The sequence below is a fragment of the Astatotilapia calliptera genome, chromosome 22 (assembly GCF_900246225.1).
Source record: "Astatotilapia calliptera chromosome 22, fAstCal1.2, whole genome shotgun sequence".
Classification (NCBI taxonomy): domain Eukaryota; kingdom Metazoa; phylum Chordata; class Actinopteri; order Cichliformes; family Cichlidae; genus Astatotilapia; species Astatotilapia calliptera.
The window spans coordinates 2,683,177-2,747,526 of NC_039322.1; the positions used below are offsets into that span (position 1 = coordinate 2,683,177).

General features: G+C 44.9%; 1 protein-coding gene, 2 long non-coding RNA genes and 4 gene segments (V, D, J or C); 2 read left to right on the forward strand and 5 right to left on the reverse strand.

Annotated features, from left to right (window-relative positions):
- Positions 1–12,915: 12,915 nt before the first annotated feature.
- Positions 12,916–13,569, reverse strand: LOC113014275 (uncharacterized). The gene is made up of 3 exons (XR_003270946.1): positions 13,486–13,569; positions 13,241–13,411; positions 12,916–13,161 (listed from the first exon to the last, which is right to left on the reverse strand). It is a non-coding gene; the product is annotated as an uncharacterized LOC113014275 (long non-coding RNA).
- A 93-nt stretch (positions 13,570–13,662) lies between these two features.
- Positions 13,663–19,744, reverse strand: LOC113015142 (uncharacterized; the record flags this gene model as incomplete). Its single annotated transcript, XM_026157079.1, has 4 exons — positions 13,663–15,143; positions 16,233–16,654; positions 16,972–17,723; positions 19,727–19,744. Coding segments are annotated over 4 exons (2,673 nt in total), but the record flags the coding sequence as incomplete, so codon positions are not given.
- On the reverse strand, positions 18,043–18,752 carry LOC113014277 (uncharacterized). The gene is made up of 3 exons (XR_003270947.1): positions 18,599–18,752; positions 18,354–18,524; positions 18,043–18,274 (listed from the first exon to the last, which is right to left on the reverse strand). It is a non-coding gene; the product is annotated as an uncharacterized LOC113014277 (long non-coding RNA).
- A 7,202-nt stretch (positions 19,745–26,946) lies between the features above and the next one.
- LOC113014270 (Ig kappa-b4 chain C region-like) lies at positions 26,947–28,158 on the forward strand. The segment is given in 2 exon segments: positions 26,947–27,055; positions 27,777–28,158. Coding segments are annotated over 2 exon segments (420 nt in total).
- A 5,686-nt stretch (positions 28,159–33,844) lies between these two features.
- Positions 33,845–42,808, forward strand: LOC113015143 (Ig kappa-b4 chain C region-like). The segment is given in 4 exon segments: positions 33,845–33,913; positions 34,845–34,978; positions 41,060–41,148; positions 42,415–42,808. Coding segments are annotated over 4 exon segments (618 nt in total).
- Positions 42,809–44,017: 1,209 nt separating this feature from the next.
- On the reverse strand, positions 44,018–44,499 carry LOC113015144 (immunoglobulin kappa variable 1-27-like). The segment is given in 2 exon segments: positions 44,018–44,340; positions 44,448–44,499. Coding segments are annotated over 2 exon segments (375 nt in total).
- A 10,295-nt stretch (positions 44,500–54,794) lies between these two features.
- On the reverse strand, positions 54,795–55,315 carry LOC113014273 (Ig kappa chain V region 2717-like). The segment is given in 2 exon segments: positions 54,795–55,156; positions 55,264–55,315. Coding segments are annotated over 2 exon segments (375 nt in total).
- Between the last annotated feature and the right edge of the window lie 9,035 nt (positions 55,316–64,350).

The window sequence follows — 64,350 nt, forward strand, 5'->3', positions numbered from 1 at the left end:
CTCCTAACCCTGCTTGAGAAGCATCAGTATGAAGCACAAATGGTTGGTTTAGATCAGGGTAGCCTAGGATCGGAGGACTGGCCAGTTTATTGACTAAGTAAGACAAAACCTGATGGTGTGACTCTGTCCATTTCACAGGGGCTGATGAAGGCAACTGTCCTTTAGCCTGTTTGTTTTTCTCCTTCCTTCTCTTGTTCTGTGTTTTTAAGTCCTGTGGGCTACTTTTAGCATTTGTTTGGGCTGCTAGCAGTTCATACAAAGGTTTGGCGATACGTGAAAAGTCCTGTATATAGGCTCTATAATAAGATAGGAAGCCCAAAATCTGTCTCACTTCCCCCACTGTACTAGGGTGTTTCTCTTTAAGTGACATCACGGAGGCGACCTCTGCTGGATCCATACTATGGCCATCTTTTGACACCACTCGACCCAAAAACCTGACCTTAGGCTTGAACAGTTCACATTTCTTAGCAGTAAGTTTGACCCCATGTCTCTGATACCTTTGTAGCACGGCTCTTACATGCTCAACATGGTCCTCAAAAGATTTACTGTGGACCAAATTGTCATCAAGGTACGGTAGACAGATATCATCACGCAGACCCCAAAGACACTCCTCCATGCTCCTCTGGAACTCTGCTGGGGCGGAGCTGAGTCCAAATGGGATTCTAACCCACTGGTATAAACCCCAGGGGGTGATGAATGCAGTGAGTGGCTGACTGTCTTCGTCTAGGAATCCTTGATGATAAGCCTTTCCCTGGTCTAGTACTGTAAACCAGGAGCTACCAGTAAGGCTATCCAACATGTCCTGTATCCTAGGAATAGGATGTCTGTCAGGCACCGATTTGCGATTAAGTTCTCGATAATCCACACAAAGTCTGAGGTCACCGGACTTTTTCCTAACACAGACTATCGGTGACGAATAAGGCGACTTGGATTTCCTGACCCACCCCCTATTGATCAAGTCTTGCAGGTAAGCTTTTACTTCCTGATGCAGAGGTTTAGGCACACTATTGTAAGTCTTTTGAACTGGTGTTTGGTCGTTGAGAGTGATGTGCATCCGAAGGCTAGGAATGCAGCCTACATCATTTTCGTCTTTTGCAAAAGCTTTGCATTCCTCCCTGAGCATCAGCCTCACCGCCGACTGTTGCCCACTTGTTAGATGGTCTAGAACTACAGGAGGATCCCAAACACCACTTGTCTCACCTGTGGGGGCTAATGGGACTTCAACACCTGCTTCGTCTGCTGTTTTAGTTGTTGGAGTTTCTACAAGTTTTAGGGCAGCTGGGTATATTGCTTTTACGCCCTCAATGTGCCCCAGGACAACACGCGGATCTACAGAAATATTATGGCATGTGGTATTTGTGACAGATACTGGGACCATGGCTGAGTTGCCCCTTTTTACTTTAAACAATACTTCCTGCAAATGAAGCCCCTCAGGCAGGCTGGGGTTCAGAACAGGACAAAATAACATTACAGTGTCCTCGTCACCCTGTATGCGTGTGCGACAGCGAATGGTAGTAGCTTCACTAGGGCCTAAAACAACTTTACTCCGCCCTGTCTTGACTTGGATCTCTTCCGCGGCTGTTCGATGTGTCTCTATCAACTGGATAAAAGTCTTAGCAGATCCGACGTCAATACCAAAAGCACTACTCACAATATTTGCAGCACAGTCACAGTTTTTAACACCCTGTTGTTTAAGTTGCTCGTTGATGATTTCTTCTATAACATTGTATCCAATAATGGGATCCTGAGCTACATTTGGGTCACTAGAGACCAATACGGGCACTAGGAGACTAGAGCTGGTCGTCTCCACCCCCGTCAGTCTAAACTCTACAGGGACCCACCCCATAAATGGTATCTCTGTCTGATTAGCTGCGATTGCTAAGAGTTCATCTATCCACCTGATAGTGGTGTGAGGTAAGTGCTTGACTCTCCAGTTCTCATTTATTACGGTAGCCTGTGCACCCGTGTCCCACAATGCGGTGACTGGTACATTGTCAAAAGTGCATCTCACCATTTTTCGTCTACCAATCAGTTTCACCAGTTTTTGTCCTTGCTTATCTGATAGAAGGTCAGAATATCCCATGTATGACAAACACCCCTTTTTCTCTCTTTCCCTCAAATGTTGTTCAACTAGCCTCACCACTTTACATACATGTTTGTGATGGTGCCAGTGTTGTCCCTGACAGGCTTTAGAACAGTAACTGACAGATGAGCAGCCTGCACACCTCTGGAGTGGGGTGCTGACCGACTCTCTCTGGTGGCAGCAACCACAGCGGCGGGACTCCTGATGTGGTGGTGGCGGTGGGGTCACTGCTGGTCCCGTGGCAGTGGCCCTCTGGCGTTTCCCTGCAGCTGAAGTGGAGCTCGGCATCCTCTGGAGATGTGGCCGGGCTGGCCACACTTAAAGCAGTGGGTGCAGTTGTCTCCCTCTCCGTTGCTCTGGCAGGTCCTGCAGCCTTTCTTCCTCCGGGTGTCCTCCAGCATCTGATGTCCTCTTTGTAGTCTGCGACTTGCCAGCGTTCAGGGAAGCAAGAACCATCTGCCTCACCTCTGCAACCTCGTTCCTCAGCTCTTTCACCAGGTCGTGCATTTCGGGTGGAGGATGATTTTTCTTGTCTTCCTTGGTGGCGGGGATCTGTGAGTTGCTGCGTGGTTCATCCCTAGTATGTAGCTCATTGATTCTTGGTGGTTTTGTATTGTTCCTCTTTAACTTGTTCAGTCTTTCTGTCTCGAGATTGGCAGCTTCATTTAGTTTCTCAATCAGCATTTCATCAGTCACATCTGGGTTGTCAAGAAGGGCTTTAATCTGGAACTTTATGTTGTCATTTTGCAGCCCAGTACCCACTGATCTCAAAAACTTCCTTTTTACCAGGTCCCGACTGTAGTGTTCTGCTTCTTTGTACTTGGATGCGTACAGGAGGCGATCTTTAAGCTCAATGGCTCTGAATAAAAAGTCTTGAGCTGACTCTTTTGGATCTTGGGAAATATTTATCAGTTTTTGGTACAAATCAGATGTGTCATCTTCTCTGTAATGTTCTTTTAATATTGTCTTTAACTGTGTGAGTGTCAAATCAGTCTTTATTTCAAGCATATCACGCAGTTTGAGACCTGGGCCCTGTGCTTCGTACGTCGCTTACTACATCCAAGATCAAATGAAACATCCAAGACCAAACCATCGCGCTAACCGTGAGCGCGCTAATCCGGTTCGCCGAACACACCTGCTGTTGACGATTAGTACAGCTGGACGCAGTAATGTGACATCACTGGGTGTCGTAAAAGGGGCTACGCATCGATAGTAGAAACATTGATCGGCAACCCTCTGATTGGTCGGCGAAAATGTCGACGGAGCGCGCTCGGCTCGGTATTTTTCGGCAGCAGAGCAAGAACTCTTGAGTGAGGGATTTCAGGAGTTTCAGAGTTTAATCAGAACGCAAGGGAACACTGCAAAGGCTGCAAAAGCAAGGAGCGAGGGCTGGCAGGAAGTTGCTGACAAATTAAACTCGTAAGTAATTTAATAATAACAATAATAATGGAGTGGATTGATATAGCGCTTTTCAAGGCACCCAAAGTGCTTTACAATGCCACTATTCAGTCACTCTCACATTCACACACTGGTGGAGGCAGCTACAGTTGTAGCCACAGCTGCCCTGGGGCAGACTGACAGAAGCCAGGCTGCCATATCGCGCCATCGGCCCCTCTGGCCAACACCAGTAGGCGGTAGGGTAGATTTATTATATTACACTATATTATCCAATATTATATTACATTATATTATAATATGTTATATTTTATCCTCTTTCACATTAGAGCCACGACAGGACCCACTAGAACATGGGAACAGGTAAAAGTGAAATATAAGAATGTTCTACAGAATGGTAATATTTATCACTTATATTGCTTTTAGTCTCTTGGAAAGAGACCCTGGAATAATCTGTTTGTTTATAACAGCAACCAAGAAAAGGGCAGAGCAACAAAAGACAGGTGGTGGTCCTGCACCCCCTCGTCAACAAGTTGGTTAAGTAAATAATACCCTCACGGGAAAATCGATATCTCTCTATGAGCACACTGTCGCGCTGAGCTAAAGGATCCTGTCTGTCCCGCAATATACGCTGAATTCTGAGGACTCTCCTTATCAATCTTGCACCTTCCGCAATGGGTGGCTCGCGTATACGGACAGGACATGGCTGCGACAGACTTCCCAAATCCACCTTCGCTTTTATAGCCGTGGTCTCTCATCTTGATTACACGAAGTAATTTACAATTGCTAGTCTGAAATATGAATTAAATCTGTAATAATCACATACATGTAATAGAATGTTAATAGTACATTTCCCTTTTTTAGGAAATGACCTGTGTGAAATCAATAAATGGATCAGGTGCTGCATTGTCTTTAGTTACATTGATGTTATTTATTTATGGTGAAACAGTGGTGGAATATCGCTGTTGCTTTCGTATGAATGACGCGGGCATACCTGCGTGGCCGTGATCTAATCCTGTTTACATAGAGTAAACCTGCTCCCCAGCAGGTTTACGCTTACGGCTCTGTTGCTATGACAGCAAGTCCCGGATGGGCTTCGGGGAACCGAACGATCCAGGATCACGCGAAATCGTCAACAATCTCATCCAGCTAACTCACTTAGCACGGTACGAAGAACAGGCCCCTGGATTGATGGCTCTTATCACTGCTTCAATAACTTCTGACTCACTGTGGCCTTTGCAGAGTCCATTTTCCATCTGATGCAGCAGATTGGTATAGGACAGCCAATCGCGCTGCCCTCCCTCACCTATTTGGCCACAGATGCGAAATTCCCTGCGAATTGTCACCTCTGGTACTTTAGAAGACGGCAGGTTCTGGCCGAGGCTCAGGGCAGCGTCTGCCATCTTGAGTTTCTGCCCTATCGCTCTAATTTCTTCCTGCAGCTCGTCATACTTGTCTCTAGCGTCTGAAGGGCGGGAAAAATCACTCTCGGCCGCATTGTCTTTAGCTTTATATTCGCCCAAAAATGATAAAAGTTCCTTCACAAACTGTACAGCATCGTCTGGTGTATAACTGTTTTCCACCTCGTCCAGTTTATGTTCTATAACTTTCATCAGGTGGCGTCTGGAAGTGTCTTTTGTAGGCTCATCTAGCGGTGTAGCAAAGCCTTTCACATTATAACCCACTTCTTTGAGCTGATCAAGACTTAGCTGGCAGAGTTTGGCGGTGATCTTATCTCGTAGGGCTTCTACCTCCATTGTGGGTACTCACAAGCTTGTCTTTAGCCCATCAGATTTCAGGTCCGGTGCTTGGAGAAAGGTTTTTCTTCAGCGGTGCGGTAGCGCTAACGTTAGCCGCTAATGGCGCTAACCAAGCTTCTGCTTCACTCTCGTGCTGGAAGTTCTTCAAACCTTCCTCCTGGCTGGCTCGCCATGATATGTTGCAGCTTTTAGGCAGGGATGACTCCGGGAGTTGCTTTCTCACTGCATATGCTTTATTTCACAATCAGATCGATAACAAAAACATACAGCAGCTCCTCTCCGACTCCTAGCCCTTTGCTGCCGTGGAAAAAGAACGACTCCAAATCCCCTTCAAGGAACATATGTACAAAAGAGTTTTCCTGACACACCAATGGGGCGTTCAATGCCATCTTGTAAATATGAGTACTCTGGCAGAATAACAGTTCAAATGAAAAATACACCAGAACAAACAAGCAAACAAAAAAAGAAGTGTGGGGTACCTTTGAACCAATGAACAAAGTATAACAATTTATACTTTTTAACATAACCCGGCCCCGTCAATATGTGTATCTCTCACACTAACATGAAGAATTACAACACAATTTGGCCCTTGAAGTTCCTTTTTTTCTTAGGGAGGGTTTGTGTGCTGTTGAGTGCAATGTTACAATAAGTTCTTTAAAACAACCAGAAAGACAGTACCAATGTGTTTACTTTGTAGTTCAATGAAAGGCTTCAGTTCGTTAAGAGTGTGAAGTACTGCTCTCACGTTTGCAGTTTTGTCTTCTTAAACAATATTTGACATAAAATAAATAAAAAAATAAAAAAACACTACATTTTCAGAAATATTTGTTTTCTTGTTTGGTTGGTGTTTTTTCACTGCTTGAACACTAAATTGGGCCTTCAACGAGATGACAGTGCCAGCAGTGGCTCACAGCTCAATTAAGTTTGAGACCCCTGATTTAAAGGAACAGGAATACTGGTTATATTTTTTGGACCTTGGTCGTTTTTTGTGATGAGAGGAGATGATCAATGTTGAGTTTTTCATGTTCCCAGAGTTGCACTTTTAATCCTGCTTTGATTTCATTACTGTGCTAGTGCTTATGAACTTTGTTTGATTCTTGTGTTTGTTTTTAGATTCCTGTTTTGACTTTAGTTATCCTCGTGATATGTTTCAGGTCTTGTTCACGTTGGACCTTGTGGTGATTTTGTTATTTTTATTATTATTAGTAGTAGTAGTAGTATTATAGCCTCCCCAGTGTTTCCATTTCTCTTATCTGCTCTGTTACGTAGTTTATTCTTCTCACTTTTCTAATTAACGTTTTGGTTTGGTTCCTGTTTAACATCTGAAGAAAGTTGAAGGTCTAGATCACAGGTGTCAAACTCCAGGCCTTGAGGGCCGGTGTCCTACTGGGTTTAGATGTATCCTTGATCCAACACAGCTGATTTAAATAACTAAATGACCTCCTTAACGTGTCTTGAAGTTCTCCAGATTCTTGGCAATGAACTAATCATTTGATTCAGGTGTGTTGACCCAGGGTGAGATCTAAAACCTGCAGGACACCGGCCCTCGAGGCCTGGAGTTCGACACCCCTGTAGATTTTCCGTGCAGACTGTCATGGTCCTTCTGTCCTAGTCAGTCTGACCTGCTATTTCTGCCATTCTCTCCTCCACCAGCTCTCTCTCTGCCTCCACTATCACTGTGTGTGTGTGTTCTGGTGTTCTCGTCTTTGTGCAGCATCAGGACTTTGAGAGGAGTTTCCACTTCTGGACCACAAACACCTGCTGGCAATCACACACCTGCCTGATGATCTTGTCAAGCGCCACTATTCAGGAGTGTCATGTGTCTTTGACCCAGTGTTTTTGTGTTTTTTTGGACTTGGTTATTTATTATTGTGGTGATTTTGTTTCTTAGTCTTGATTTGTGCTTCCTACTTTAATTGTTTATATTTCTATTTATTTAGTCTGTTCTCTTTCGTGTCCTGGTTGTCTTGGTCTCGTCTGTGTCGTCTTTCCAGCCCATCATGTTACCCCCTCGCTGTCCCTCGCTCTCTGTCTCTATGTTGTGTTTCCTGTTTTATTTTGGTAGTCCTTGTCTCACGGGTATTGTGTATAGTTTTGCTTCCCCCTCATCTCATTATAGCTGTGTCCCAAAACGTCAGCTGCATCCTCCGGAGGCCGCATTTGAAGGCCGATTACGTCACAGCCAGGCGACGAAGGCTGTCCCAATTCGTCAACTCCTTCAAATGCGTCCTTCATTTCCCCAAATTTGAAGGATGGGTCGGGTGTGTCCTTCGTGGCCCGCCATATCCCAGAATTCATAGCGCAGCCCAGCCAAATTTCAGCTGCCAACAATGGCACTAAGTTTTAAAATTACTCTTATTAAACTTTCTGGGCCACAAAATAAACTTTTAACCTATTTTAAGGCGAGAAAGTAGCTGCGTAAATTACAAATATCTGCTTGGTTTATCAAGCCATCGCATATTTGCAAAAGTGTGCCGACGTTTTCGGAGACGTCTGTTACCCACCAGCTCGATAGCAAGCCGGGGGGTTCAATGGTCACTCCAGCCGGCGAGAGCAGCGCACTCCCAGCTTCATCGTTTTCAGACCCCCGCTCTTTCGCTACTCAGGTTAAACATGATATAAGTCACTCGGATAACTTAAAAATGAAATTGTTTGCCTTTTTTCTGTGTTTTATTTTTTCCGGAGTAAATCGGTTTGGCTGAGATCAAAGTTATTAGATTATTAGATTAAATAAAACTTTATTAATCCATCGGGTGGGTTCCTCCGGGATTTTCACACAGCTGAATAAACATTAAACAGAAAACTGATTTCACAGAAGTGTGAGACGGTCGAGAGTTTCCGCCAGTGTCCTGTTATATTTTAGATAACAAGGAGCAGACGGCCGAGTTTATTAAACACCACCGACACAGCGGTGACGCAAATCTGAAGGCTAGACCGTCCCATTTCACAGCCCCGCACTTCCGGCCTTCTCGGTCTTTGAAGGACCCGGCCCACGTAGACCGCGTCCTCCGAAGGATGCAGCCGAAGTTTTGGGACACAGCTTATGTCTCATTTGTTCGTCCTGTGTTCCCATCTGTTGCCCATCCCCTCGTTATCCTGATTTAAATCCTCAGTTTATTTCTGCTTGTAGCCGTGTTTCCTTGAGGCCCACACTACACCCACTTTACTCCTTGTTCCTATTTTCAGAGTTTTGTGTTTTAGCAAATAAAGCTCCTTTTTTCAGTTCATCCCTTTGTTTGTGTTTTTTCACACCAACTCTAACAGGATTACATAAGCAGTCATCACAATGTAAATTCATAGGTGTCATTTCAATTGGCCAACGTGTTTTGTGAAAAAAAAAAATTCGGGGGTGGGGTCGACGTTAAGTCTTCTCCTGATGTACAAACTATGAAGCCCATTGATGGGTCTAAAACACTCTTTGGGAGGGAAATGGACTGGTTCTTTTACAGTGCTTTTGTGTTGTAGTCTGAGCACTCAGACCTCTATCTGAGCTTTGGGCTACACTTTACACAACTTGTCTCATTCACCCACAAAGAAATACAAGAATTGTTTCTATGCTTTTCTTATGTAGGTGCTTTCTATATAACTCTTACAAACATTCAGACTCAGATAGATGCACTGGACAGATGCTTCTGAGCTACAGCCAACCCAGGCAGTTGTATCATACTCAAAGTCTACTGTCAAGAGATCAAGAGTCATGTTCATGAAAGGAAACTGTTACTGGTTGCAAACCAGTGGTTACCCTCAAGAACTGGAAGACTGGATTAGACTTTGCCAGTTAAACATTTGAAAGAGCAGGAACAGTTCCAAGATGAAGATTTTTCAGCACAATTGGATTACAAAGGAGAAAAACTGATCTGAAGCAAATCACATCGCCTGTCAAAGATGGTAGAGCCAATGTTCTGGCACTGATGTGTATGGCTGCCAGTGTAGCTGGGGCACTAGTGTTTATTGATGATGTGAATGCTGATACAGGTAGCAGGATGAAGTGTACACATCTTTACTCTCTGCTCACATTCAACCAAGTGCTGCACAAGCACTGGACAACCCTTCACAGTGCAAATGGATAATGGCTCAAAGAAAACTGTAAAAAAAAACACCCACGACTTACTCTGGCAAAGAAATAGGATATTCTTCAATGGTCAAATCAGAAATTGAAACTGAAGCAGAAATTGAAATTGAAGATGGCTTCAGTAAAGGCCTGGTAGAGCATCTCAAAGAAGGACACAGCATTTGGTGATCTCCATGTATTCAAGGCATTAGGTAGTGATGTCTACAGAGGATTTTCATCCAAATATTAAAAACTGTTTTATTAACAATTATCTTGGTTTGTCCAATTAATTGTGTGCCTCTGAAAATGTGGGACAATGTCTAAATATGGCTGAGATTCCTAAACAGCTGATACAAAACTCGACGTGGATAAGGAGCTTTATGGGCCTTGAAGGTCTGGATTTCAGTCAAGTCTGAATTGTTTAAGTCAGATTTCACTCTGTTGATGTACAAAGTAAAATTGTAAAAATGTGTCATCATCCAAACATGTTTGGATCTAACTGTATTTAAACTCATATTTGTATGATGGTTTTTGAAGAAGTCATATCAGCTGAGTCATTGCTGCTGTGCAAACAGTGAATTATTTAGTTGAGTTTGTTTGTTTCAGAGTCAGAGAGCCGTGTCTCTCTACAGTCAGAGGTTTTTGTACGGCGGCTCAATGAGTTTGTATCACTGTGGTGGACTTTTGGTGGCGGAACCAGACTGGATGTTGGAAGTAAGTTAATTAAACTGTGTTTATTAATAAATATTAGTTTTAAATATTACGTCGACTGAGAAAATTGTCAGGCGGTGGAAGGAATACTTCGAGGACCTCCTTAATCCCACTGATACGGAGGAAGCAGAGTCTGGGGATGAGGGGAATGAGGGACTGCAACATTCTGTGCTTCACGGAGACATGGCTGACCCCCACCGTGCCGGACCAGGCCGTAACTCCGTCGGATTCATTCTTTGTGCTCCGCGCGGACAGAACGGCAGAGTCAAACAAAACCAAAGGTGGGGGAGTGTGTTTCATGGTAAACAGAAAGTGGTGTGATGCCAGGAGCATTTCTACTCTCTCCAGCGGCTGCTCGCCACATCTGGAGTTCCTGAGCATTAAGTGCCGCCCTTTCTATCTGCCCCGTGAGTTCACCTCGGTCATCGCCACGGCGGTCTACATCCCACCCCAAGCGGACACAGGTATGGCTTTGTCCGAATTACATGATGTGCTGAGCTCGCTTCAAAACAAGGACCCGGGTGCAGCCCTCATTGTAGCAGGAGACTTTAACAAAGCGAACCTCAGACAAGTCATGCCAAACTTTTACCAGCATGTCTCGTGTCCAACGAGAGGGGATCGAATTTTGGATCACTGCTACACGCCATACAAGCAGGGCTACAAAGCTGTCTCACACCCAGCTTTTGGGAAGTCTGACCATAACGCCATCTTCCTCATCCCCCAGTATAAACAAAGCATACGGAGGGAAGAAGTAACCACGAGGGAGGTAAAACGGTGGACTGCCCAATCAGAAGCTACGCTACAGGACGCACTCAACGACGTCGACTGGGACATGTTCAGAGCATGCGCAGTCGACATCAACGAGTTTACGGAAGTAGCAGTATGCTTCGTCAATATGCTAGCGGAGGAGATTATCCCCACTGCGAGAGTCACCTCATTCCCAAACCAGAAACCGTGGATGGACAGATCGATCCGCACTGCAGTAAACGCCAGGACCGCCTCCTACAACGCGGGTCTCGCCACTGGCGATATGAGCGCCTACAAAGCGGCCTCATACGGCGTGCGGCGCGCGGTGAGAGATCCCAAACGCCGGTACCGGGAACGTGTGGAGTCCCGCTTCCACCAGGGCGACACACGGAGTATGTGGCACGGACTACGCACCATTACGGACTACAAAGCCAGGGACACTGCGCTGATCAACGCTGACTCTGCATTCACCAACGAGCTGAATCGGTTCTACGCCCGTTTCGAGGTTAGCCAGGCGGCTAATGCTATCTACCGCCTGACTACCGAGGACAGTGACGTCATCAGCGAGAGACCGGTGACCAGCATCGCGGAGCATGACGTCCGAGCGGCACTGAGGAGAGTGAACACAAGGAAAGCGGCGGGGCCAGACGGCATCACCGGCCGTCTGCTGCGCTGCTGTGCTGATCAGCTAGCAGGTGTGTTCACTTACATCTTCAACGAGTCCCTGGCGAAGTCTGTGGTCCCCACATGCTTCAAAAGATCCACCATCATCCATGTGCCCAAGAACAGCAAACCCTCATCCCTGAACGATTACCGGCCAGTTGCACTGACCTCGGTAGTAATGAAGGTGTTTGAGAGGCTGCTGAAGAACATCATCTCCTCCTCCATCCCAGACACCACAGATCCGCTGCAGTTCGCCTACAGATCCAACAGATCCACAGAGGATGCCATCGCCCACGTCCTACACACCACTCTCAGCCACGTGGACAAGAAACAGGGTAACTATGTGCGAATGCTGTTTGTTGATTACAGTTCAGCGTTTAACACAATAGTGCCCTGCAGACTGTTCACAAAGCTGAGGGATCTGGGACTTAACAGCCGTCTGTGTGCATGGGTGTTGGACTTCCTCACTGGCAGAACTCAGGTGGTGAGGGTGGGCAGGTGCTTCTCCAACAGCATCACCATCAACACAGGAGCACCTCAGGGATGTGTCCTCTCGCCACTGCTCTACTCCATCTACACTTCAGACTGTGTGGCCACCCATGGCTCCAACACCATTGTGAAGTTTGCTGACGACACAGTGGTGTTGGGTGCCATCTCCAACAACGATGAGGCGGCCTACATGGATGAAGTGAAGAATCTGGCATCGTGGTGCCAGGACAACCACCTCCAGCTGAACGTCAGCAAGACCAAGGAGCTGGTGGTGGACTTCAGAAGGGGTCAGCACAGAGACTACAAGCCCATTATCATCAATGGAGCTCCAGTGGAGAGGGTGCAGTCCTTCAAGTATCTTGGTGTCCACATCTCCTCAGACCTGACATGGGCTGCCCACATTCAGGTCCAGACCAAAAAGGCTAGGCAGCGCCTGTATCACCTACGACAACTGAGGAAGTTCAGGGTCTCTCCAAAGATCCTCAGGATTTTCTATACAGGCGCTGTGGAGAGCATCCTCACACAGAACATCGTGGTTTGGGAACAGCTGTGTGAAGGACCAAAAAGCTCTCCAGAGAGTGATCCGTACAGCAGAACGCTGCTGCAGGATTGCTCTCCCCCCGCTTCAGGACACCTACACCAGGAGATGCCGAACTAGAGCAGCGCAGATACTGAAGGACCCGTCCCATCCTGGCAACAAACTGTTCCAACTTCTGCAATCTGGTAGAAGGTTCCGCATCTTCCGGGCAAGGACAGAGAGACTCAAGAGGAGCTTCTATCTCCAGGAAGCTCTGATAAGTATGCCCAATAATAAGGCTCCAGGTCCAGACGGCTTTCCTGCAGAATTCTACAAAGAATTCTGGTCGATTCTAGCACCAGTTTTCTACAGAACGTTGTTGGAAATTAAAGAAAAGGGCAGACTTCCATCAAATATGAATTCTGCAAACATTAATCTCCTGCTAAAACCAGGCAAAGACCCTGTATATCCCTCAAGCTATCGTCCAATATCTGTCACGGCTCAACGGCACGAGGGAACAGGGATGGACACAGGCGCAGAAACCAACCCGGAAGCGAGGTGACAGAAAACAAATGATTTATTTCCGCCCACAGGAAAACAAATGTGAAACACAAAGCGACGCCACCACACTAGTGGCGCGTAGGATTAGTCTGTGAAAATGAGGGCGACCTAGACACCTCTAGGAGACGGCTGGACAGCGGGGACAGCGGGGAGGTAGAAACAGGACTAGGTAGGGGCCGGGGCACTGGAACAAGAGGAGATCACGATCAGAGGGATCCAGCAGACAACCAATAATCCTCCGCAGTTGAATTGAATTGCCTTACTTGGTTTCAGATGGAGGGGACAGGTGGAGCGGAAAACCCGGAAGCGGTCGAGGCGTGGGGAGGCAGGCAGGTGAGCAGTGGGTCGGCAGGCCACGTTGTGTGAGCAGCTGGCGGCCCAGGTCCAGGAGGACGGGAGCGAGGGGAACAAGATCTCCACTCCGGGTGCTATCGCTGAGGACAAGAAAAGACAGGTCAGTCATCACACGGCGTTAAGACAAGGTTTTAGGATGCTCCACTGAACTAACATGGGAATAGGAGATACTCAGGCGATGAGTGGTTGAGAGCGCAGGTCTGATATACCGCTGGCACGATTGCTCACAGGTGGTCAGCCAGGGGGGGGGCAACCGGACTCCGCCTACAGGAGGAGGAGCCGCTGTCTGAGACCTGCAGGTGCCCAACCAGACCATGACACCACCCCCCCCTCAAGGGTCGCCTCTCGGCGACCGGCCTCTGTAGAATGCCGAAAGCAAGGCGGGGTCGAGAATCCGGGACCGGGGAACCCAGGATCTCTCCTCCGGCCCGTACCCCTCCCAGTCGACCAGGAACTGCCTGCCCCTTCCCCGGCGGCGTACATCCAGGATGCGGCGGACCGTGAAGGCAGGATGCCCACCGATGAGCCGGGCGGGCGGCGGGGCAGCAGGAGGCGGGCACAACGGACTCACAACAACCGGCTTGACTTGGGAGACGTGGAAGGTCGGGTGGACCCGTAACGAGGAGGGCAACTTTAGCCTGACCGCGGAGCGGCCAACCACCCGCTCCACCTCAAAAGGACCGATGAAGCGTGGGGCCAACTTGCGGGAGTCTGTCCTGAGGGGAATGTCTCTGGCGGATAGCCACACCTTCTGTCCCTGGGCGTAGGCAGGTGCCGCCTTGCGGCGGCGATCCGCGTAGCGGCGCTGGCGGGCGACGGACAGGCCCAAGGCCCGGCGGGTGCGCGACCACACCCGTCGGCAGCGTTGCAGATGGTGCTGGACGGAGGGGACCTCAAGGTCGGTCTCGCGCTCCGGAAAAAGGGGTGGCTGGTAGCCGAGAGAGGCCTCAAAAGGCGAGAGACCCGTCGCTGACGAGGTGAGGGAGTTGTGTGCGTACTCCGCCCACGGCAATAACGATGACCAGGAAGCCGGGTTGGAGGCAGCGACGCAGCGGAGAGTGGCCTCCAATTCCTGGTTGAGGCGTTCAGTCTGACCATTAGTCTGAGGGTGGTGTCCAGAGCTCAAACATGGCTTCGCTCCCAGGGATGCACAGAACGCCCTCCAGACCTGCGATGTAAATTGCGGTCCCCTGTCTGAGACGACCTCCGAGGGTATCCCGTGCAGCCTAAACACATGGTCGACTAGCAGATTAGCGGTTTCAGTGGATGTGGGGAGTCTCTCGAGGGCGACAAAGTGAGCTGCTTTGGAAAACCTGTCGACCACAGTGAGGATCGCGGTCTTGCCAGAAGAAACAGGTAGACCAGTAACGAAATCCAAAGAAATATGCGACCAGGGGCGCCGTGGAATAGAGAGAGGCTGCAGCAACCCAGCCGGGCGTTGCGTGTTAGATTTGCCCCTAGCACAAACACAGCAGGCGGCCACATACTCCTTGACATCTTTATCAATAGACCCCCACCAGAAATACCTTTTAATAAGGGCACTCGTCCGTGCGCCTCCTGGATGGCAGGAGAATCTCCCCTTGTGGACCCAGTCGATCACTTTGGAGCGGGCCGCCTTAGGGACAAAGCGGCGGTCAGGGGGCCCTGTGCCGGGGTCCGGCTCGGTCTCCAGTGCCCGACGGATGTCCTCCTCCACCTCCCACGTGAGGGAACCAACCTTGACGCTCGCAGGGAGGATGGTGGGCACGGCGGACGACTCCCCCGCGGTGTCAAACTGCCGGGAAAGGGCATCCGGTTTCACGTTGCGGGACCCTGGGCGGTAAGAGATTGAAAAGTTAAAGCGACTGAAAAACATGGACCAGCGTGCCTGACGTGAGTTCAGTCTCTTGGCTGCACGAATGTACGTCAAGTTCTTGTGATCTGTCCACACTATGAATGGGTGCTCCGCCCCCTCGAGATAGTGCCGCCACTCCTCCAAGGCCAGCTTCACAGCCAACAGTTCCCTATCCCCCACGTCGTAATTCCGCTCAGCAGGTGATAAACGACGGGAGAAAAAGGCACACGGATGGAGCTTGGACGCCGTGCCGGAGCGCTGGGATAACACCGCCCCCACCCCGATGTCAGATGCATCCACCTCGAGAATAAACTGTCTCCCGGGGTCGGGGTGAACCAAAACCGGCGCCGAGGTAAACAGTGCCTTTAACTTGGTAAACGCTGCTCCGGCCTCCTGGCTCCAAATAAAAGGGAGCTTCGGTGACGTCAGCCGGGTCAGCGGCGCTGCTACCTGGCTGTAGTTCCTGACGAAGCGCCGGTAGAAGTTTGCGAAGCCCAAGAAGCGCTGCAGATGCCGCCGGGACGCAGGTACGGGCCACTGCACGACTGCCGTAACCTTAGCCGGGTCAGTCTTCACCTGCCCCCCCGCGAGGACGTAGCCCAGGAAGGAGACGGAAGGTGAGTGGAACACGCACTTCTCCGCCTTTACGTATAATTTGTTTTCCCGCAACCGCTGCAGCACGGCTCTGACGTGCGCCCGATGTTCCACCACATCTTTGGAAAAAATCAGAATATCGTCGAGATAAACGAAGACGAAGCGGTCCAGGAAATCTCGCAGGACGTCGTTCACCAGGTTTTGAAAGACCGCCGGGGCGTTTGTGAGACCGAAGGGCATCACTAAATATTCGAAGTGCCCCAAGTGAGTGTTAAAAGCGGTTTTCCACTCGTCGCCCTCCCTGATTCTGACGAGGTGATATGCATTCCTGAGGTCTAACTTGGTAAAAATGGTGGCACCGTGAAGCGGCTCAAAGGCGGAACTGATCAGCGGCAATGGGTATTTGTTTTTTACTGTTATGTCATTAAGCCTCCTGTAATCAATACAGGGACGGAGCGAGCCGTCCTTCTTACCGACAAAGAAGAATCCGGCCCCGACAGGCGAAGAGGAGGGTCTGATGATGCCGGCCGCCAGGGAGTCCTTTATGTACTTTTCCATGGCTGCCTTCTCAGGATGAGACAGATTGTAAAGGCGGCTCGTGGGTAGGGGGGAGCCCGGTAACAACGCAATGGAACAGTCATATGGCCTGTGCGGGGGCAGTGCTTGGGCTTTGTCCTTGTTAAACACCTCCCTCAAATCGTGGTACACTGACGGTACGACAGAAAGGTCCACGGCAGCACTCGCGTCACGTGCGGGCTCGGCAACGGCTGACGGCGGGGCTGAGACGAGACAATTGGCATGGCAAAACGGGCTCCAACTTATTACATTTTGCCCAGCCCAATCCAGATGTGGGTTATGTAGCTTTAGCCAGGTGAAACCAAGGACGATGGGGATGCTAGAGGAATGGAACGTCAGGAAGGGGAGCCTTTCCCTATGGTTGCCTGAGGCGACTACAGTAACAGGAGCGGTACGGTGAGTGATGTGGGAGAAAACTTGGTTATCCAGCGCTTTAACTGGGAGGCTAGACTCCAACTCGAACAGGGGAATATTCAGTTGCTTGGCTAGTTTCATATCAATGAGACTCTGCTCAGCGCCTGAATCGATTAACGCCCGGGACGTGTGGGTTGCGGAGCCGAGCAAGAGCGTAACCGGCAACAAAAAACGGGGCTTAGAATCACTATAGGTACCGCCCACCCGTATCCCCGGACCTACCGGCGGGCGTCCCCTTTTCCCTTCTCTGGACAGGTGGAAATGAAATGCTCCGCGGAACCAGAATAAAAACACGAGCGAGCGCGACGACGCCTCTCCCTCTCTTGCGGAGACAACCGGGATCGCTCGAGCTGCATGGGTTCCGGTTCCGGGTCAGCCCTCTCCCCAGCGACTGGGGCTGATGGCTGAACCGGAAGTGGCGACGGGGGAATGTAAACAGGTGACGCACGCCGCACTGGCCGACGGGTGCTGGAGTTCCTCTCCCGCTCTCGCTCCCGCAGTCTGTTGTCAATGCGAAGCGAGAGCGTGGCTAACTCCTCGAAGGTAACCGGTTCGTCACGGGACGCTAGCTGATCCTTCATGTCCTCGTTAAGCGACTGCGAGTAGACTCCCTGAAGGGCTTTATCGGGCCAGCCGACTGCCGCTGCGGCGGTGCGGAAGTCGATCAAGTAGTCCGCGATGCTACGGCGGCCCTGGCGGAGATTTAACAGCCGGCGAACCGCACTGCCCACCGAGACGGGGTGGGCAAAAGTCCTTTTGAATTCGCCGAGAAAAGCATCGTAGCTACAGGACGGCAACGGGTGTGTGCTCAGGTAAGCCTCGGCCCACTTCAGGGCTCGGTCGCGCAGTTTCCCGATTATATAAGAAACTCGAACCGTGTCCGAAACGAAAGAGCGGGGCGAACGTCCGAACGCCAGCTCGCACTGTAACAGAAAACCGCTACAGGCCCCTGGGTCACCAGCATACGGCTCCGGCTCCGGGGAGGCCGCGTCGCGAAACAGGTGACCCTGCTGGGGCTCGGGATCCGCCGCGGGCTGAGGCAACGGCGCGGTCGGGGCGGGCAGCGCTGAGCTACCGGCGGCGGGTTCCGACTCCGCCGAGGGTTGAAGGGACTGAATGTCGGATTGCATTTTAGCCTGCTCGTCTGTGAGTGTGTGCACTTGAGCCAGTAGGTACTGCAGCGTCTGTTCGTGGCTACCGATAATAGCCCCCTGCTTACTGATCGCTACGCGGGCTGGGTCCGCTGTGTCCATATAACTGGCCTGAGTATACTGTCACGGCTCAATGGCACGAGGGAACAGGGATGGACACAGGCGCAGAAACCAACCCGGAAGCGAGGTGACAGAAAACAAATGATTTATTTCCGCCCACAGGAAAACAAATGTGAAACACAAAGCGACGCCACCACACTAGTGGCGCGTAGGATTAGTCTGTGAAAATGAGGGCGACCTAGACACCTCTAGGAGACGGCTGGACAGCGGGGACAGCGGGGAGGTAGAAACAGGACTAGGTAGGGGCCGGGGCACTGGAACAAGAGGAGATCACGATCAGAGGGATCCAGCAGACAACCAATAATCCTCCGCAGTTGAATTGAATTGCCTTACTTGGTTTCAGATGGAGGGGACAGGTGGAGCGGAAAACCCGGAAGCGGTCGAGGCGTGGGGAGGCAGGCAGGTGAGCAGTGGGTCGGCAGGCCACGTTGTGTGAGCAGCTGGCGGCCCAGGTCCAGGAGGACGGGAGCGAGGGGAACAAGATCTCCACTCCGGGTGCTATCGCTGAGGACAAGAAAAGACAGGTCAGTCATCACACGGCGTTAAGACAAGGTTTTAGGATGCTCCACTGAACTAACATGGGAATAGGAGATACTCAGGCGATGAGTGGTTGAGAGCGCAGGTCTGATATACCGCTGGCACGATTGCTCACAGGTGGTCAGCCAGGGGGGGGCAACCGGACTCCGCCTACAGGAGGAGGAGCCGCTGTCTGAGACCTGCAGGTGCCCAACCAGACCATGACAATATCCCTTATAAACGTAGACCTTAAAATAATCTGCAAAGCTCTCTCAAAGAGACTGGAGAAAATAACCCCCCTCTTAATTCATCCTGACCAAACTGGTTTCATAAAAGGTAGGCACTCATCAACAAATACACGTAGATTACTTAATTTGATAGACTACTCATACAGTAAAAACCTAGAAACTACAATATTCTCTTTAGACGCAGAAAAAGCATTCGACAGAGTTAACTGGAAATTTCTATTTGCAACTTTACACAAATTTGGTTTTGGATCCTCTTTCATAAACTGGTTAAAAATATTATATAATTCCCCAACAGTTTGTGTTAGAACAAATGACCAGACATCCTCCAGCTTCTGTCTCTTGAGGGGCACCAGGCAGGGATGCCCACTCTCCCCTTCACTGTTTGCAATTTTTATTGAACCACTAGCAGCAGCAATTAGACAGAATTCAGTAATTAAGGGCATAAAATGCAAGAACGTGGAACATAAAATCAGCCTTTATGCGGATGATGTGTTACTCTTTCTCCAAAATTCACAAACCAATATCTCTGGGGTGATTGAATTGATAAACTCTTTTGCAAGAATATCAGATTACTCAATTAACTGGTCAAAATCTACAGTTCTACCGATTAATTGCTCCCTCCATAATTCCTCTTCTACACCACTGCAATCGGGAAATATAAAATATTTAGGTATTAATGTTTCTCCCAAGCTTGCAGATCTAACTAAATTAAACCATATCCCACTTTTAAAGAAGGTAGAAGATGATCTGGCTAGATGGAAATGTCTACCCATATCGCTCATGGGAAGGGTTGCCGCTATAAAAATGATGGTCTTACCAAAAATAAATTATTTATTCTCAATGAACCGCCACAAGATTGGTTCAGATCTCTAGATTCATGTATGTCCAAATTCCTTTGGAAAATAAACCCCCACGTATAAGCTTAAAAGCACTACAACAGACCAAAGATAAAGGAGGACTAGAACTGCCTAACTTTCAGCACTACTTCTTAGCAAACAGGCTTCAGTTTATCTCAGGATGGCTAAAACATACCCTCTTAGATGAACCTTGGCTAGATGTAGAACAAGCACTCTGCAATAATCTAGAGATCTCAGACCTACCATTTATCAGCTCAAACATCCAACGACATGAATGCTTTAAAAGCATCAACATCAGCTCTTCTCTGACAGCATGGTGGGAGTTTCTAAAATTGACGGCGTCTTCATTAATCCCATGCAAACGTACACCTATCTGGAACAACCCTGACATATTACAAAACAATAATATGATAAACTTTTCAGATTGGAGTTGCAAAGGAATCAAATATTTAGAACATATACTAGAAGGAACAGAATTTATTTCATTTGACAGACTAGTTACACAATATGGGATCAACAAGAAAAGATTTTTAGAATATCAACAAATTAAATCCATAGTAAAAAAGAAATTTAAACCGGGTCAAGTTGAACTACAAACACCACCAAGTGTGGTTCAATTTCTTACTCTTAAAACCCCCAAATTACTATCCAAAATATACAGAATGCTTTCTAAAACAGATGAATCAATATCACTTCCTATTGCAAAATGGGAAGCGGATTTATCAGTTAACTTAGACCTAAACTTCTGGTCTCAGATTTGCTTAAAAACCTTTCATCTAATTAGAAATCCCAGTCTTCAATTAATTCAATACAAAATATTACATAGAGTGCACTATACAGGTCATCAGATGTTCAAGATGGGATTTACGTCTACCAACAACTGCTCACACTGCCAAACCAATTCACCGGACAATTATATCCACGCTCTTTGGTTCTGTCCACCAGTTCAGAAGTTTTGGCGCGAGATATGTGAAGACTTATCGAAGTGTCTGAAATGTAACATTCCAACTTCCCCCTTAGTGTGTTTGTTGGGCAGCTTAGATAATGTCACTTCAGAAAAGAATATTGCCCATATGGTTTTCACTGCCCTATGCATAGCCAAGAAAACTGTCCTCATGAACTGGAAAAATAAAAATAATCTTAATTCTAACCAATATAGAAATTATCTATTAGATTACATTAGTCTTGATAGAGCCTCTGCCACCACATCAGATCAATTGCTCTGGGCTCCTTTGATCAGCTCCATCACCTAGTGGGGGTGGGGGGTCATAGTTTGGTCCCGCCTTCACTGTTGTGATTGGTGTGGGGGTAGGGACAGGCTTAGGGCATCGGGGGGTTCCCCGGAGGCATCTTCCTTGGGGGGCTCAACCCGGGGTAGCGGTCATGTCCGGTTGGGGGCTCTGTGGGCTCTCAGGTGACTGTTTCCTCGCGGCTGCGTGCAGCGGGACTAGGGGAGGGTCTGTGCTGACGGACGTGGGTTACTGACCTGGTAGCCTGGCTGCCCCTGGGTGGGTCCGGGATGGGCGTGAGGTTCTGGGGGCGCTCCGTCTCTGGGCTGGGGCCCGGGCCGGGCCTCGGGGGCTTGGGTCCTGGTTGGTGTGTTGCCGGGGTTGTGGGCGGGTGGGTGCATGGGGGCCCAGCCCTGGAGCAGGGTGCCGCCGGTGCATCGAGCCACCTGGGGGGCTCTTCAACTGGTGGGGAAGATTGTCACATCTTGCAGGAGCTTTCCTCTCCTCAGGGGCTCTCTCTGCAGGAGGGGGAGACACAGGAGAGGTGGAGGAAGATCTCAGCCTGGGTGTTTATTGTCTTATGTAGTCTGGAAGAAGAGTGGATGGTGGGGTGGGTGCAGTTTTCTCTGTGGTGGGGTTGGGTGGACTGTCCTGGGCTCTGTGGGGCAGGGAGGCGCTGCTGCGCTGGGCCCCGGTCTGGATGGGCCTGGGCCCCCTTTCCCTGGCGGGTCGTGGAGTATGGGGGTGCCTACTGGGGTCAGTGGGGGAGCTGGCCCCAGGGAGGGGTCACTTGCCCCTCCCTTCCTTCCCTCCCCATCTCCAGCTGCCTCCCTCTTCCCGCTCCACCACAACCACCCACACATGCAGGACCTTGGAGTAGGGGTATGTCACCAGGGTGCAGAGGAGGCCCCCCCCCCCCCCCCCTTCTGGCTGCCTCTGCCTCAATTTTATCCCACAACTTAGACATTCACATTACTCACACTCTCATTACACATACATATAGGATCTTGGGGGTGGGCACGATACACGGAACCCAAAGTACCATCAGGGTGTACACCCCACCCCTGGTGTCGTTGCCCACCTCTCAATGTTAAATACACGTAGACATTGAGGGCCAACAGGAGGGACCATGCGCTTACCTGCTGCTCTCTGGCAGGTAGCTCCATGCCCTCCTGGGTTTTAAATGCACCTTAGAACACACATGCATCAACACTACAATGAGCGGGTGGAGGGAGGTTTGGAGTCTTCTCTCACCCCCGTTCTCTGCGGCCTGCTGGAGCGGGGGGGCTAGGAGGAGGAGTTGGCCGTCCGACTGCGGTCTGGAGTGTGGGGCCTCCCTGCTGCTGCGGAGTCCGGGCGGTCTGCCTCCCCCCACCGCAGGGAAAAGGGTAACACCACCTGGGTCTGGGTGCAGTTCCCCCCCTCCAGGGGCAAGGGTACCTAGACCCGGGGCTTAGAGTACGCTTGGGGAGTGTGATCGTGTGTACAGCGTCTCTTTATGTCTGTCTCCACGTTGGTTGAGTGTGGAGTAAGTGCATATGAGAGCATGAGGGTGGGAATAGATGTTTGTATATGTGTGTGACTGTATTTCTGTGTCTATATGTCAGGTTGGGTGTCAGGCGCCACCTCTCTGGGGACATCTTAGGCCCTCCAAGGTATGGAGGCCTATCTCCCCCTACTACCACTTCCCCTGCCAGTGGCGGACTCCCTCAGACATCGGTGCGTTGGTGGTTCTTTGTGTCCGGGGGTGGGCGTCCAGGTACACACCGGCTCACTCCTTGGCGGCCGCTTATCGGGGCCTGGAGCCTGGGGCTTGCTCGGGTCACTTCGGAGGTGGGGTGCCCCCGGCCTCTCGGCCTGGGGCTCGGTCACTCAGGCACGGCTGGCTGCCGGCGGAGCTCACGGGCGCGTCACTGCAACTCCCCCTGGTTTCTGCTCCGCGGCTGCTGAGTGAGCCCTCATCTGGGACTCTCCTCAGCTCTTTCTGGGACAGTGGCGCGGCTGCCCCTCTGTTGGTCTTCCTTGGTCTCTTGTGTTCTGGGGGCCTCTGGATGTCTGGAGTTTTGATCTCCTCCATACCTGCTTCATGCCCTGGAGGACGGGGCTGTGGCCCCCCCACACCCTCTAGCAGATCATTACATGAAGGAACCTTTTAAAAAAACAAAAAACAAGCGCGTCCATGCTCACAGGTGTACCACGGGTGATCACACCCACAAACTACACCCTTTTTGGCTCCTACCTCAAAGCACACTGTGTTGTGTTGATCTTATGTGCTGCACAATAATGTGTAATATTTAGTATTTACTGTCATATTCCCATATATCATTGTGATGTTGTTTATTCTATTACTCTTGTTCTCTTCTGCTTGTTTTCTTTTTTCTTTCTCAGCAGGTGACCCAGGTGACTGATATATGCATTTTTTTTCCCTTTTCTTTTTCTGCTCACTCTGTTGGTTTTTGGTTTTTGCCCTTCTCCCCCATCCCTCTTCTCAGCTGTTTCTCTTTCCCTCTTTCTTTCTCCCCTTCTTTCCCCCAGTAAAGTCTGTCCCATATTCAGTAAGTGAAAATAAAATAAACAATAAAAGGTGAATCAAATGGACCATTACGGCAAGGCTGGGATGGTCAATTTGGTGAAGTAAATCCATTGGGCATCTTTCTTTGCCTTTAGACAACAATTCTGATGCAAAAGAGCCAAACGGGACAGGCCAAAAAAAAAAAAAAAAAAAAAAAAAAAAAGAGGAGCTTCTATCCCCAAGCCATCCGTGCTCTAAACACACACACCCGCCCTCTCACATCATCTATAATTGACTGAGTCAGGACTCTTCCAGACACTAAACCAAGGCACAATGTACATTTCAATTCCTTTAATTTTAAATATGTTTATATTGTCTATCCTGTAAAATAGTCAGATGTCTATTCATATTAATGTACAGAATTCACCTGCTTGCTGCTACTACTGCACATTCACCCAATGTATATACTACATATATATATATATATATAATGTTTTTCCTCTACACCCCCCCCCCCCCCCCCCCCAATTTTTTTGCACATGTCGAGGAGTAGGGATGGGTATCGTTTAGGTTTTATCCGATACCGGTGCCAAATCGGTACTTTTGAAACGGTGCCGGTGCTTAAACGGTGCTCGAACCGGTGCTTAAAGAATGGAGAACACAAACTTTGTCCAAAAACCTCTCATGTTCAGCTGTTTTTTTTTGTAAAAAGATATCAATATTAGCCTTTTCTGCAGCTATGTGGCATATAAATGGCATCACTCTTGGCTGGAAGCAGTGCTTAAACAATGGAAAAAACACAAACTTAAACCCTCTCATGTTTAACTGTTTCCCACTTTTTCTTTGGTCATTTTAGCCTTTTTGGCCAGGGTGAAGGGAGTATCTGCCATCAAACAAGAAGACAGCCGCATGTAGCTATGATGATGTTTGCTAGTTCACCTTACATGCATTAATGTAATAACATGGTTAGCCTACTCAACGTAAATTACACACGAACAACATGAAGCTACTCATGCAGAGAAGAACTGCTGCTGCTGCCATCATCATCCGTCATCATTTCTGCTACACTGGCAGGGCTAGGGGCCAGGACTCTGTTCTTCGGGTTTTTGGGGGATGTTGCTCCGGGTCCGATAACTGGCAACCCACCCGACGTGCACGGTGTGAGGTCTCGCAGCAAGCTATCAAATACGGCGCATTTCTCGGCTTTTAAAAAAAACGCTATGCGTCGCCAGCTGTTTAATCGGATTCTTGGTGTTACCTTCTTTGACAGTATCACAGTATCAGCTTAAAGCACTTGTTGCTGCTGAGTTTGCATATTTTGCTGTGAAGTACAGCCAGACTTTTGACCGCTTCGTCTTGGGCATTTTTAATCTGTAGCTCTGCTCTAACAGAACGTACGTACTCAGGAAAGCTCAGGAAAAAAAAGCACCGAACTAAAGCACCGAAATGTGCGCTGCTTTTCGGTCTGGTTACTACCGTTTATGTCATGGCACCGGACACCGGTACCCATCCCTATCGAGGAGCGTGTCAGGCTACATTTCACTGTGTGTTATACTTGTATAACTATGCATGTGACAAATAAAGAACCTTGAACCTTGAACCTTGAATGACCCGCCAATTTCCGGAGGCGAGGTCACTGAGGCAGTTAAACAACTCCTTGGTGGCAGAGCCCCTGGTGTTGATGAGGTCCGCCCCGAGTTCCTGAAGGCTCTGGACGTTGTAGGGCTGTCCTGGTTGACACGCCTCTGCAATGTTGCGTGGAGATCAGGAGCAGTACCTGTGGACTGGCAGACCGGGGTGGTGGTCCCCATCTTTAAGAAGGGGGACCGGAGGGTGTGTTCCAACTACAGGGGGATCACACTCCTCAGCCTCCCTGGGAAAGTCTATGCCAGGGTGCTGGAAAGGAGAGTTCGTCCGCTAGTCGAACCTCGGATACAGGAGGAACAATGCGGTTTTTGTCCTGGTCGCGGAACACTGGACCAGCTCTTTATCCTCTCCAGGATACTTGAGGGTGCATGGGAGTTTGCCCAACCAGTCTACATGTGTTTTGTGGACTTGGAGAAGGCATTCGACCGTGTCCCTAGGGGTGTCCTGTGGGAGGTGTTGCGGGAATATGGGGTGTCTGGCCCTTTGCTACGGGCCATTCGATCCCTATACAACCGTTGCAAGAGCTTGGTTCGCATTGCCGGCAATAAGTCGGACTCGTTCCCGGTGGGTGATGGGCTCCGCCAGGGCTGCCCTTTGTCTCCGGTTCTGTTCATAATTTTTATGGACAGGATTTCTAGGCGCAGCCAAGTGGCGGAGGGCTTTCGCTTTGGTGGCCTCAGAATCTCATCTCTGATTTTTGCGGATGATGTGGTTCTGTTGGCTTCATCGGGTGAGGGCCTCCAGCTCGCACTGGAACGGTTCGCAGCCGAGTGTGAAGCAGCGGGAATGAGTATCAGCACCTCCAAATCTGAGGCCATGGTTCTCAGCCGGAAAAGGTTGGAGTGCCCACTCCGGGTCGGGCATGAGTTCCTGCCCCAAGTGGAGGAGTTCAAGTATCTCGGGGTCTTGTTCGCGAGTGATGGGAGAAGGGAACCGGAGATCGACAGACGGATTGGGGCTGCAGCTGCATTAATGCAGACGCTGCACCGGTCCGTCGTGGTGAAGAGGGAGCTGAGTGTAAAAGCAAAGCTCTCAATTTACCGGTCGATCTACGTCCCTACCCTCACCTATGGCCACGAGCTGTGGGTAGTGACCGAAAGAAAGGAGATCGCGGATACAAGCAGCAGAAATGAGCTTCCTCCGAAGGGTGGCTGGCCTCTCCCTTAGAGATAGGGTGAGAAGTTCGGCCATCCGGGAGGGGCTCAGAGTAGAGCAGCTGCTGCTCCACATCGAAAGGAGCCAGCTGAGGTGGTTCGGGCATCTGACAAGGATGCCCCCTGGGTGCCTCCTGGGTGAGGTGTTCCAGGCATGTCCCACCGGGAGGAGGCCCCGGGGCAGACCCAGGACACGCTGGAGAGATTATATGTCTCGGCTGGCCTGGGAACGCCTTGGTATTCCCCCAGATAAGCTGGAGGAGGTGGCTGGGGAGAGGGAGGTCTGGGCCTCTTTGCTTAGGCTGCTGCCCCCGCGACCCGGCCTCGGATAAAGCGGATGAAGATAGATGGTTGGATGGATGGAGTTTGTTTGTTTCAGAGTCAGAGAGCTGTGTCTCTCTACAGTCAGAGGTTTTTGTACGGCGGCTCAATGAGTTTGTATCACTGTGGTGGACTTTTGGTGGAGGAACCAGACTGGAATTTGGAAGTAAGTCAGCCTTAGAGCTTTTTTTTTTTTATGTAATTTTCTTCTCTTTTCTTTAATTTCATTTAATATGAAAGGCTAGGAAACTTTTTGTGTAACTGAATAATTATTTTATTCATAAATTTTGTCCTAAGAAACAAAGTCAGCTTTGGAAATGAATATTCAGACACTCAGGACAATTTCCAATGAAATTGTGGGATGTTTCATATTATTAATTATTATTTCTAGTTCTGATGGTAAAGTTGTATTTTCAGGGCTTGTAGGTTTAGTTCAGTCTAACAGAGTCAGAGAGCCATGTCTCTGCAGTCAGAGGTTTTTGTACGGCGCCTCAATGAGTTTGTATCACTGTGGTGGACTTTTGGTGGAGGAACCAGACTGGAATTTGGAAGTAAGTCGAACTTAAACCTCATTTACTTTAGCAAATTTCTTTCTTGTGGTTATCTTAACTTTTCTGTTCAGTGTGCCAGAAAAAACCTCAGGAAAATAGTTTTTAGATACATTTTCATGAAGACATAAAGTTAGCTTCAGAATAAATGTTAAAATGAATATTAAACACAATATGAAACATCAGAGTGGACTTGAGGATATTTTACATATACATATATCTGGTTAAGTCTCGAGAGCTTTTAGTTTTAATCCAGTCTGACAGAGTCAGAGAGCCGTGTCTCTCTACAGTCAGAGGTTTTGAAAAAAGTTAAACTGCACATAGTGAAGATAAAGATCTCTGGTGTTCTTATTGTATCATATCATTTACAACAATGTAAGCAATTAAAAAAAACACATTAGGTAAGTAGTGGTATTGAGTTTCTTATCCAGAACAAGCTGTTTATTATGAAGAACTGATGATGTTGAAGCTTAACATCTTTTGAAAGTGTTGACACATCTTTGTTTTGTTTTGTTCTTTTATTTCCAGTGTAGTTTGAACATATTTCAGCTCAAACTGTGTGATGATTCTCTCTGTGCTGATATGCATGAGAGGTTTCTTAAAGGGAAGTGAAACAATGTGTGAGTGAATGACTGGTGGAGCAGAAAAAACACCTGACAGAAACTTCTTAACGGAGAAATTCAAATTGTGGCTCCTGTCCTCTAAGCTGATTGGTGTTTCCTAGGTGATACCCGCCCCGCCCTGAAGGTGCTGGGTCCCTCCAGTGAGGAGCTGAAACAGGGGAAGGCCACGCTCATGTGTGTGGCCAACAAGGGCTTCCCCTCAGACTGGAGTCTGTCCTGGAAGGTGGATGGCAGTGGCAGCATCAGCTGGGAGGAGAGCAGGAGCCCCGTGGTGCAGGAGAACGACGGCCTCTACAGCTGGAGCAGCACCCTGAGGCTCCCTGCAGACCACTGGATGAAGGTGGGCTCTGTGACCTGTGAGGCCACCCAGGGCTCCCAGACTCTCGTCTCAGAGCCACTGATGAGAGACCAGTGTTCCCAGTCCTGACCTGACTAACTGTGACTTTCATGCTGGTCTTACTTTCACACTGCATTCTGTAGCTTTTTTTTTTCTTCTCCAATTTCTTCTCTCATTGTTCATTGCTTTGTTTAAAGTTTAAAGTTTGTTTAAAGTTTTAAAGAATAAAAAAAAATCTACATTAAATAAGAATTGAGTGTTTGTCTTACTTTTGTGGTGATGTCAATATTAAACTCTAAATAATGATTTGCAGGATTCTAATTGGAAACCAGTGTGCTATCTGTAGAAAGTCAATATGAGTCAGTAGAATTAAGCAACTTTCAATACATGAAGTAAAGCAAAGTAATGAAATGTTTCAGCATGTTGCAGTTTGTTGTATAAAACACTGAGCAGTTGGAGCAGAAAAGCGCTGTACAAGAATGAGTCTATTCTCGTGATCAGTGTTGGGGTAGGTATTTTAAGAAGTAATTTAATATACAGAGTTTTTTTGTTAAAAGTATTCAGTACGTTATTTTGGTGTTTTTTTTTCTTTAAAATCACCTGAAACACAACATGTCATAACTGTCATTGAACAATATGAACTTGTAGGCTACAGTCTCTCACACCAACATAAATCCCTATCCTAATGACGACACACATATTTTCTTTCTCTTGGCATTTAGGTATATGAATACCTGTCAAGGGTCCTTGACATACAGGTCTCCGACTCGGAGGACAAAAATTAATGTCCTGTGTCTTAGGAGGGCAGGATTGCTTTGCTTTTTCATTATACGATGCTTCGCAGTATTAGTTTTGCCTAACAACCTGTTTTTGACTCCTAAATTGTCATTAATGCAACCGCTCTACATAACAGTCAGTGTAACTGATTATAAATCTTTTATTCATGAACCTACACATTACGCTTTATTTACTAGTTGTATGTATTTTAACAGAGCAAGAGGTGGACCACACGTTTGAAGAGCTGCTGGTCTTTATAACTGGGGCTGACTTACTTCCACCACTGGGGTCCTGCAACATAGACTTTTATGATCAGGAGTCGGGGATACGCATCGATGTGCAGCTTATCCCTGTATCTTCCGAGACGTGTTGCATACGAGGATCAATTTAAAGATCTTATGAACACTGCATTAAAAGGATTCCTGGGATTTGGAAAGCTGTAGCTGCATTTACATGAACTGATGCTGGAAAGCTGTGGTTAAAACCTGTGGCCTTTTGGGAGGAAGTGTGTTATTCTAAGTGTTCTGAAATGGGATTGCTCCTGGGCTTCTTCAAAATTGTACATTTTAAAAGTGTTTAGTATAAAAGTTGTTTGTTTTTACAAATGTGACTGTATATAGTTGTATTTATAGTCCCGTTGAGACAGGTGGGGTATGCATGCAACAAGCCATGCACCAAAAAGTGATGCTCAGAAAATGCTTCAAGTATTGGAAGGAAAATAACAATTCATCTACAAATGTTCTTTTGAAAGGTTGTTGTGCAGTCATGTTTAAGTATTCGGTTATAATATACTGCATAGTTTCTTGTTGCTGCGTTGTGTTTGTGTTGTTGTTTTAAATGTGCAATAGCTGCCTAACAAACTTTGAACTGAAAGACGCTGACTTTTGTAAAATAAAAGTATTGTAATGTCAGTTCTCATGGTGTCTCTTTACCAATTAAAGTTGAGGCTCACCTGTTACTGCCAAATACTGGTGTTGGGATCCACTGACGAGGGCTGTTCAGTACACAGGTAAGTGCTTAAGTCGAGGTAAACAGTTCAATAAATTTACCTTCATCTGTTCTCAAACTGAGAGCTCAAGATTCCATCTCAACTCAATTTGTTCAACTGCTTTCAGGAACAAAGCAGTTTTAACTCCTAAGTTTAAAGTCAGAGTTGGTTAACTCTGAGATTGGCAGCTGACCTTTGACTATAACCTGTTTAAATATTAATAACTCAATTTGAGGAATGTGAACATGTGTCAGTGCTATTATTAGAACACATACTAATATACACAGAGGGTAACGAGGGAATACACCACAGAAGGCAGACACAGCTGAACCTCATCAGACATGACGAATACACTCACACAGAAGGCAGAATCCAAATAAAACAGGGAACCAGAGAATAGCTCTGAGACACGGGTTGACAGAACATAAGGAACAGAGGGATGAAGAGATGCGACTGGAAAACAGAAAATAAATGAAACGAATCATATTAATAATCAAAAACATGAATAGGAAGTCAACAGGTCTTTGTACCGTGGCAGTGTTGAAGAGCAAAAAAGAGAAAATCTAAAAACCTGAGAAAGAAAAGATGGAAATTTGATCATTTGACTGATTTGGACTTAAAGTTTCTATTTGAAGTATTTGCTAAATTGTGCAGATAATTATGACTCACTGACTTTTGCTGACTTCATTTAGTGTTAGATTTTCTTTCTTACAGAAATATGATTTTTGATAATGATCGATATTTAGAAATTGAGATTTATTTGAGCTGGTATGAAGCAGAAGTCAAAGGTCACAAATGATTTGTTCTGATAATATTTTTTATCAACTGGGTTTCAAAAAATTTATATATTTCCAACCTTTTTTTCCTTTAGCAACAATGACATTTTCACTGTATGTGTGTGTGTGTGTGTGTGTGTGTGTGTGTGTGTGTGTGTGTGTGTGTGTGTGTGTGTGTCCTCAGTGAACTGTATCAGTCTCTGCAGTATCTTCCAGCTGCAGCAGTCACTTCAGTTTCTGTTCAGTCTGACTGAGGGAGGTTTTTGTACGACTGTTTTTCACTATGTGAACACAAGCTGGCTGTTAGGGTAGTGAAAACTCTGACAGTAATAAACTGCTGCATCTTCAGCCTGGACTCCACTGATGGTCAGAGTGAAGTCAGAGTTTGATCCACTGCCTGTAAAACGAGCTGGAATCCCTGAATATCGAGTGCTAATATGGTAAATGAGCAGTTTAGGAACTCCTCCATCTTTCTATTGGTACCAGGATAACCAATTACTATTAACATTCTGACTGGTCGTACACTTGATGCTCACAGATCCTCCCACAGCAGAGCTCACTGCTCCAGGCTGAGTCACTGTATATTGTCCTCTGGACTCTGAGGACACAGAGACAAAAACATAAGCTTCATGGTTTTGTGGGCTTCATTTCAGAGGGACAGATGTTGATAGAGGAGAGGAGTTTGATTCTCTGGACTTTACCTGTGAAGCAGCAGCAGAGGAGAGTCCAGATGAGGACGCAGATCAAAGTCATGTTTTTGATGAGGAGGATTTCTGTGGCTTCTGTTGTGATGAAGGACAGCTGTCAGTCATCCAGTGTTCAACTCTCAGGACTATAAACTCTCCCAGAGCACTGGAGCATGGTGCTGCTGATGCAAAGTGCCTCTCTATGGAAATCATCTGACTGACTCACACAGGGACTTGGATCTATCAGCTCACATGTTATTGAATATAAGTATTTTTTGAAGAATGGTTTGGGGTTGAACTTAACTTAACCTGGACAGATTTGTGCCCAGTGAAATGAAAGTCCTTTGCACCATTTAATCACATTTAAATCGTCTGTCTGGACTAGTGATGTGCAAATCATGAACGAATCGTTCAATACTCGAGAATCACTTTACTGCCTCGTGAATCATGATTCACAACCCCAACTGACTCACTGACTCATCCCTGTTGCTGTTTGCAAACTAATTTCATTAGTAGAAATATATCTAGCTTATAATTAAAATTGTGGGGAAAAAAACAACAGCCAGTTATGGTTTAGGGCCCGGATGGCTTAGGGATAGAAGCTCCTCTTGAGTCTCTCTGGCCTTGCCTGGATGATGCAGAACCTTCCAGATTGCAGAAGTTGGAACAGTTTGTTGCCAGGATGGGACGGGTCCTTCAGTATCTGTGCTGCTCTAGTCTGGCATCTCCTGGTGTAGGTGTCCTGAAGCGGGGGGAGAGCAATCCTGCAGCAGCGTTCTGCTGTACGGATCACTCTCTGGAGAGCTTTTTGGTCCTTCACACAGCTGTTCCCAAACCAGGATGTGATGTTCTGTGTGAGGATGCTCTCCATAGCTATTTGACACATTTGAGGAAAATACTAATAAAATAAAATAAAAATAAATAAAATAAATGTTCCCTTTAGAAATCTTAAATTGTTTTTGCTCTTTTTTGCTCTATAAAAATAGTTGTTTTTCTTTTTCAGTCACTCATCTTAGCAGTAGGATTTACATGAAAAGAGAAACAAATTAAGTTTGAGTGAAAATGTACATTTTTTGCACTCTCTGGGCAACTGACTCAGTGACTCAAAAAACCCGATTCATTTTGGTGAGTGACTCATTCAAGCTCGATTCAGTAAAAAGAATCAAACTTACCATCACTAGTCTGGACTCTTGGGGTAACTCTTGACTCTGCATTGATTTCGTTTAAAATCTCAAATCTCTCGTTCTGTCTTGTTTCTTCCCTTAAATTGCTAAGTTAAGGGCCGTTATGTCATCCCCTGAACTGGAAATTGTTATTCATTTATTTCATCACTGTAATTAATTGTTCACTTCTGTAAGAATAAAGTCGCTCCAATGTCCACAGTGTTGTTCATCCAGCTGCACAGGCTCCCTGTTGAACTCAGAATCAGACTCTTGAAGTGGACTCTGTCTTCATGAGTTCTTCCTGGGCAAGCAGCAGCTTACATCATTAAACTGTTTCAGCCATACAGCCACAGCAGGTCCCTGAGCTCTTGTGATCAGGGTCTGCTTACTGTACATCGTACGAGGCTGAAAACTAAAGGAGACAGAGCTTTTACCACAGTGACCCCAGACTCTGGAACTCTCTCCCTCTGAGATCTGTGGACGCAGACGCAACCAAATGTCATGTTATTAGACTTGAATTTAGTAAACTTTGTTCTTTAATGCTCTGTTATTTTGTTGTGAAGCACTTTGTGAGCCTTGTCTTGAAAGGTGCCACATAAATAAAATCTGACTTACTTACTTTTGTCATATGGTTGATCGATGGATCAGATTTTATTTTTTACAATATTGCACGTGTTAACATTTTTTATACGTAGGATTAAAATGAGTAAACAATATGGAAAAATTAAAATAAAGGCTGTGTAATTTTACTAAAGAATGATTCATCAGCTGTCAGAATTACACAGGGAGTGAATGATTTGTTGAGTTTGTTTGTTTCAGAGTCAGAGAGCCGTGTCTCTCTACAGTCAGAGGTTTTTCTACAGCGACTCTGTCATGGTTGGCTGTGTGGCAGGCAAGCAGAAGTGGTGGACCCAAAATTGCAGGACTCTTGGAGATGGGAATAAACTGAAAACGCAGCTTTATTGCTGGAGGAATGACTCACGAAATAAAACTTACAAAAACAAAACTCTAAACCAAGGTGCTGGCGGACAGGACATTACAAACACACAGCAAGTTGAGGGTACGACGCGACACTGACATAGAGAAACACAGGGCTTAAATACACAGATGGCGGTAATCAAGGGATGAGAGACAGGAGGGGAACACACCTGGGAGAAATCACAGCTGACGAGACAGGGGAAACGTAAACTGAGCACACTCACATACGACACAGACCTTCACAATAAAACAGGAAACTCAGACACATGGAACCAGACAAGACGTTGAACTAAACAGACAGATTCACAAACAGACGGGGTGACACCATAGACAGACAGATACAGACACAGACTCAGAGGCAGACCGAATATAACACGTAGAACTCAAACAATAATAATAATCATGATAATAAATTGGAAAATGATAATAATAAACTTAAAGCGCTGGGTCACCGACCCAGGACCATGACAGACTCAGTGAGTTTGTATCACTGTGGTGGACTTTTGGTGGAGGAACCAGACTGGAATTTGGATGTAAGTTTATACCCTTTGTTTGCTTCAATTGTTGACTGTTGGGTGGTCATTTAGGGCAGCACGGTGGCACGGTGGTTAGCACTGTTGCCGCACAGCAACAAGGTCCTGAGTTCACTTCCACCATCAGGCCGGGGTCTTTCTGTGTGGAATTTGCATGTTCTCCCCATGTCTGCGTGGGTTCCCTCCGGGTACTCCGGCGTCCTCCCACCGTCCAAAGACATGCAGCTTGTGGGGATAGGTTAATTGGATAATCCAAATTGCCATTAGGTGTGAATGTGAGTGCGAATGGTTGTCTGTCCCTGTGTGTTGGCCCTGCGACAGACTGGCGACCTGTCCAGGGTGTACCCCGCCTCTCGCCCTATGACAGCTGGGATTGGCTCCAGCGCCCCCCGCGACCCTGAAAAGGATAAGCGGAAGCGAATGGATGGGTGACAGAAATTTATGTTTGAAAATTTTACCTACTTCCTGTCAATAAAACAGTTCCTTCAATGATTTTTTCTCTATGTTCTTCACAGTAAGTTGTGGTTAAACACAATTTTACTTGAATAAAAATTCTTCAAATAAAATTAAACAGACTAAACTTAAAGACATATTCAGATTAAAGTTAAATGTATAGTAAATATCTCTGTTTATCAAGTAAATAGTTTTAGTGATTAATTATTTTTCTAAACTCATGTAACACTTAAAATCATGTGTGTGTTCTATTTTTGTGACTTTGACACTGGTTTGTAAAATGTTGCACTTTTTTCCTTCTGTATGTGGTTTGGACATATTTCACTGCTGTTATTTCTGTGCTGAGAGGTTTTTTAAAGGGAAGTGAAACAATGTGTGAGTGACTGTTGGAGCAGAAAAACATCTGACAGAAACTACCTGTTACCCGTTCTCTAAGCTAATTGGTGTCTCCTAGGTGATGTGCGTCCCACCCTGACAGTGCTTGAGTAAGGAGCTGGAGCAGGGGAATGCCTCGCTCACATGTCTGGCCAACAAGGTCTTCTCCTCAGACTGGAGTCTGTCCTGGATCGTTGACGGCCGCAGATGCAGCGGCATTGGTCTGCCTGCAGACCAGTGGGAGAAATTGGGCTCTGTGACCTGTGAGGCCACGAGGGGCTCCGATACTCCACTCTCAACTTTCCCACATTCCCAAATAACATGCATAAATGTCCCTGGATCTGAGCTACATTTCCAGCATATATTATTGGGACTGATTCCCATTCTATAAAGTTTAGAAGGAGTGAAGTACCATGCATCTATTAATTTGTACTGAGTAAATTTACCCCTGGCCTCTTTTATATATTTATCAGAGAATGACAAAATTCTGCACCAATCTTCTTTACAAATTACACGACTGAAATATCTCTGCCGCGCTCACGCTCACAGGTGCTCACACATACAAACTACACCCTTTTTGGCTCTTACCTCAAAGCACACTGTGCGCTGTCGATGTTACATGCTGCACAATAATATTCAATATTTAGTATTTACTGTTATATTTTGTCTGTTTTGTTGGTTTTTGTTTTTTGCCCTTTATCACCGTTCCTCTTCCCCGCTGTTTTTCTTTCCCTACCTCTCTCTTTCTCCCTTTTCTTTCCTCCAGTCATGTCTGTCCCGTGTGCAGCAAGTGAAAATAAAATAAAATAAATAATAAAAACAAAGGTCAATCAAATGGACCAATACGGCAAGGCTGGGATGGTCCATTTGGTAAAGTAAATCCGTTGGGCATCTTTCTTTGCCTTTAGACAATAATTCTGATGGCAAAAGAATCAAAGGGGACAGGTGGAAAAATAAAAAATAAAAAAAATATCTCTGCCATGTAGTCCTCAAGTTTTCACATATCTCTGTTTTTAGATTGTTAAACATAAACACATAAGCATAATATCCTCTAATTTTGGGTTTAATAATATTCCTAAATACTTCATACCTGAAGGTAAATACTTAAAATTGAATGGAGTAATGGATCTAGAGTGACATGATGCTGATAGTGGCGTGCCTTCCAATTTGTACCAATTTATCTTGTAACCTGACAACCTTGAAAATGACTCAACGCATGCGAGTAGCGCTGGTAGAGACTGGATGGGATCCGTTAATACTGCTAAGATGTCGTCAGCATATAGAAATAACTTGTGCTCCATACCCCCTGCGTGAATAACTCTGATATCCCTGTTAGCTCGAATAGCTAAGGCCAGTGGTTCCAGAAATATCATGAAGAGCAGCGGGGACAAAGAACACCCCTGCTGGGTCCTGCGAGTGAGATGGAAAAACTCTGACACCAATCCATTTGTCAAAACTGCTGCCCTTGGACTTGAATATACAGTTTTGACCCAGTTACAAAATCCAGGCCCAAACCTAAACCTTGCAAGGGTTGTCATAAGGAAGCCCCGTTCTACCCGGTCAAAAGCCTTCTCGACATCGAGCGAGAAGGCCGCAACCGGGGCTAGCTTGAAATAATAATAGAAGTCTTGTAATGTTATCACCTGAAGACCTATTCTTAATAAAACCAACCTGATCACCGTTGATGATATCTGGTAACATTTGATCTAAGTGGAAGGCCAAAACCTTTGTCAAAATTTTGCAATCAACTCCTAAAAGGCTTACTGGCTGGTAATTTGCTGGGTCTGATACAAGGGCATAGATTTGGCATGGATGGAAGGGACATGTCCCCACCAATATCCAGCGATTATTGAATTGTCCCCACCAATAATTTGATCTCTTCGAGTAAAGAAAAACAAACCCGATAGAAAGAATGTAATGTTGTTACGTATGTTGCTAAATAGACTTTGATGAACAGGTATTACAAAGGGGTTATATATAAAATGAAAAAAATACCTGTTTCTCAAGTATATTTGTAACCGTGTTATTGTACTTACATTATAATGAATCAGCTTCCTTTTGTCCACTTAAATTATGTTTACAGAACTATTTTTGCATTTACTGCAATTTCAGCATCTTGGCCAGATTACTCTTAAAAGAGACATTTTTAAAGTCAACAAGAATTTTTTGAACTGCATAAATAAAGGTTACATAAAAGTCACTGCCAAAAACTGAATGCAGCTTCTACCTTGTTACAGGAATGTTGTTTGTTGCTAAAGATGACTTGATATCATTCATGAGGGATACATTTGACTTATGTTTCACATATTATAGACCAACAAGTTATTTATAGCAGTTTAAATACAAGCAATCACTTTTTGGCAAATACCAGAAGTCAGTTTTTGGCAGACAGTTACTTCTAGACACAACACCGGGTCCTCAGGTGGACGCAGTCTTTGAATTTGGACACCCCCGGCCTGTTTCCAGACAGACAATAATAGTGGTGACATTTAACTTTAACGAGAGGAGAAGGCATGTGTTTGGCTCCTTCACATAGTGGACATTGAGTTGTTGTGTGGGGAACCAGTAGTCCATGTCTGTTGCTGTAACAGTAGTTCATGTTTAGAAAATCCCAGCTCACTGATTTGATCGGGGCAACAGTGCCTAAAACGTTGCGTTATTTTGCTGAGAGATCTTTTACTTTGCGATAATCTTAGATGAGTAGTTTTATGGACAAAAACCAGCAGGTCATTCAGTGTTCCCTTAGTGCTGTTGTGGAAGTTTCCCATTAAATAAAGCCTGCAGACGAGCGGTGAGCGGTAGCTAACATTCTTTAATCCAAACACACAAAGAACACACAACCAAGTTTGATGAAGTCCCTGCATGACCGCGGGGCAGACGGTCAGCAGAGTCTCCCTGAGCCCAGCATGGCTCTCAGTGAAATACCTTCTCCAGGAACAAAAGGCAGTACACAGCTGTTTCGCACCTTAAGGTTCACACTCCCTTGCTGCCTCCCAAAGAGACAAAAGATTCTTCCTGTGGAGTGTCTGCTTCCCCCAACTTCCTTACTAGACCCCCACCATTTGTCTTACTGTATGAGTGTGAGACTTGTTAAAATCTAGTGGCGCCAAGGCATCATACAATAAAATAATGTGATTAATACATAAGTAAAAGAAATTCCTATACAGTGCTAATGTATAAGAGACGTTATATGGCTGAAATAACTAAAGTCTAAAATACTTAGTCATTTGTTTAATAGTAATTTAACATTATATAATTCACATATAAAACTATGAATTGTAATTTTAAATGGTTTAAAAGCATGCAGAATAGGATATGTAGGCAAGTATATTTCTCCTTTTTTTATGAAGAAGCAAAGACAAAAAGGAGAAAAAAAGAAACGGGGCAGAGTTCGGTGGTTGAATCATTCGTCCCCACCAATGCCAAAACCAAAACTCCGCCCTTGCTCTGATATATCCCTATCCTTTTTAGGAATAAGAGAGATTAGTGCATCATTAAATGTACTCGGTAAGGAGCTTATTTTTAGTGCCTCAAGGTCAACTTTATGCAAGACTGGAGCTAAAATATCAATATATTTCTTATAGTACTCAATCGGGAAGCCATCCAAGACTGGCGATTTTCCGATTTTTCATTGATGAGATGGCAGCTCTGACCTCTTCTTCAGTTATAGGCACATCCAGTCTTGTTCTTTGTTCATTTTGTTATCTTTTTGTTCAAATACTAAGAAATGACAAAAGAAGATTATTTCATGGAAGAAGATACATCTATCCTGTGTCCCTTGGAATATTCCACACTGTTCTGTAGACACTGCTGCTTATGTGCTGTTCTTCTTCCTCCTCTGCCGTTATCTTCAGTGAACTGTATCAGTCTCTGCAGTATCTTCCAGCTGCAGCAGTCACTTCAGTTTCTGTTCAGTCTGACTGAGGGAGGTTTTTGTACGACTGTTTTTCACTGTGTGCTCACCCACAGACTGTTAGGATAGTGCCAACACATACAGTAATAAACTGCTGCATCTTCAGCCTGGACTCCACTGATGGTCAGAGTGAAGTCAGAGTTTGATCCACTGCCTGTAAAACGAGCTGGAATCCCTGATTGTCGACTGCTAGCATACTTAATGAGCAGTTTGGGAACTCCTCCATCTTTCTGTTGGTACCAGGATAAAAAATGAGAACTTCCAGAAACATAAACATCCTGACTGGTCGTACACTTGATGCTCACAGTTGCTCCCACAGCAGAGCTCACTGCTCCAGGCTGAGTCACTGTGATCTGTCCTCTGGACTCTGAGGACACAGAGACAAAAACATAAAGCAGCTTCATGGTTTTGTGGGCTTCATTTCAGAGGGACAGATGTTGATAGAGGAGAGGAGTTTGATTCTCTGGACTTTACCTGTGAAGCAGCAGCAGAGGAGAGTCCAGACGAGGACGTAGATCAAAGTCATGTTTTTGATGAGGAGGATTTCTGTGGCTTCTGTTGTGATGAAGGACAGCTGTCAGTCATCCAGTGTTGAACTCTCAGGACTATAAACTCTCCCAGAGCACTGGAGCATGGTGCTGCTGATGCAAAGTGCCTCTCTATGGAAATCATCTGACTGACACAATGAAATCCTTCGTGCTTTTTCTGTCTGAATTAATGATGTCTTTTCTGTTTTTGCTTAGTTTCCTATTAATTGATATTAAAAATTACTCAAAATTTAATTTGCAGTTTATGGATTACAGTTACACTTAATGTGTAACCTGCCCCTTACCCTGGGGCAGCTGGGTAAAGCTCCAGCCTCTCCAGAATCCTGTCAGATAAGATCACAGATTGAAATAGAAAGTGTGACATCATCAATATTTTTATAACTTTCATTTGATGCTTTTTTTTATATATAAATTTGTTGTCCCAACAGCTAATTTAGGAAATTACTTAGGTGACTCATAACTGAATGATCAGTCATTCAGTGTTTAACAGAACGGCTTATTCATTTATTAATGTCAATAGTAAATGATCAACTGTAATGAATATTATCCGTAGTGTCCATCTTAACACAAGGTCACTCTTCTGAAAAGAAAAACAAATCATCATCAAGAGAACTAAAACCATGAATAACAATAATCAAGAAATATAAATTAAACACAGAACACTTGGTCACAGACCAATGAAAGCTATTTTGATTGAAAACATATTATGTTGTTTAATTTATAATGACGCAGAGTTGGTAAAAGAGGAAGAATTTATAGATTATCTGGGATGAAGAATAGTTGAGTTCTTTAAAATAAATAACACAAAAACATCTGCCTTCATTGAATGAAAGCATTGAATAAATAAAAATATTTATATTTTTATTGAGATGTTGAAAACAGCAAAGCTTTTGGAGAATTTCACCAGCCATTTGTACAGTACTGCACTTAAAACAACACAGAAGAGCTACTGATTGAAGGTGTTAACTACAATTTCAAATGGAAACAGAGGATAGCTGGATTCTGAAATAAACACTGGATGCTGGGAAATGGTGCAAAGTAATTGAATGACTGTCTACTACAAACCATTTCATGGGGAAACAAGATTATCTTTGTAATTCATCTTGGAATAATGAGGAAACAAAGTATTTTGAGTTCAAGAGGTGAGCTTGCATGTATCAGCATGAGGTCCAGGAAATCATCAATCAGCTGACAAACTAAATCAAACATAGAGAAAAAAAACTTTATTACTGTCAAGTTACACTCAAGAACTGGAAGACTGGATTAGACTTTGCCAGTAAAACATTTAAAAGGTCAAAAACAGTTAAAAGATGAACTTTTTTCAGCATGACTGGAAGAGAAAATTAAAAGGAGAAAAACTGATCTGATGCAAATCACAACATCTGTCAAAGATGGTGGAGACAAAGTTATAGCACTGATGGTTTTGGCTGTAAGTGTAGCTGGGCCACTGGTATTTACTGATAATGTTACTGCTGATAGAGGTAGCATGTCACAATCTGGGAGGCAGATTGTCTGGAGGAGGATTTGGACCCAAACGCAAGCACGGACGACAGCGTAGCTGTGAGCAAGTTTATTAACAATGAAAGGCAAAATATAAACCAGAGCAGAGCATTCGGTGGGCCTTGAAGGTCTGCACTTCAGTCACATCCTAGTTCTTTGAGTCAGATTCCACTGTGTTGGTGTACACAGTAAAACTGTGAAAATGTGTCATTGTCCAAAAACTATATTTAAACTAATGTTGTACGATGTTATTATGATGGTATTTGAAGAAGTCATATCAGCTGAGTCATGGCTGCTGTGCAAACAGTGAATGATTTAGTTGAGTTTGTTTGTTTCAGAGTCAGAGAGCCGTGTCTCTCTACAGTCAGAGGTTTTTGTACGGCGCCTCAATGAGTTTGTATCACTGTGGTGGACTTTTGGTGGAGGAACCAGACTGGATGTTGGAAGTAAGTCGAACTTAAACCTCTTTTATTTTATCAGATTTCTTTCTTGTGGTTATCTTGACTTTTCTGTTCAGTGTGCCAGAAAACAAAAATCATTAAAATAGTTTTTAGATCAATTTTCATGAAGACACAAAGTTAGCTTCAGAATAAATGTTAAAATCAATATTAACAAATAATATAAAACATCAGAGTTGACTTGAGGATTATTGAGATATATATATGTCTGGTTAACTCTTGAGAGCTTTTGGTTTTAATTTAGTCTGTCAGAGTCAGAGAGCCGTGTCTCTACAGTCAGAGGTTTTTGTGCAGCGGCTCAGTGAGTTTGTATCACTGTGGTGGACTTTTGGTGGAGGAACCAGACTGCAAGTTGGAAGTAAGATTATAAAGTTTTTAAAGAAACGACATCGAGGTTTAAATGTTAGCTTTATAACAATGAAGTATTCATGTAGAGGTAATATTATAACCATTGTACACTGGAGGCTGACTCCATCAGCTTTATTTTGATTTTATGTCGACATTTCTGACATAAAGACGATGCATTGTGTAAATAATATAAACTGTCATCAGCCTGTGATTATTTTCTAGTTTGAAATCACAGTCACTGTTTCTAAGATGAATTAAATGTAACTGTCCTCAAGTTAAACAGAGTGAAGATAAAGATTTCTGGTCTTTTACTTAGTCAGTAAAAATGTAGAATTTGCTTAGAAATCATAAAAGCACTACAATAAATGACTGAAACTCACATGAGGTAAGTAGAAAACTTGTGTATTATACAGAACGGAGGTTTTTGAAGCTGAACATCTTGTATAATTGTTGCCATATCTGCTTCTTTTATTTCCAGAAGTTAAAGATGGGCATTTGACAGTGTGCAGCACGTCTGGTGTTTCTGTTGTAGCAGATATCATTTCAAATGTCATTAAAATCATGTAAGCAGTAAAAGAAATTAATCCACATCATTCAAGTAGTGCTATTAAGTTTCTTATCTCCAACAAGTGATGTGTTATAGATAACTGATGATGTTGAAGCTAAAATAGTTTTGTAAATGTTTCCACATCTGCTTCTTTTATTTCCAGTGTAGTTTGAACATATTTCAGCTCAAACTGTGTGATGATTCTCTCTGTGCTCATATGCATGAGAGGTTTCTTAAAGGGAAGTGAAACAATGTGTGAGTGAATGACTGGTGGAGCAGAAAAAACACCTGACAGAAACTTCTTAACGGAGAAAATCAAATTGTGGTTCCTGTCCTCTAAGCTGATTGGTGTTTCCTAGGTGATGCCCGCCCCGCCCTGAAGGTGCTGGGTCCCTCCAGTGAGGAGCTGAAACAGGGGGAGGCCACGCTCATGTGTGTGGCCAACAAGGGCTTCCCCTCAGACTGGAGTCTGTCCTGGAAGGTGGATGGCAGTGGCAGCATCAGCTGGGAGGAGAGCAGGAGCCCCGTGGTGCAGGAGAACGACGGCCTCTACAGCTGGAGCAGCACCCTGAGGCTCCCTGCAGACCGCTGGATGAAGGTGGGCTCTGTGACCTGTGAGGCCACGAGGGGCTCCCACACTCTGGTCTCAGAGCCAATGATGAGAGACCAGTGTTCCCAGTCCTGAACTATATGTGACGTTTATGCTGGTCTTACTTTCACACTGCACTCTGTAGCTTTTTTTCCAATTTCTTCTCTCTTTTTTCATTGCTTTGTTTAAAGTTTAAAGTTTGTTTAAAGTTTTAAAGAATAAAAAAATCTACATTAAATAAGAATCGAGTGTTTGTCTTACTTTTGTGGTGATGTCAATATTAAACTCTAAATAATGATTTCCAGGATTCTTATTGGAAACCAGTGTGCTATCTGTAGAAAGTCAAAATGAGTCAGTAGAATTAAGCCACTTTGAATACATGAAGTTAAGCGAAGTTTATGTTAAAGAATAAGTGCGAAGGGGAATTGATAAGAACTTAGAGATTATGATTTTATTACTGAGAATATTGAGCGACACCGCCGTTATTCATGCAAAGTCATTGCATGCTGTTTAATGAATGTTTCAGCATGTTGTAGCTTGTTATATAAAGCAATTTGAGTTCTCAGGTGGAGTAGAAAAGCACAATATAAGAATGAGTCAAATGATCAGTGTTGAGGTAGGTATCTTAAAGTATTCTATTATGCAGAGTACTTTTTTAAAGTAATGCAGTACATTATTTTGGTGTTTTTCTGTAAAATCACCTGAAACACACCATCTCATAACTATCATTTAACAATAAGAACTTATAGGCTACAGTCCCTCACACCAATATAAATCCCTATCCTAATGAGGCCACACATACAGTGGCTTGCAAAAGTATTCGGCCCCCTTGAACTTTCCCACATTTTGTCACATTACAGCCACAAACATGAATCAATTTTATTGGAATTGCAAGACAAAGTTATCAGACTAGTATTGAACAGCAAAAAAGAAAAAAATCTATTGGAAGTATTTATATAAGTTATGCAGACAATTGTGACTCACTGATTTTGGTGATTTATTGTGTTTTTTTTCTCTTTCTTTGAGATATGTTTTCATAATGAGCAATATTCAGGAATTGGTTCACATGTATTTGAGCTACTATGAAGCAGAGGTCAAAGGTCAAAATTTGATTGACTGAGATACAGATAGATTTCCAACTTCTTCTTTTTTTCACTCAACAACATTTTCACTCTATCACTCTGTGTGTGTGTGTGTGTGTGTGTGTGTGTGTGTGTGTGTGTGTGTGTGTGTGTGTGTGTGTGTGTGTGTGTGTGTGTGTGTGTGTGTGTGTCCTCAGTGAACTGTATCAGTCTCTGCAGTATCTTCCAGCTGCAGCAGTCACTTCAGTTTCTGTTCAGTCTGACTGAGGGAGGTTTTTGTACGACTGTTTTTCACTGTGTGAACACATGCTGACTGTTGATAACATGATAACTCTGACAGTAATAAACTGCTGCATCTTCAGCCTGGACTCCACTGATGGTCAGAGTGAAGTCAGAGTTTGATCCACTGCCTGTAAAACGAGCTGGAATCCCTGATTCTCGAGTACTAGCATAGTAAATGAGCAGTTTAGGAACTCCTCCATCTTTCTGTTGGTACCAGGCTAAATGGTTGTTGCCATGAAGATCCTGACTGGTCCTACACTTGATGCTCACAGTTGCTCCCACAGCAGAGCTCACTGCTCCAGGCTGAGTCACTGTGATCTGTCCTCTGGACTCTGAGGACACAGAGACAAAAACATAAAGCAGCTTCATGGTTTTGTGGGCTTCATTTCAGAGGGACAGATGTTGATAGAGGAGAGGAGTTTGATTCTCTGGACTTTACCTGTGAAGCAGCAGCAGAGGAGAGTCCAGATGAGGACGCAGATCAAAGTCATGTTTTTGATGAGGAGGATTTCTGTGGCTTCTGTTGTGATGAAGGACAGCTGTCAGTCATCCAGTGTTCAACTCTCAGGACTATAAACTCTCCCAGAGCACTGGAGCATGGTGCTGCTGATGCAAATTGCCTCTCTATGGAAATCATCTGACTGAAAACAACAAGTAGGTGGATCAAATAGTCGATGCTGTTTATCAATTAATCAGTCAGTTTATGAAAATGTTTTCTTTCTTGTGTTTTAGGACACATCCACACATTGATGGATGTGTGGGATTTTTAAATTTGGGTATTTTCTGCAATCTTTTACAAAAACATGTCCATTGACTGAGAGAGGCAAGAAAATGTTTCATGATCAAACCAGAGCAGTACTTTGTGATATAACCCCAAGTGTTGCCAAATGCCAACAAAACATGCAAACAATGTCTGAAGATAAAGGCTCAGACATTCGTCCTTGTAAGACAAAATCTGATTTCCTCTTGTTCACTTAAAAAAAAGAAGAAAAGAAATGTTGTACTTGTCTACTCAAACACATGAACAGAGTTTCAGAGAATCTTCACCCTGAAAGAAGTTTTAGAAACTTACCTGTCAGCAAATCAAAGAACCGCGTAAGCAACAGGACAGAATAGAAAAGCTTTCCCCCAAAAAAGAACCTGCACATTTGAACATGGCGTCAAAAATGAAAGACATTAAAAAAAATCAGAGGAAAGGTACAATTTGCAAAACCTATTTTAGAGTTTTGTAAAACTCAGTACAAAAAACTTGCAGTGATTCACATTGATGCATGATGCTGACCACAGGATGCAAAAGTTAAACATGACCACAGCGCAGAATCATTCATCTCTGTTTTAATTTGATATTTTTATAACAGGACAACCTGTGAGACTGGAAAGACTTCGGTTTCGTGCCCTGAACAGGTCACTTTCTGTTTGGTGATGTAGTGTCTGCAGTGTTGGGAAGGTTACTTTTAAAATGTATTCCACTACAGATTACAGATTACATGCCCCAAAATGTATTTTGTAACGTATTCTGAATACTTTGGATTACTTAATATATGATCATGCTTTTTACAACTACGTGAATGTGATTTATTACTGTTACTGAAGGCTACTTGCCGTACCAATAACAACTCGATTTTTACATCTTAATATAAATGAGTAACAGTAGGTGGACATTAGGTAAGGCTGCACTTTTTGCAGTGATCTGCAAACGCATATATAAAACAGGTCCGCGGCTCCGAACCGTAGTAAAGGGACCTCTGGCTAATCCGTCGGGTTCGTGTCGGGCTCGTAGCTGAAAACTAGCTTTACTTTGTTGTCTGGGTCAAGTTTGTAAGAGACAGAGAGAGGCGTTGAAAGGCTGCTCCAGCAGAACTTATTGTTTCGGAGGAAAACACGAACACAGTGTCCAGTCGAGTCTTAATAGCTTACTTACAGCTGGGCTCGTCAGGCTCTCTTTTTGGCTGCTGTGGTTATTATTATATTTACATGTTTCCAGCTCCCGTTTCTGCTCGGTGACAACTCGTGCTTTTCTACTCTCCTTTTTCTCCCTCTTCGCGCTCACAGACACATAACAGGTACAGCAGTCCATTCTCCCTGCAGCACGGACTACACTGCCCATCAGGCTGCATTCTTTAGGGCGATGCCTGTAACACTCTGCCTGTTGCCTTCATATTAAATCATTTTTTGAATAATAATTTAGAAATATTTTTAAATATTTCTTCACGTCATAATGCTGGCAGCAAGTAGAGATGACATGGGCCGCAAGATTGAGACACAGACATCAGAGCCTCTTAATGTTTTCTTTGAGTTTCAACCAGCGTGGAATTACCATAGAGAGTGCACAGCCTAACATATGAAACAGGAGAAGACGTGTAATCCATTTATTTCAACAAAGTAATTGTAATCTGAATTGATGTGATTAGCAGAGTAATCCAAAGAGTGGAAATGTGCTGGAAATATCTTTTATTTTATGAATTTGTCACATGTTTTAGTAATATCACTTTTGGGTCACTTCAAGGTTCACATGTGGGGAAGATTCAGCTTTAACTCTATTGCACAAAGTCAGGCATCATGAGAAAGTTGGTGACACCCAGAGGGGGAGAATTCAACAGGTGGTGAAGTCTTTTGTTAATCAGGTCTTTGAGGATGTGGGGAAGAGGCAAGGAGCAGTCTCTATGTGACACTGGAAGAGGAGACAAGGTTGTAAACTCTCTCCCTCTCTTGGAGGGGTCAAGGGTGTGACAACAGCTGTGGAAATGCCTTCTGTTTGACTGTATTTAAAGAGGGCTGCTATTCATCTTTAGAGACACGCATCAGTGCCCCACTGAATGTCGTCTCTCCCTCAACTGCTTGGGAATTAAAAAGGTGTTGGCTCATCGTGTCTGCAGCCTTTGTTGATTATATTTCCATGACATTATTCTGCAGTGACAAAGTGAGATATGTCACAACAAAAGAGTGAAAACTGAAAAAGTGTTTGTTTACATTCTTGAGTTAACACCGAATACAAAAGCTTCAGTGCTCTTTGGTACGGATTCTCCAGGTTTCTTTTATTTAAAAGTATTATAATTACGATTTTGATTATGTCCCCACATTCGGTGTCAATGATGGTGATGATACTGGAGGATAAACGTGAGCTCTAACACATCTGCTCAAATTTACACAGCTTTCCCATCACTTCATTGTAGGGGTCGAGTTTTTCTTTATTTGTTACCTGTCTATGAATCTACAGTGTTCAGTTGAGTCACATTCCAAATATGCTGTGAAAAACTCTTTTTAAACGAGTCGTGCTGGAGTCAGTCAGATGATTTCCATAGAGAGTCACTTTGCATCAGCAGCACCATGCTCCAGTGCTCTGGGAGAGTTTATAGTCCTGAGAGTTGAACACTGGATGACTGACAGCTGTCCTTCATCACAACAGAAGCCACAGAAATCCTCCTCATCAAAAACATGACTTTGATCTGCGTCCTCATCTGGACTCTCCTCTGCTGCTGCTTCACAGGTAAAGTCCAGAGAATCAAACTCCTCTCCTCTATCAACATCTGTCCCTCTGAAATGAAGCCCACAAAACCATGAAGCTGCTTTATGTTTTTGTCTCTGTGTCCTCAGAGTCCAGAGGACAATATACAGTGACTCAGCCTGGAGCAGTGAGCTCTGCTGTGGGAGGAACTGTGAGCATCAAGTGTAGGACCAGTCAGGATGTTTATAGCAACGACCGTTTAGCCTGGTACCAACAGAAAGATGGAGGAGTTCCTAAACGTCTCATTTATGCTGCTAGAACTCGACAATCAGGGATTTCAGATCGTTTTACAGGCAGTGGATCAAACTCTGACTTCACTCTGATTCACTCTGACCATCAGTGGAGTCCAGGCTGAAGATGCAGCAGTTTATTACTGTCAGAGTTATCATATTATCAACAGTCAATCTGTGTTCACACAGTGAAAAACAGTCGTACAAAAACCTCCCTCAGTCAGACTGAACAGAAACTGAAGTGACTGCTGCAGCTGGAAGATACTGCAGAGACTGATACAGTTCACTGAGGACACACACACACACACACACACACACACACACACACACACACACACACACACACACACACACACACACACACACACACAGTAGTACAGGTCCTCCATCTTTTTTTTTTTTACCCAAAAAGGGTTTAATTTGTGAGAGTAAACTTGTGCAGTGTAAATAGTCAAACAGTAAAATGTAAACATTGCAGCAGTTAAGGAGTGAAAGGCCATTTTTGTTGAAACACTTGTTTCCTGGTTAAGAGCATTGCTTAGAAACTCGTCTTTGGTTTACTTTTCCTTTTCTGTTTGGGAAGATTGGGGAACATAAGGACCTGTTTTCTTGTTTTGGCATTGCTCACATACAAAACAAATAAACTCCTCTATACCAAAACGAACCTTCTTATCAACTCACATTGTTGTGCAAATATAGTCATCCTGTTTTTATTAAGCTGTATATTTTCAAACTTGAACATTGTTAAAATGATTTGGTCGATGTTTCATCTTTCACTTTGTTATTCTCCTGGTGTTTCATTTGTTCAACTGTGATGCTAAAGTTCAAAAAACAAATCCCAGAATTGTTTTCAGTTAAGCTAAGCAGTGGCTTCATGTTCTAATTATCTTTAACATTACAGGGCTCTAGAATAACTTTTTGCCTTGGTTGCACTGGTGAGCCTTTTTTTCTTAGGCGCACCCATTTTTCCAACCGCATCGCTTAACACCGCGGTTTTACATGTGCCCTTTTTTGGGGGGAAATTGCTGTCCATACAGACAATATTGATTTGTAAGTGATTAACTAACAATCTTGTTCTTGTGCTTAAAGTGCTTTGGCACTCTTTGGCCATAAGAATGCAGAGATGGCACCGGGTGTTATGGCACGCCGTCTCTCTCTCGGTTCTGCAATGTTTGTGTATTATGTTCTTAGTGGTGTCCCTGCTAGCTTTGAAAACCCACTCCCTGTTGGTGTATGAGCGACAGACGCTTTTTAACATCCGTGACTCACTGCTGATGCTCCACAGTGTTAGCGAGCGATAGGGATGGGTATCGAAACCCGGTTCTTGTTGAGAACCGGTTCCCACTGTTTCAATTCCTTGGAATTGTTTGCCATTTTTGCAAACGATTCCCTTATCGATTCCAGTCGCCCCAATGACGTCACCACGCTGCGGAGCGTCATTTACCCAGCAGGAAACACTGCGCCTAAGCGGCTCAAACGCTCAAAAGTTTGGTTATACTTTACGAGAACGGATGACAACGGGGCAACTTGCAAAGTAGATATTTCATTTAAGGGAGGAAAGACTACGAATATGCAAAAAACACACGATGACCTTAAATCAATGTCGTGTTTTTAATTCCGCCTCGTGAATCTCAACCCAGCAGCAGCGGTAACGTTTGCACGTCCTCTCCCGTTAATGCGGCAGGTAAATAATCAACTAACAGTGCATATTATGTTAGCGCGATCTGCCTTATTACAAACCTGCCATTACTGTGCATTTAGTGACCATGATGAGACAGAGTCTGGCTCAGATGCTGGCAGTTCTCGCTGCAGTCTACCGGTAGCGTCTCCTTTCAGGCCAGGATAGACGAATGTCACCGAGCAGTGACTCAGTTTGTGGTCAAAGGCTTGCACCCATTTGTCACAGCAGATGCCCCGATTTTAAGCAAGTGAATGTGTTTAATTGTAGGCAGGGACATTACTGGATATTCTTGTGTAATTGCTACTGAATAATTTATGTTATACTTTGTTATTGCTACAGAAGAATATTTATTTTATTATTTTACATTTACAATTTTTTTTTTCCTGGGGACCCTGTGACACCCCATTGAAGAGCCGTAGGCTGGATCTCTTAAGATCTCACTGCTGGGTTTGTAAGGCCATGTTACTCCTAAATTTCTATCTTGTTCAAAGAGAAGATAAAAAACAAAGTTCTAAGCTAATCGACCTTAGTGTTCTCCTTTTTTAAAAAGAATCGATAAGAGAATCGATAAAGAATCGAATCGTTAAACAGAATCGAAAATGGAATCGGAATCGTGAAAATCTTATCAATACCCATCCCTAGCGAGCGACCTGGAGGAATCCTGCCGCCGTGCCGGAGGAGCCACTTCGCCGTGATCGCTGCTCTGCGCTTCCACAGGTTTAGAAACTTATTCCCGTTAACGACAAGGAAGCAAGATGAACAGCAATTTTACTTGCTAGCAAGGGAGGCTGGTTGGAACCAGGCTCTTGGAGCTAAACGCTCCTCACCTGTCTGCTAGCCAGCATCAAGTAAACAGCCTTCCTTGCAGCTTTTTATTCTGAGAACACAAACACCACTCGTTGTAAAACCCCCCTATGGTCACAAAAGGTTAAAACACTGCGTGTGTGTGTGTGTGTGTGTGTGTGTGTGTGTATGCTTGTTTGGTGGTGCGTTTGTGTGACCTCCTGCTTATCAAAAGGGTCATAAAAGCAGGAAGCTTACTAACCAAGAAAACAGAACCCTCACATAGGATGTCCCTATAATGAAACACTACAGCCTCCCCCACCAACAAACAGGCTGGAGAGGTGGTCAGAGACAAAGGAATGTCTTTGACCATGCTGCTTGAACTAAGTCTTACACATTTAAGTAACACAATGACAACATTTAACAATTTGACTCCAACAGTCCCCCCTTTTTGTCAACTTTGTACTTAAATTTCCACTTATGCACCCTTGTGTTTGACAGTTCAGTATAGGCTTCATTCACACACAGCTCCTCACATCATTCACTTCCTACTGCTGCAAAAGTTCACAGTTAATACATGTACGAAACGTGCTTAGCAATTATCCTACTTCTCATTCATCTCACACACAGTAAACTACATCCTGCAAGGAAACAAATGAATGTCAACAGTCAAAAACAAGAATCAACGTTCTCAAAAGAATATGCACTACAATCCAAATGTTTGCAGACATAGGCATTCAAACACATCCGTTGGTTTTTGGTTTGTCCATGTGGCTTCCAGCTATCTTCAAAGCTGTAGCCTGGTCAACACTCCTCTTTATGACCCCTTTCAAACCCCCAAATCTTCTCACTGTAGACACCCTGTGGGGTGATAGAGTCACCTGGTGAATCATCTGCATTTACAACTCCTCTCCTTTCCTGTTGTCACTGCAGAAAACGTTTTTTAAAGGAAATTGGATCAAGTTGTTTATGATCTTCTCCCCCCTTTTTGAGTCATGTCCACCCATGGCTCAAAACTCCAACCAGCTTATATAAGTGTACATGATGTAAATGTAAACAAAAGAAAGCCCCTTTGACTGTCTGGCTTTTTCTTCATAATGATAGCCATATTAGGACACATAAAGGCAATGGTTATATATCTATATATTTTAGCACAAATGACAATATAAAAAATATCAATCCTAACAATGCCCATGTGTCAAAGTAACTGAGAATAAAAAACAGAAACATGAAGGAGATATTCCTGGCCTGGCTTTTTATAGCAGATAATCTTAAAAATATTTTGCAATTTTGCATAATTTTAAAAAGTTTACATTTCTTCAGTACTGAACAGCAGAAAATACGTTTTCTTGTCCGAGGTCATTGAAGTAAAAGAAAAAAAGAAAAAAAAAGACAGAGGCTGACAGCGCTGTAAACAACGGTAGACTGGTGGGTAATAAGCGAAGAAATAACGCAGAAAACAGAGATTTGAGACGGGAAACTGTTCTTGAAGTACAGAGAGAGAGAGAGCTGTGCATGAAGTGTGATTTTTATCTTGGTGTAAACAAAACAGTAAAGTAAGAGGGAATTCATGACAATGTTTATCAGATGTGAAGCATAGTTTGTTGCTTCTTTTGCTGCTGGTTCAGTCAATTTTGCTTGGAGAGAGACAAAACCTGCAGCTCAGAATCAGCACAAAAAAGACGTAAACAGCGCGGACCCGACGCATCAGAATCAGTGAGCTGTCGGCTTTCAGCCCGATGGCGTGTCCGTCTACGTGCCGTCGTGTGAGAAAGCAGAGAAAGCTGATTCTGATGCGTCGGGTCCCTCTGTGTGTTTACGCTGTGTGTCTTTGTGTGGAATCCGTTTACCTGCTCTCATTTACTGTTTGGTGGTTGATAAAATACTTTTGTGATCTTTAACCTGAGATTCCGGCGTTTCTGGGAAAATATATTTATGTTTAAAACTCGATTTAGGATTTAATGAATGCACACATGGGTATTTCTTTCTTGGCTGCTGCCTCAAAGCACACTGTGCGCTGTCTATCTTGCGTGCTGCACAATATCGTTTATTATTTAGTAAATATTGATATCTATGACTAGCTAGTTTATTGTGATGGTGCTTTGTTTTCTCTATTATTATGTTGCTCTTTGTTGTTTGCTGTCTCCTCTGTTTGTTTTTTTTGTTTGTTTGTTTTTTTTTCTCCATACAGGTGACCCAGGAGTTCTTTTTTTTTTTTCTCTCTCTCTTCCCCCCCCTTCTCACCGTCTCTTCTCCCCTTTGGTTTTCTTTCTTTCTCTCCCCCTCTTTCTCTCATTCATTCCCCCTGTCGTATTTATTAAAAAAAAAAAAAAAAAAAAAAAAAAAATGACAAAGGATGAACTGAAGCTCTGCCATCACGTACTGCTGTTTCTGATGTCATTTAGAAAAAAAAAAAGAAAAAAAAGAAAAAAAAAAGGATTTAATGAATCAATGTCGCTTTATTCAAGCTACTCACCTCTCTCTATCTGCCTGTACTTTCAAACGTACAGACGGACTACATGAATATCTGAACTACGACCAATCAGAGAGGTCCCACCCTTGATTATCTCTGATTGGTTTAGACCACGATAGGAGCATAATGTGTGTCGGTTGTTGACCACAGGGAGAGTTTCAGAGTTGCAGAGAGTGTTTTTTTTATTTATTTTTTACTCGAATAGTTGGTCGTACCGCTGCGACCTGAGATTATTTTTAATCGCACTTGCGACCAAATTGGTTGCACTCTACAGCCCTGCATTACATTTAATTTTTTCTAACTTAGCTTTGCTCCAGTGGTAATTAGAGTGAAAGGACTTGAAACTCAAAGTTTTACTCGTCTCTGTAAAACAAATTATTCATACCACCTTTACTTAACAGGAGCTTTACTGTGATAGTTTTAATACATTCTTCTATATTTAGTATGGTTTTAATATTTTCGTATTTTAAATTACGCAGGATATATGATAAAACAATAATTTACTTGCAAAGAGTTTTAATTTCTACACAAATACTTTCATTATGTGGAAAAAAAGTATTTGAGATGGAATTGTTTTATTTGATCTGAGAACAAAAAGAAATTGTTCATTGTTAATATATTTAGATCATATAAACAATATACAGGTACATTTAGCAAAGAAAGTAAGAGAGAAAAAATACTACAGATGGGCATCTGAGGGTGAGGGGAGCGTGCCAAGCTCCAATCGACAGCACAGAGGGAGTTCAATGATGGCATCGTGATTCTGTGAGCAGCACAGAAACCAGAAGCTAGGGTGGTGATGGGGAATGACCGACGGCAATTTCCTATGAACATCACCTAATGCTGTGTCACTGTGCTAAGCATACTTTGACAATCTGAAGAGGGTCTTCCTTTGTGTCATTGTTGTTGTCATTTGCATCATGACCACTTCTACAAGACTGCTAAAGTGATTCAACAGGTGGGATCATAACAGCAGTAAAACAACTGGATCCAATACCCTTTCCGAGAAAGGTTTTCTGCAGAGATAAAAAGGACAATAGAGGAGTCATAAGTATTCCCCCCACAGGAAGAATGCCTGAAGTGAGGTGATGAGGGTTGATAGAGGCCATAAAAAAGGGCTCTATCATATAATCATATATGCTTAGAGGTATCAATTGTATAATGATAGAGGTCTGATCCTTGGTAGTCTGCAAAGACTCTTCCAGAGTGTTCTGGCATGCACACACATCCTAAGGTCATGAATGAGGGCGTACCTTCTTTATATAGTATGGGAGGACACCTACTCTGTATCTGTTTAAGTATAAGAGCCTTTTGTTTAGGTGGACCGCTGGACTCCTGGCACCAGCTTTTAAGGAGACGTTCACAGGGCCATATCTTGATACACACACACACACACACATACATACAGTGCCTTGTCTTTGTAACCAAGGAGGGTTTACGAGGGGAGGTACTATTGTATTGTGTGAACTGTTTTCCCAATAGCAAGCGGAGGCCGTCGTTGGGGTCAATTTGTGGTAGACACCGACGAGGCCTCCATTGCAAATAAATCGATCGATCGCTGACTGTCTCGTTTTCTTCATGATGAATTAGTCTCTAAACCAGCGGGGCTTGTGGAAACACAGACCCAACAACACCCAGATGGAAGACTAGTATTAATAACTGACTGCACACTTATTCCCACACTGTCATCCTCGAGTAGCTTTGAGGGAACGATGTCTTGCCCCAAAGACATTTTGTAGGTTTGCTGGCTCCTTAGAGTACGAGCACCTGGATGACTGAGAACCTTCACAGATCTATTTTCAAGCTGAGCTCAAAGGTCATAGCCAAGCTTTTTTCAATACACTGCTCAGCTTTCTTTATCATAATCGTACACATCATGGTTTTGGGAGCTTCATTTCAGAGAAATAATTTTTTGCAAGATGAGAGATTGTTTCCCGAGACTTTCTCCAACTTTTCCTTGCTGTGCAAAAAATGATGGTATTTGTTTAAGAGATCTACAGTGTGTGTGTGTGTGTGTGTGTGTGTGTGTGTGTGTGTGTGTGTGTGTGTGTGTCCTCAGTGAACTGTATCAGTCTCTGCAGTATCTTCCAGCTGCAGCAGTCACTTCAGTTTCTGTTCAGTCTGACTGAGGGAGGTTTTTGTACGACTGTTTTTCACTGTGTGCTCACCCACTGACTGTTAGGATAGTGCCAACACATACAGTAATAAACTGCTGCATCTTCAGCCTGGACTCCACTGATGGTCAGAGTGAAGTCAGAGTTTGATCCACTGCCTGTAAAACGAGCTGGAATCCCTGATACTCGAGTACTAGCATAGTAAACGAGACGTTTGGGAGATTCCCCATCTTTTTGTTGGTACCAAGCTAAATAGTTGTTGTTATAAACATTCTGACTGGTCCTACACTTGATGCTCACAGTTCCTCCCACAGCAGAGCTCACTGCTCCAGGCTGAGTCACTGTGATCTGTCCTCTGGACTCTGAGGACACGGAGACAAAAACATAAAGCAGCTTCATGGTTTTGTGGGCTTCATTTCAGAGGGACAGATGTTGATAGAGGAGAGGAGTTTGATTCTCTGGACTTTACCTGTGAAGCAGCAGCAGAGGAGAGTCCAGATGAGGACGCAGATCAAAGTCATGTTTTTGATGAGGAGGATTTCTGTGGCTTCTGTTGTGATGAAGGACAGCTGTCAGTCATCCAGTGTTCAACTCTCAGGACTATAAACTCTCCCAGAGCACTGGAGCATGGTGCTGCTGATGCAAAGTGCCTCTCTATGGAAATGATCAGACTGACAGAAACATGCAAGTTAGAATAGAATAGAAAGCCTTTTTTTGTCACTATAAAGTTGTACAAAGAGACACAGCGAAAATGAGACAAAGACACAAAGTTGCAGGGGGAGAAGTGCCAGAAACACATTATATTAGATTAATATTTCAAACATGACAAAATGCTAATCTTACAGCAGCAAAATGATTGTATCTCTACAGTTTAAACATTTCTTATGCACAGAGTGGATAGTCAAAAAAATTGAATCATCACAAATACATCATTTTATATTTATTACTTTTACTATTACTTACTTTTTAGTCTCATTTTATTCTTATTGTCACGGTTTCTGAGTCAAGCTGCATGGTGTTATGAATGAAGGACCCAAGATTCAGGCACAGGCTGTGATGCGAGTGAGCTTTTATTCCAACAGGTGAAAACACACAAAAAAAGTGAGGATGGCGAAGACAGAACTAAGGCTACGTTCACACTGCAGGCGAAAGCGCATCAAATCTGATTTTTTTGACCCTGTCTGCTGACAGATGGAGAGAATAGACAGACTGTTCCCTGTTTGTGAAGGACTGCTAGGAAAGTTTTACATAACTAACTGTCTGTCCTGAATCAGTCTTATTAGGTAATGTTCACATAATGTGATACAATACAAAATATTACACAGAGTGCACTATACTGGTCATAGGATGTTCAAGATGGGCTATACGCCTTCCAACAACTGCTCACACTGCACAGCAAATACACCGGACAATTACATCCACGCTCTTTGGTTCTGTCCACCAGTTCAGAAATTCTGGCGTGAGATATGTGAAGACTTATCAAAGTGTCTGAAATGTACGGTAACATTCCAGCCTCCCCTTTAGTATGCTTGCTGGGCAACTTGGATGAGGTCACTGCAGAAATAAACACAGCCCACGTTGTTTTTACGGCCCTATGCATTGCCAAGAAAATGGTCCTCATTAACTGGAAAAATAAAAATAATCTTAATTCTAACCAATATAGAAACCATCTAATAGATCACATTAGTCTTGATACAACATCTGCCATCACATTTGATCAATCCCTTTGGGCTCCTTTGATCGGCTTCATCACCTAGTGGGGGTGGGGGGTCATGATTTGGTCCTGCCTTCGCTATTGTGGTTGATATGGGGGTAGGGATGGCCTTAGGGCGTCTGGGGAGTCCCTAGGGACGTTTCCCTAGAGGGACTAACCTGGGGGATGTGGCCATGACCTGGTTAGGAGCTCTGGGGCTCTTAGATGGTGGTTTCCTTGTGGCTGCGTACAGCGGAGATGGGGGAGGGTCTGTGCTGGCAGACGTTGGTTACTGGCCTGGTAGCCTGGCTGCCCCTGGGAGGGTCCGGGACGGGCGTGGAGGCTTGGGGGTCTGGGGGTGCTCCGCCCCCCGGTCTGGGGTGCTGGCCGGGCCTTGGGGGCTTGGGTCCTGGCTGTTGTGTCGCCGGAGCAGTGGGCGGGTGGGTGCAGGGGGGCTCAGCCCCAGTGCAGGGGACCTCTGGTGCATCGGCCCTACTAGGGGGCTCTCTAACTGGTGGGGAGGTTGTTATATCTTTGCAGGAGGTCTCCTCACTACAGGAGCTCACTCTGCAGGTGGGGGGAGAGATATAGGAGAGGTGGAGAATGAACTCAACCTGGGTGTCTATTGTCTTGTGTAGTTTGGGAGATGATTGGATGATGGGGTGGGTGCAGTTTTCTCTGGGATGGAGTCGGGTGGGCTGCCCCGGACTCTGTGGGGCTGGGCGGTGCTGCTGCTGCGGGCCCCGGTCCGGATGGGCCTGGGCCCCCTTGCCCTGGTGGGTTCCAGAGTGTGGAGGTGCCTACTGGGGTCAGCGGGGGAGCTGGCCCCAGGGAGGGGCCGCTTGCCCCTCCCTTTCTTCCCTCCCCATCCTCAGCTGCCTCCCTATTCCCGCTCTACCACACCCATCCACACACGCAGGGCTTGGGGTGCGGGTATGTCACCAGGGTGCAGGGGAGGCACTCCCCCTCTGTCCCCTTCTGGCCGCCTGTGCCTCAATTTTATTCTGCAACCTAGACATCCACATTACTCACACTCTCACATAACACATACATATAGGGCCTTGGTGGTTAGCACGTTTTACAGCATCCAGAGGATGGTCGGTGTACTCCAACCCACCTCTGGCGCTGGTGCCCTACCCTCAATTTTAAATGCATTTAGACACTAAGGGTTTTCGGGAGGAGCCGTGCTGCTCTCTGAGAGGAAGCTAGTACCATGCTCTCCTGAGTTTTAAATGCACTTTAGAACAGCACACAGCAACACCACATATGAGCGGGCGTAGGGAGGTTTGAGGTCTTCACTCACCCCGGTTCTGTTAGCCGTCAGGGCTGGGGGGCTGGGAGGAGGTGCTGGCCGTCAGACTGGGGTCTGGGATGCGGGGCCTCCCTGCTACTGCAGATAAGGAGGTGGTCCGCTTGCCTCCACCCCAGAGAGAAGGGTTACATGTCCTGGGTCTAGGTGCGGCTTGCCCCTCTGAGGGCGGGGGTACCTGGACCTGGGATATAGAGTATGTTTGGGGAGTGCGACTGTCTGTGCAGTGTCTATTTGTGTCTGTCTACACGTTGGGTGAGTGCCGAGTATTTGGTGGTGCCTACGGGGTGGGAATGCACATCTGTGTCCGTGTGCGCCTGTTCGTCTGTGTCTATATGTCAGGTTGGGTCTTAGACTCAACCTCTCTGGGTACATCTCAGGCCCTCTAAAGTATGGAGGCCTATCTCCCCTCACCACACTCCCTGCCGGTGGCTGATGCCCTCAGACGTTGGTGTGTTGGTGGTCCTTGTCGTCTGGGGCTGGGCGCTCATGTATGTACCGGCTCACTCCTGGTGGCTGATTGGCGGGGCCTGGCGCCTGTGGCCCGGCTGGGCTCCTTCCGGGGGGTGGGATGCCCTCAGGCCTCTGGCCTCTGGGCCTGAAGCTCAGTCCTCTCTGGCACAGCTGGCTGCCGGCAGAGCCCGCGGGCACGCCACTGCAACCCCCTCTGGCCTCTGCTCCGTAGCTGCGGGGTGACCTCTCCTTTGGGGCTCTACTCAGCTATTCCCAGGAGGGTGGCACGGTTCCCCCCCTTTGGTGGTCCTCCTCGGGTCCTTGTACTCTGGGGCCTCTGGATATCTGGGGCCTGGATCTCCTCCATACCTGCTTCATACCCTGGTGGACGGGGCTATGGCTCCCCACACTCCCTAGCAGATCGTTACATGGAGAAACCTTCGGAATACAAGCATGCTGATCCACACAGGTGTGCACACGGGTGGACTACACCTTTCTTGGCTGCTGCCTCAAAGCACATTGTGCGCTGTCTATCTTGCGTGCTGCACAATATCGTTTATTATTTAATATCTACTGTTATCTACTGCTAGCTAGTTTATTGTGATGGTGCTGTTTTTTTATTATGTTGCTCTTTGCTGTTTGCTTTCTCTTCTGTTTTTTTTCTCCATACAGGCGATCCAGGTGTTTTTGTTTTTTTTTTCTTTCTTCCCCCCCTTCTCACCGTTTCTTCTCCCCTTTGGTTTTCTTTCTCTCCCTCTCTTTCTTTCATTCTTTCCCCCTGTCCTATCCCCCAGTCATGTCTGTCCCATTTGTAGCAACTGAAAATAAAATAAATACATAATTATAATAAAGGTCAATCAAATGGACCAATATGGCAAGGCCATGATGATCCACTTGGTAAAATAAATCCGCTTGGCATCTTTCTTGGCCTTAAGACAACAATTCTGATGGCTAAAGATCCAAACGGGACACAAAAAAAAAAAAAAAAAAAGGAAAGTTTAACATAACTGTCTGTCCTGAATCAGTCTTATTAGGTAATGTTCACATAATGTTATCATCGCAAGTAACCCCGGCGGAAGGGGCTACATGAATAGGATGACGGACCTATGGATTCTTCGATACCCAACATCCACAATGACGGCGAAACAACTAGTAGCTCAGTGTTCCAACATTCGAAAGAAGGGACTGCTCTCATAGCTAGAGATTGACGAGGTACAACACAAATGCTGTGGCAAGGAGTCAGGACGCCAGGTCAGGGGGGAGATATCATCACCCCCACCCGAGATTGGGTACATAGCCCCAAGTGCGATAGGAGAAGGATCGTTGAGTGCGAGAGGAACTGACCTGAAAAATAGGATAATGGCCAAGCTTGAAACCTGGATCCCCCGTAACCGGTTACCAAGATTACGTGAAGTACCCTCAGAAGGTCTGCTAGATGATGTTAAGCACTACAGACAATACCTACAATACCACTAACAAGCTGATCTACAATACGGCAGCAGTGATCAGTGAGATGCTTGGCTACAAGTTGAACAGCCACAAGGGGCAGTACCCTCCATGGAGAAGGAGGCTAGAGGGCAAGATCAAAGTAGCACGGAGGGAGGTTAGCCAACTAACGGAGTTGCAGAAAGGTGCGACAAAGAAGGTGCATAAGAAATACAGCAAGCTGTCCATACCTGAGGCCTTGGAAACTGCCAAGCAAAGACTCACAGCCTTGGCCAGCCGCTTGAGGAGGTACACCAGAGAGATGGAAGAATAAACCAGCTGTTCTCCACAGAACCAGCAAAGGTGTACTCTCAGTGGCAAGGGAACAATAATAAGAGAACAGCACCACCAAGGCTGGAGACGGAGCAATACTGGAAGAGCATATGGGAGAAGGACGCAACCCATAACTGCAATGCTCAGTGGCTAGTGGATCTGAGGGCAGACCACAGCGACCTCCCTGAACAGGGTCCAGTAACCATCACAGTGGCAGATATCCAAGAAAGGGTCTCCAGTATGAAGAGTTGGACAGCACCAGGGCCCGACATGGTTCACGCCTACTGGCTAAAGAAGCTGACTGCACTCCACGAGCGTCTGGCAGCACAAATGAACCAGCTGCTAGTTAACGAGAGACACCCGGAATGGCTAACCGAAGGTCGGACGGTCCTGATCCCCAAGGACCCCAAGAAGGGACCGGTCCCCTCCAACTACCGACCAATAACCTGCCTCAGTACTACATGGAAGCTCCTGTCAGGCATCATATCGGCTAAGATGAACAGGCACATGGGTCAATACATGAGTGGGACACAGAAAGGAATTGGCAAGAATACCAGAGGCGCAAAACACCAGCTACTGGTAGACAGAACAGTCAGCCGAGACTGCAAGACCAGACTGACCAACCTGTGCACTGATTACAAGAAGGCCTATGACTCAATGCCCCACAGCTGGATACTGGAATGCCTAGAATTGTACAAGATCAATGGGACCCTAAGAGCCTTCATCAGGAACTCAATGGGGATGTGGCGTACAACACTAGAGGCCAACTCCAAGCCCATAGCACAAGTCACCATCAAGTGCGGGATCTACCAAGGAGATGCTCTGTCCCCATTGCTGTTCTGCATAGGCCTGAACCCCCTCAGTGAGATCATTAACAAGACTGGCTACGGATACAGACTACGGAACGGAGCAGTTGTCAGCCACCTCCTGTACATGGATGACATCAAGCTGTATGCCACACTACCAGGCTATACAGCAATGACATTGGAATGTCGTTCGGACTAGAGAAGTGTAGTCGGATGGTAACAAAGAGAGGGAAGGTAGTCAGAACTGAAGGGATTGAACTACCAGAAGGCAACATTGCAGACATAGAGGACAGTTACAAATACCTGGGGATCCCGCAGGCAAATGGGAACCATGAAGAGGCCGCTAGAAAGGCTGCAACCACCAAGTACCTGCAGAGGGTCAGGCAAGTCCTGAGGAGTCAGCTGAATGGTAAGAACAAGATCCGGGCCATCAACACATACGCCCTGCCCGTGATCAGGTACCCTGCTGGGGTAATAGGCTGGCCAAAGGAGGAGATAGAAGCCACTGACATAAAGACCAGAAAGCTCCTTATCATGCATGGAGGGTTTCACCCCAAGTCCAGCACCCTGAGGCTGTACGCTAAGCGGAAGGAAGGGGGCCGGGGACTGGTGAGTGTCAGCACCACAGTCCAGGATGAGACAACGAACATCCAAGAATACATTGGGAAGATGGCCCCAACTGACCGAGTGCTCAGTGAATACCTCAGGCAGCAGAAACCCAAGAAAGAGGAGGGAGACGAGGAACCATCATGGAAGGACAGGCCCCTGCACGGTATGTACCACCGGCAGATAGAGGAGGTGGCTGATATCCAGAAATCCTACCAGTGGCTGGACAAAGCTGGACTGAAAGACAGCACAGAGGCACTAATCATGGCAGCACAAGAACAAGCTCTGAGTACAAGATCCATAGAGGCTGGGGTCTATCACACCAGGCAAGACCCCAGGTGCAGGCTGTGTAAAGATGCCCCAGAGACAATCCAGCACATAACAGCAGGGTGCAAGATGCTAGCAGGCAAGGCATACATGGAACGCCATAACCAAGTGGCCGGCATAGTGTACAGGAACATCTGTGCCGAGTATAACCTGGAAGTCCCGAGGTCAAAATGGGAGATGCCCCCAAGGGTGGTGGAGAATGACCGAGCTAAGATCCTGTGGGACTTCCAGATACAGACGGACAAAATGGTGGTGGCTAACCAACCGGACATAGTGGTGGTAGACAAACAGAAGAAGACGGCCGTAGTGATCGATGTAGCGGTTCCGAATGACAGCAATATCAGGAAGAAGGAACACGAGAAGCTGGAGAAATACCAAGGGCTCAGAGAAGAGCTCGAGAGGATGTGGAGGGTGAAGGTAACGGTGGTCCCCGTGGTAATCGGAGCACTAGGTGCGGTGACTCCCAAGCTAGGCGAGTGGCTCCAGCAGATCCCGGGAATAACATCGGAGATCTCTGTCCAGAAGAGCGCAGTCCTGGGAACAGCTAAGATACTGCGCAGGACCCTCAAGCTCCCAGGCCTCTGGTAGAGGACCCGAGCTTGAAGGATAAACCGCCCGCAGGGGCGTGCTGGGTGTTTTTTATATATATATATATATATATATATATATATATATATATATATATATATATATATATATATATATATATATATATATATATTTATATTTATATGTGTGTGTTATGGAATGCCCTTTAGGAAAATATTATATATATATATTCCAACCAAAGTCTGAATATATAGAATGAAACTTGAATATATAGAATGATCTGTTGAATATATAGAATGAAGCTTGGATATATAGAATGAAACTTGAATATATAGAATGTATGAACCTCATTTTTAGAGATGATGTGTTTCTGAATTCTCTGCCTTTACAAAATGGCATCAGCTGAACTATTTCAGTACTTTTTAGAGCTTGACAACTGTTTTGTGACAGCTGTTCAAATTGCAAATTTCCATAGTCCACTAAACCTAGTTGTATCCTGTGGTTGTACAGTGTTCGAACATTTACTGACAACATTTGAGATATGGCCATCCAACTAAACCCCAAGTCTCGCATGTCAGTCAGCTGAGTAGCTGGTATGTTGTACCTAAAAGAGTTAGAAACAAAAGAAGAAATATGTTAACTTCTTTCTTATTTCTTGCATTCATTATCTTGTTTGCCATCTCTTGACTCTTTCAAGTGCCATACACATTATGAATGAATTTGTTTCCATTTTTATCACTTACCTTGGCCTTCCTCTTTGAGATGTAGAATGATATAATGAGCCCATAACATGTGCTTCAGCTTCTGCTCGAAGTGTTAGCTCAGTTGACATCTCCATCAGTGATTGATAAATTCCCTCAAGAAGTGTGCATAATCTTCTCCCAGAAACATTTTGTGTAACATTATTCATGAGCACTAGAAATGTTGCAATAATGAAAACGTGTTCTTCAAGGTGACGTAGTATAAATTCCAAATTATTTCTACCATTTGCAATTTGAACAGCTGTCGCAAAACAGTTGTCAAGCTCTAAAAAGTACTGAAATAGTTCAGCTGATGCCATTTTGTAAAGGCAGAGAATTCAGAAACACATCATCTCTAAAAATGAGGTTCATACATTCTATATATTCAAGCTTCATTCTATATATTCAAAAGATCATTCTATATATTCAAGTTTCATTCTATATATTCAAGTTTCATTCTATATATTCAAACTTCATTCTATATATTCAAGCTTCATTCTATATATTCAAACTTCATTCTATATATTCAAGTTTCATTCTATATATTCAAAAGATATTCAAAAGATCATTCTATATATTCAAAAGATCATTCTATATATTCAAGTTTCATTCTATATATTCAAAAGATCATTATATATATTCAAGTTTCATTCTATATATTCAAACTTCATTCTATATATTCAAAAGATCATTCTATATATTCAAGTTTCATTCTATATATTCAAAAGATCATTCTATATATTCAAGTTTCATTCTATATATTCAAGTTTCATTCTATATATTCAAGTTTCATTCTATATATTCAAAAGATATTCAAAAGATCATTCTATATATTCAAGTTTCATTCTATATATTCAAGTTTCATTCTATATATTCAAAAGATATTCAAAAGATCATTCTATATATTCAAGTTTCATTCTATATATTCAAAAGATCATTCTATATATTCAAGTTTCATTCTATATATTCAAACTTCATTCTATATATTCAAAAGATCATTCTATATATTCAAGTTTCATTCTATATATTCAAACTTCATTCTATATATTCAAAAGATCATTCTATATATTCAAGTTTCATTCTATATTGTCATGGTCCGGGTGTGTGCCAGTGTGTCTCCCTCCGAGCCGGCGTCTCCACCCCTGGGAGGGGCCTCAGTTTTTTTGCTGATCGCTTACATCTGTGGGTAATTAGCCGGGGACTCATAAGGCCAGCGTTCTCAATCTCTCTTCGCCAGATTCTCTGCTAAACATCAGTCAGTGCAGGCCACCACCATAAATTCCCTACGTGTTTTTTTGAATCACCTTGCCTCACT